The sequence below is a fragment of the Callithrix jacchus genome, chromosome 3 (assembly GCF_049354715.1).
Source record: "Callithrix jacchus isolate 240 chromosome 3, calJac240_pri, whole genome shotgun sequence".
Lineage (NCBI taxonomy): Eukaryota > Metazoa > Chordata > Mammalia > Primates > Cebidae > Callithrix > Callithrix jacchus.
This window is the reverse complement of record NC_133504.1, coordinates 192642142-192697485: the sequence shown is the minus strand read 5'-3', so window position 1 is coordinate 192697485 and position 55344 is coordinate 192642142. Positions and strand designations below refer to the sequence as shown.

Sequence of the window (55344 nt, the reverse complement as noted above, 5' to 3'; positions counted from 1 at the left end):
GAACATGATATCATGTTAGGGTGCAGAGTGCTTAAAACATCACTTCCTGGTCACTAAACCGTTAATATGGCCATGACATCACCTGGTCAGCATGGCCTGGGCATCCGGCATCCACATGCCGTCAGCACCTCCCACGGTGTCTGCAGAGATTCAGATTCGTGGGCAATTATATTTGGAACGCAACAAGAGACGTTTCCCACCTATTGTTATGTTAAGGTTGGTATTTATTGAGTTTTAAGGATATAAATTAAATTTTCTATATAAAGAAGGCTGGGTAATGGTGTATAGAGAGAAGCATATACCCTGTGAATGTGGGTCTTAAAAATAAAGAGGCATTATCCTAGGAAAACATTAACCAGGAGACATTCTTAAAGGGCATCCCTGTATTTATTCTGTATTTAGAAAGTTATATCTTGGAAATGTTTGAAGTAGATATAAAATAAACAGAGTAGTGTAATGAGACCCTGGCACCCATTACTCACCCTCAGCAATGGGCACTTGGACATTCTCCTCTTTTCTTTCACCCCCTCCCTCCCAGTCAATTGTTTATCTTAGTTTTTAGTTTTTGAGGTAAACTGTGCATACATCGAAATGCGAAAAGCAAACGCAGACAATTTCAACAAGTGGATACATATGTAATTCATACCTCTCTCAAGATATAGAATATTTCTTTTTTGAGGGGACAGAGTTTCACTCTTGTTACCCAGGCCGGAGTGCAATGGCATGATCTCGGCTCACCACAACCTCAGCCTCCTGAATAGCTGAGATTACAGGCATGTGCCACCATGCCCAGCTAATTTTTTTGTATTATTAGTAGAGATGGGGTTTCACCATGTTGGTCAGGCTAGTCTCGTACTTCTGACCTCAGGTGATCCACCTGCCTCGGCCTCCCAAAGTTCTGGGATTATAGGCGTGAGCGGCCGCACCTGGCCAAGATGCAGAATATTTCACTCCTCCATAAAATTCCATCATGATCTTTCCCAGAGACCACCACTGTTTTAATTACGTTACAGATGCTCCATGACTTCCAATGGTGTTATGTCCCAATACACCCGTTGCGAGTTGAAAATACCCTAAGTTGAAAACGCATTTAACCCACCTAACCTACCAAACATAGCTTCGCCTCGCCTACCTTAACCATTCTCAGAACGCTTACATTAGCCTACAGTTGGACAAAATTAACACAAAGCCGATTTTATAACAGTGTTGACACTAGTTGGAAAGAAAGAATCTTAAGTGTTCAATCGTGCACTGAAAGTGAAAAGGGATGGTCGCATGGGTGCAGTTCCTACTGAATGCATGCCACTTTTGCAGCACCATAAAGTCAGAAAATTAGCCATCGTAAGTTGGGGACCGTCTGTACTCACGCCTGTTCTAGAAATTCAGTTAAGTGAGCTCATGTAGACAGTGTGTACCTTTTGCTTCTGGCTTCTCTCACTGAGAATAGTGTCTGTGGGTTCACCTTGTGCAGCGAATCTGCCTTCCTTCCTTTCCATGGCAAAGTGGGATTCCACGTGTGGCAGACCTCAGCTTGTTTATCCATTCTGCGGCTGATGGGCATTTGGATGCGTTCCTTTCCATGGCAAAGCGGGATTCCACGTGTGGCAGACCTCAGCTTGTTTATCCATTCTGCGGCTGATCGGCCTTTGGATGCTTTCCAGTTTTCTGGCTGTTGAGAATAAAGCCACTGTGAATTTTCTTATACACATCTTCTTGTGGACATATGTTTTCACATTTCTTGGAAGCGTATCTGGGACTGGGATTGCTGGGTCATGTAGTAAATGTATGCCTAAATTCTGGAAGAACTGCCAACGCCTTTCCAAAGCAGGTCTGCCAGTCTATATTCACCGCAGGGTGTGGGAGTCCTCCGTGCCTGACGTCACAGCCAACATTTCGTATCTTTTTAATTTTATTCATTCTGACGGGTGCATCATGTTATCTCATGGTTTTTATTCGCATTTTTCTGATGACTAATGGTGTTGAGAACTTTTTTCGGTGGGCTTATTGTCCATTTGTATATCTTTTTTCTATGAAGTGTCTGTTCAAGTTTTTTGACCATTTTAAAAGTTGGCTTGTTTATCTTTTCCTTGCTGAGTAATGAAAGTTCTTTATACATTCAGAATACAAGTTCTTCATCAGAGGTTTTTTATGAATATTTCTCCCCAAGCTGTTGCATATTCATTTTTTGAAGTTTATTATAGAGTATTCATTTTTAAAACGATGTCTTTTGAAGAACAGAAGTTTTCGTTTGGATTAAATCTAATGTATCTGTTATTTCTCGTGTAGTTATTGATTTCTGTGTCTTACCTAAGAAATCTTTGTTCAGGTCACAAAGATATTCCCATGTATTTTTCTAAAATTTTCACAGTTTTAGCTTTTATATTTAGGTTTATGATGCATCTCGAAATGTTTTTTGTAGGTAATGTGATATGGACATTCAGGTTCTTTTTTTTCTTTCCTCACCCACCTCTCACTCTAAGGCAGGTAGCCATCCATTTCAGCACTGCTTGTTGAAAACACTTCTCTTTCCTCATTGAATTATTCTGGCTTCTTTGTCAAAAATCAATTGATGAAATAAGTGTGGGGTCTATTTCTGGACTCTGGTTCTACTAGTTTTTTTGTCTCTTCTTATGCCAGAATGACTATTTGGATTACTGTAGCTTTATGTTGTCCTGAAGTGAATGGTAAAGTCCTTTCGCTGTCTTTTTCAAGATGGTTTCAACTTTTCTAAGTTCTTTGAGTTTTCATGTAAATCTTACAATCAGCTATTCCTTTCTATGTTAAAAAAACATGCTGGATTATGACTAGGGTTGCACTAAATCTACAGATAAACTTGGAGAAAACAAGGTGCTTAATCTGGATGCAGTCTTTCAATCTATGAACACAATTTATTTCTCTAGTTATGAGGTTTTTGGTAATTTATCTCAATAACATTTTATCATTTTCAGCCCTGAGATTTGCAAGTCCTGTGTTGCATTTGTTACCGGTATTGTTGCTGGTATTTTTTGATGCTGTTTTAAATGCAGTTATCTCGTGTTTTCCAGTAGTTTGTTGACAGAATATAAAAACACAATTGATTTTTGCATATGTTGTCCTTGTTTCCTGAGACCTTGCTAAACTCGCAGTTTCACTGATAGTTTTGATGACTTTTTAGGATCTTCTGCATAAACAATCATGGCATCCATGAAGACGCAGTTTCACTCCTTCCTTTTCAACCTTCACCCCTTTTGTTTAGTTTTCACATACGACTTGTACTTATTTTGTTAGGTTTATCCCTGTATTCGTCTGTCTCTGATTTGGGGTCAGCAGTTTTCTCCGTCACCTCAGTGCTCTGGTGGATCTAAGAAGAGACATTGATTTCAGTCTGCCCAGCCCTTTTCTGCTGTGAGGATGAGAGTGACAACTTCCAGGCTCCTTATGTGTTGGGACAGAAAGCAGGAGTCCCTCTGCTATTGTCTTCTTAGCTAAACTTTGCACTAATTTCTTGTGTTTGCTGTGGAGATTATATTATGCATCTTATGCAATTTACCAGAACCTACTTACGGTTGTGCTGTTTCATGTAAAATAAAGGAATCTTGGAATGGTATGGTTCTTTTAACCTCCTCTCATCCTTTTACTATTATTATCACATATATTTTATCTACATATATTGTAAGCCCCACCATACAGCTTTATGATTTTTGCTTTCAACATTATATATATGGGCCCAGCTTCCGTCTCTGCTGCTCATAGATGGGCCCAGCTTCCGTCTCTGCTGCTCACAGATGGGCCCTTCAGCAACAGGAGCTAGATCAGCCCTGGTGAGGGGCTCACATCAGGCTTAGGCATGGCCTCTCTGCCATCTAGGCTGCCAAGTTCACGGGCCCACTGGGTGGGCACTGGGGTGCCCAGTTGACATTTACAGAATGACCCACCCTGTCCAGCAGATTCTGCACCTCCTCCACGTGGCTGTTCACAGGTGGGCATTAATGTGCAATGCAAAGAGTGGCGCACTTGGGGCACGTGACAGAAGCGGGGATCCTAAATATACGGCAGTTTATCTGCATGGTGGGATACGATGTATCGATCAGAGTGAATGAACCAGATTCATACGCATCACCAGGAGTGAATCTCAAAAACATAATGTTGAGTGCAAAAAGAAAGCATATTGCATGAAGATTAAATGCAATATGAAATATTTATGTGAAGTTGTCAACTATACAGAACAATACAACGTCATGAGCATATCACACAATTATGGTACCAGCCTATGGCTAACTCCTGGCCAACCACAGGTGTGAGGTGACCATGGTGTTGGGGCGAGGATAAGGGGGAAGCTCTGGCTACTCTGCAAATTTATATCTTTAAAAATAAAAGAGGAGCCGGGCGCTGTGACTCACGCCTGTAATCCCAGCTCTTAGGGAGGCAGAGGCGGGAGGATAGCTTGAGCCCAGGAGTTTGAGACCTGCCCGGGCAGTATAGCGAGACCCCGTTCTCCACAAAAAGGAAAAAACCAAAAAGGCAAAAAATAAATAAATAAATAAGCGTTAAAAAAATAAAAGAGAGGCCGGGCGTGGTGGCTCAAGTCTGTAATCCCAGCACTTTGGGAGGCCGAGGCGGGTAGATCATGAGGTCAAGTGATCGAGACCATTCTGGTCAACATGGTGAAACCCGTCTCTACTAATAATACAATAAATTAGCTGGGCACGGTGGCGCATGCCTGTAATCCCAGCTACTCGGGAGGCTGAGGCAGGAGAATTGCCTGAACCCAGGAGGCGGAGGTTGCAGTGAGCTGAGATCGTGCCATTGCACTCCAGCCTGGGTAACGAGCGAAACTCCGTCTCGAAAAATAAAATAAAATAAAAGAGAAATGTGGATCAAGTATGGGGAAATATTCTAACCATTACAATTTAAAATTTTTGTATTTTAATTTTCATACCAATGCAAAGTGAATCTCAATGGTAGGCACACCTGTGTGTATTACTGTAGGCTGGACTTTTCTCCCACTTCAGAATGAAAGAAGCTGGCAGGGAAAGACTCCTCTAAGTTAGACTAGTCAGCAGCCCCTGGCTTTGAGCATGTGAAGTCCACTCTAAGCGTAAAATGCAACTAGATTTCCAGACTTAATATGGAAAAAGCATGCAGAGTCTGTTCATTCTACAGTTCTCCCAAAGAGTGAGCATTAGGCTTGAGTTAGTGCAAGAGCCAGTGAGCTGGAGAGATGGGTGCTGACCCTGGCATCTCAGCACCTGGCATCCTAATACCTGGCTGTCCCAGTACCCTGTGCCATACCACCTGATGTCCCAGTACCTGGCATCCCAGCACCTGGCATCCTGGCACCTGGCATTCTAGAACCTGGTGTCCCAGTACCTAGAGTACCAGCACCTAAAGTCCAGGCACCCGGTGTCCCAGAACCTAGGGTCCCAGCACCTGGCATCCCAGCACCTGGTGTTCCAGCTCCTGGCATCCCAGTACCTGGCATCCCAGCACCTGGCATCCCAGCATCTAGAGTCCCAGCACCTGGCATCCCAGCATCTAGAGTCCCAGCACCTAGAGTCCCGGCGTCTGGTGTCCTCACCCTGTTTGATGGGTGCTGAGTGAAAAAAATGAAAAAGACTCATTAGTAAGCACTGAATTGAAGGCGTTGGGGACAGGCGTGTGTAGGGCACGTGAGACAGATTGAGGATGGGTGGGTGGAGGGTGGAGCCACCAGCAGAGAAGGGAAAGATGTGGAGTTTGGGGGAAAGGCTGAGTTTGGGGTCTTGAGGGACCATCAAGGGGTGGCGAGCAGGCAGATGTCAGCACCCAGAGGTCTGGAGGTAGACTGTCGTTTTCATGCTGCTCACCCACTACCTGGGCTTGGAAAACCCCCACAAATACCTTCTGGGAACAGAACCTGGGTCCTGCCTTGCAGCTGGAATAGGGCAGGATCTAGATCCCATGAGGGCTCCCCAGTAATGGCAGCCAACAGCTGGTGTCAGCTCCATCCTTTTTTTCTTTTTTTTTTCCAGGCCCTTCTCACATGGCTCAAACCTCCCAATGCTGCCTCATCTCCTGTTTCCACCTCCCTAAACCTATGCCCAGCTTGGCTCACTGTTTCCCACAAATTTAGCTCTCGACACCTGGGTCAGCACCTTTGTCCATGCAAGCCCTCCATCTAGAATTCCGTTTCTTTCTTTCTTTTTTTTGTTTTGTTTTTTTTCTGTTCTCTCTCTCTTTCTCTCCTTTCTCTCTTTCTCTCTTTCTTTCTTCTTAAGATGGGGTTTCACCATGATGGCCAGGCTGGTCTTGAACTCCTGACCTCAGGTGATCCACCCACCTCAGCCTCCCAAAGTCCTAGGATTACAGGCGTGAGCCACCGCGCCCGGCTAGAATTCCTTTTCTTATCTCCCATGTGTAGTTGTTAAAATAATACCCATCATGAGACTCAACACCTACCTCCTCTACGAATCCTCTGTGAAGCCAGGCCTATATGTACATATACACATATCTGGGTTGAATGAGGAAAAAAATATATATGTAAAATATATAATATACTTATAATATATGTACCAAAATATATAATGTGTATATATTTTGAGACGAAGTCTTGCTCTCTTGCCCAGGCTGGAGTGCAGTGGCACGGTCCTGACTCATCACAACCTCGGCCTTCCAGGTTCAAGCAATTCTGCCTCAGCCTCCCAAGTAGCAGGCACCTGCCACCATGCCCAGATAATTTTTTTTTTTTAAGAAAAGAAAGAAAAAAAAGGAGTGAAGGAGAGGAAGAAAAAGGAAGAAAAAGAGGGAGAGAGAACGGGAATGTTGCTTTATTCTAAAAACGGGTATTGAAAACCTCTTTTATGCCAATAATCGTGCTTAATAATGGCCGATCAATATTTCATTTAAAACTATGAGTAGGTGTGATGTGGTACTGACAAGAATGTATATTTTGTGTATTTAAAGTGGAGAGCTCTATAAATGTTTGTTCAGTTCACTTGTTCCGGATCTGAGTTCAAGTCCTGGATGTCCTTAGTAATTTTCTGTCTTGTTGATCTATCTAATATTGATGTTGAAGTCTCCCACTATTATTGTGTGGGAGTCAAGGGAGTCTAAGTCTCTTTATAGGTCTTATGTATCTGGGTGTTAGGATCGTTAGCTCTTATTGCTGCATTGATCCTTTTACCACACTATATCTTTGTTGCTTTAAAATCTATTTTATCAGATGCGAGAATTGCAACTCCTGCTTTTTATTTATTTATTTTTGCTCTCCATTTGGTTGGTAAATCTTTCTCCATCCCTTTGTTTTGAGTCTTTGTGTATCCTTGCATGTGAAACAGGTCTGGATGTAACATGCCGTTGGGTTTTGGCTGTATCTTTTGATTGGGGGATTTAGTTGATTTAAATTTAGGGTTACTGCCATTTGATGTTAACTGGCTGTTTTGTCCATTCGTTGGTGTAAATTCTTCTTTATGTTGGTGCTCTTTACTTTTTGGTATATTTTTAGAAAGGCTAATACTGGTTGTTCCTTTCTATGTGTAATGCCTCTTTCAGAAGCTCTTGTAAAGCAGGCCTGGTGGTAATGAAATCTGTTCATAAAAGATTTTATTTTTCCTTCAGTTGTGAAGCTTAGTTTTGCTGGATATGAAATTCTGGGCTGAAAGTTCTTTTCTTTGAGGATGTTGAATATTGGCCCCCACTCTCTTGTGGCTTGTAGGGTTTCTGCTGAGAGATCTGCTGTGAGTCTGATGGGCTTCCCTTTGTGGGTAACCTGACCTTTCTCTCTGGCTGCCCTTAGCATTTTCTCCTTCATTTCAACCCTGGTGAATCCAACGATTATGTGCCTTGGGGTTGCTCTTCTTGAGGAATATCTTTGTGGTGTTCTCTGTATTTCCTGGAGTTGAATATTGTCCTGCCTTGCCAGATTCGGAAAATTTTCCTGAATAATATCCTGAAGAATATTTTCCAGCTTGGATTCATTCTTTCCATCACATTCAGGTATACCTACCAAACGTAGATTAGGTCTTTTCACATAGTCTCATATTTCTTGGAGACTTTGCTCATCCCTTTTTATCCTTTTTTCTCTATTCTTGTCTTCTCGTTTTATTTCATTAAGCTGGTCTTCGAGCTCTGATATCCTTTCTTCTGCTTGATCAATTCGGCTGTTAAAACTTGTGCATATTTCAGAAAGTTCTCGTGTTGTATTTTTCAACTCCGTTAATTCATTTATATTCCTCTCTATATTGTCTATTCTTATTAGCATTTCGTCCAACCTTTTTTCAAAGTTCTTAGTTTCTTTACATTGGGTTAGAACAAGTTCTTTTAACTCCCAGAGTTTCTTATCATCCATCTTCTGAAGCCTACTTCTGTTAATGGAACACAGTCCTTGTCCATCAGGCCTTGTTCCGTTGCTGATGAGGAACTGTAATCCCCTGTAGAGGGAGAGGTGTTCTGATTTTGGGTATTCTCAGCCTTTTTAGGCTGGTATCTTCCCTTCGTTATAAATTTACCTATCTGTCATCTTTATAATTACCACCTTTCTAATTCGGTTTCTAAGTGGATGTCCAATTTATTGATTCCCAGCGCCGGAATCCCAGCAACCCACTGCGCCGGCCGAAACAGCGGCGTTAAGACTGATGGTGCTCTTCTGCCTGGGAATCTCCTGTCTGGCTTCCTTCTTGAGTCCATAATAGGCGACTCTGCCTTCCCGGAGCTCCAAACGTCAGTCAGAAGGGGAACCAGTCCCATTTACTCTGCACCAAGAGCTGCCGCACTGAGGCGCCGGCAAAACCACCACACCGGCCACAAGAGTCGCGCTGGTGACCCGTGGGGCTCCTCCGCTGGGGTTCTTCTGGTCCATGAGCGACAAGAATTCATCTGAAAGTGTGGCGTCCTCCTGTTCTCTGCGCTTTCACTGGGAGCTACAATCCTGAGCTGTTAGCGATCAGCCATCTTGGATCTCTCTCTCTCTTTTTTTTTTAAATTAAATAATAAAATTAAAAAACAAATTTCATCAAAAGACAATAAGAAGAGCTCTAACAGCAGTAGTTTCAATAAATTACCATTATACCTGCTGAGACATAATTCTCTTCTATTAAGGTATTTAAAAACTGGCCACCATTTTTTCAATATAAAATCATAATTATCTAGACTCTAAAATATCTTTCCCGTTGAAATAATGGTCATTACATAATACAAACAACACAGTTTAAACTTTTAAGCACAATTCATAACTTCAGTGGCAAATAATTCACACATATAGACATCAGCACCTTAGGTAAGAAAATTTGGGGTAGGGGTCAGACCACAAGGCCAATCCAGCCACAGGACTTCATTCAAGTACTGTCTGTGGCTTCTTTCTCACTGAAACTGCAGAGCTGAGCAGCTTCCAGAGAGACCACCTGGCCTGCATGCCCAAAATAGTTTACAGAAAGTTTCCAACTCCTGAGCTAATATATTATCAATCCAAGAGGTTTTTCAAATAAAATCAAAATAAATTTGCTGTTCAATCTGCTTGGGTAGGTAATAGAATTACATCTGTAAATCATCAAATCTTGAAATTTAAAAAACCCTTAAATTTATATGGATAATAGCTAACTTCATAAAGTCTTATTTTCTGTTTTTAACATCACGATTACGTTCCGTGCTTAAAGATCTAAGTGTTTCTTTCTTTTCTTTTCCATGCTTAAATATCTAAGTGTTTCTTTCTTTTCCTTTTTTTTTTTTTTTTTTTTGAGACAGAGTTTCACTCTTGTTGCCCAGGCTGGAGTGCAATGGCGTAATTTTGGCTCACCGCAACCTCTGCCTCCCGGATTCAAGCGATTCTCCTGCTTCAGCCTCCCGAGTAGCTGGGATCACAGGAATGTGCCACCATGCCTGGCTAATTTTGTATTTTTAGTAGTAGAGACGAGGTTTCTCCATATTGGTCAGGCTGGTCTGGAACTCCCGACCTCAGGTGATCTGCCCGCCTCTGCCTCCCAAAGTGCTGGGATTACAGGCATGAGCCACCACACCCAGCCGATCTAAGTGTTTCTTGAGAATTTAATGGGAGAAAAACTATTAAGAAATTGCCTTTTAAATATATGTTTGTGTGTGTATGGAGGAGATTGAGTTCTGTATGGAAATTTGTCTCATAAATAAAGTTGAGTTCCCTTACCCTCATGAAAATCCTGATTATCCAAGAAATAAGAAAAACAGAAAATTTCACAGTACAAAGTCAATATACTAAACTGAGGGAAAAAAAGGTATTCAAAACACATAACTAGCCAACCATTTTTAGTTATATCATTGTAAATATCTTTAAAATTAAAGAGAAAGAAGAAACAAACATAAAGTTGTCAATGCCTTCTTTATCTACAATCCGAGGGTAAAAAGAGCTAAAATGGAATAAGCTTTCAAATAAAATTTAAAAAATAAATAAGCTCTTTGATGTGTCATCTTTATAAATAATTATGTTTAAATACTAATTTTTCAATTAGGACTAAGGTTCCATCACTATGAATTAGTATGTATTTTTCAGCCAGACAAACAGCTGATAATGGAAACGTTTTTTAACATTTACCATACGAAACTGGAGTCTGACAACTTGTTTTCATATACAGTCACGTGCCCCTTAACTATACGTTCTAAGAAATGCCTTGTTAGGTGATCGTACGTTCCAAACCTCTAACATAGTGTGTCAGCTCCATCCTTGATCACAGAAGCACATTCTCCAAGCCTCCATTTCCCACCTATAAAGCAATTATTTGGAGGGTAAGGGAGGCAGTGGACCCAAAGCCTTGAGAAACAGGGTCTGGCCTGTGTCGTGCCCACATGACAGCGTGGATGATGTGGTGCCGATGCCAATACAGGTGATGTGCACCTGGCACGCGGGCGGCATGGTCTGGTTCCCTGCAGCCCCCAGGTTCCTGCAGAACCTTCCCTGAATGCTTGTTGAATGCAGTGTCATAACCTTCAGCAGGTGACCGGCACCAAGGAGGTGGCCGCCTGGAGCCTAGAAAGTCCCTGGAGGCTTCTGTTCGCCACAGAACCTTGAGGGACGGTGGGGATCGGCCAGGCCGGGAGGGGGGTGGGCTCCACAGGAGCTCGAAGGAAATTCCGCACGGAGCGGCTCCTTCCAGCAGCAGCGTGTGTGGGTGGCTGCACAGTGGCAGATGAGCTTCAATGTGGGAGAACGTGAAGTCACGCACTTAAGGAAAAAATAACCTGAGTTACGCTTAAAAAGGCAGGACGGGCCCTCCTGGGCAGGCCTCCGCAGACTCGGGCTGGGGGAGGTGCGGGCACCCACAGGACCTGAGACAGCTGTGGGAAGCTCTGCCGTGGAGGGGTGCTCCAGGGAGGCTCCCAGCCACGGTGGCCTCTGGCTGGCCCAGGACAGTGGGGTGGGGACAGGCCTTAGGGGTGGTGGGAGCAGGGGGAAAGAAAGCTCCTCAGATGAACGGGGTTGAGGCCAGCTCTGCAGCTCCTGCAGCTGCTCAGAGGCAGGGAGGCCTCAGGGAGAGAGGAGCCCCCAGAGGGAGAGGAGCCCCCGGAAGGCGGCACAACGGCCACTTTGGAGGGGGAGGGACATACACTGTCTGGATTTGCAAAATAATTCAGTTATTTGTGGCTGTTATATGAAAATATTTGCAAATAAGCCGAATATAATTTATTTTCAGAAAGTATTTTCCCTTGGGCAATTACTTTTAATGATTCTGCTTTTTTCCTCATCTGACAGATCGATTCAGGTTTGTGAACACCGTGGTCTGCCGTGGACTGGGCCTTTCACCAAGCACAGGGCAGCAATCTTGCCGCCAGCCACCTAAGCCCCACAGCAGCCAGCCTGGCACCCGCATTGCAGGAGGGAGGCGCCCACCTTGAGCCTCCACTGAACTCTGCACCAGGTTGAACGATGTCCCCCAAATTCTTGTCCCAGAACTTCAGAATATGGCCTTATCTGGAAATGAAGTCTTCACAGATGATACTGGATTAGATGGGCATAAATCCAACAAGAGTGTCCTCATAGGAGACCGACAAGGGCACACGGGCACAGGGAGGAGAGGCTCCATGAAGGCAGCAGAGGCTGGTTCGACGCTGGTGCCATGGAAGCCCAGGTTATCAGCAGCCACCAGGAGCCAGAGGCCTGGGATGGATTCTCCCTCAGAGCCTCCAGAGGAGCCAGCCTGACCGACACCATCATCTTGGACTTCCGGCTGAGAATCTGTAGTTACTGTCCACAGACACCCGGTGTGTAGTAGTACACCCCTAAACTGTCCAGGACTCTGAGGCAGCACAGACCCCTGAGGCAGTACAGACCTCTGAGGTAGGGCAGGCCCGAGATAATCCAGGCTCCTGATGGAGTGCAGAGTCCTGAGTTGGTGTGGACCCTGAGTTGCTGTGGATCCTGAGTTGGTGTGGACCCTGAGTTGGTGTGGACCCTGAGTTGCTGTGGACCCTGATTTGGTGTGGACCCTGAGTTGGTGTGGACCCTGGGTTGGTGTTTAACCCTGAGTTGGTGTGGAGCCCTGAGTTGGTGTGGACCCTGAGTTGATGTGGACCCTGAGTTGGTGTGGACCCTGGGTTGGTGTGGAGACCTGAGTTGATGTGGACCCTGAGTTGGTGTGGACCCTGAGTTGGTGTGGACCCTGAGTTGGTGTGGACCGTGAGTTGCTGTGGACCCTGAGTTGGTGTGGAGCCCTGAGTTGATGTGGACCCTGAGTTGGTGTGGACCCTGAGTTGGTGCGGACTCTGAGTTGGTGTGGACCCTGAGTTGGTGTGGACCCTGAGTTGCTGTGGACCCTGAGTTGGTGTGGAGACCTGAGTTGATGTGGACCCTGAGTTGGTGTGGACCCTGAGTTGGTGTGGACCCTGAGTTGGTGTGGACCCTGAGTTGGTGTGGAGACCTGAGTTGATGTGGACCCTGAGTTGGTGTGGACCCTGAGTTGGTGTGGACCCTGAGTTGCTGTGGACCCTGAGTTGGTGTGGAGACCTGAGTTGATGTGGACCCTGAGTTGGTGTGGACCCTGAGTTGGTGTGGACCGTGAGTTGCTGTGGACCCTGAGTTGGTGTGGAGCCCTGAGTTGATGTGGACCCTGAGTTGGTGTGGACCCTGAGTTGGTGTGGACCCTGGGTTGGTGTGGAGCCTGGGTTGGTGTGGAGCCTGGGTTGGTGTGGAGCCTGGTTGCTGTGGACCCTGAGTTGGTGTTTAACCCTGAGTTGGTGTGGACCCTGGGTTGGTGTGGACCCTGAGTTGGTGTGGAACCTTGAGTTGGTGTGAACCCTGAGTTGGTGTGGACCCTGAGTTGGTGCGGACCCTGAGTTGGTGTGGAGTCCTGAGTTGGTGTGGACCCTGAGTTGGTGTGGAACCTTGAGTTGGTGTGGACCCTGAGTTGGTGTGGACCCTGAGTTGGTGCGGACCCTGAGTTGGTGTGGAGTCCTGAGTTGGTGTGGACCCTGAGTTGGTGCGGACTCTGAGTTGGTGTGGACCCTGAGTTGGTGTGGACCCTGAGTTGGTGCGGACCCTGAGTTGGTGTGGAGTCCTGAGTTGGTGTGGACCCTGAGTTGGTGCGGACTCTGAGTTGGTGTGGACCCTGAGTTGGTGTGGACCCTGAGTTGGTGCGGACCCTGAGTTGGTGTGGAGTCCTGAGTTGGTGTGGACCCTGAGTTGGTGCGGACTCTGAGTTGGTGTGGACCCTGAGTTGGTGTGGACCCTGAGTTGGTGTGGAACCTTGAGTTGGTGTGGACCCTGAGTTGGTGTGGAACCTTGAGTTGGTGCGGACCCTGAGTTGGTGTGGAACCTTGAGTTGGTGTGGACCCTGAGTTGGTGTGGACCCTGAGTTGGTGCGGACCCTGAGTTGGTGTGGAGTCCTGAGTTGGTGTGGACCCTGAGTTGGTGTGGAACCTTGAGTTGGTGTGGACCCTGAGTTGGTGCGGACCCTGAGTTGGTGCGGACCCTGAGTTGGTGTGGAGTCCTGAGTTGGTGCGGACCCTGAGTTGGTGCGGACCCTGAGTTGGTGTGGACCCTGAGTTGGTGTGGACCCTGAGTTGGTGTGGAACCTTGAGTTGGTGTGGACCCTGAGTTGGTGTGGACCCTGAGTTGGTGTGGACCCTGAGTTGGTGTGGACTCTGAGTTGGTGTGGACCCTTAAGTTAGTATGGAGCCCCGAGTTAGAGTGCAACCCTGAGTAGTTGCGATTCTTGCTTCCAGTTCCATCATGTCACCCAGACACCTGACACATCCTCACTGCCTTGTCTAATCAACACAACAGTCATTCTTGCTCCTATAAATCTCTGGGACCCTCCACCTCCCGCTCCTCCCTGCAGCGGCAGTGACCCTGTGAGGCCCCTCATCCCGTCGGAGGTTTCCAAGTTGCCTTCATCCCTTCCAGGCTCTAGTACCCAGGTGTGCACGCACTCCTCCCTAGAGCCCCCACCCACCCTGGGGCATCCCCCATTTGCCGCATCCTATTACCTGGGTTCTGGACTGGGGCACTTAGCCCATTTGCAACAATGATAGGGGCTGAAATTGGTCTCCTGTGCCAGACCAGGTTGTCCTTTGTTGCTTAATGAAGGTAAATGAAGGTGAGTCCGCACACAGCATTTGCCTCCTTAGTGCCCTCAGTGAATGAATATAAGGAGGTGGTACCAGTGCTGAAAGTCTCCAAGTTTACAAGGCAATCGAGAGCTCTTAGAAAGCTCTTACCTTGTCAGAGCTGGTCTGTCCACCCCACCCATCCTTACAACAAAAGTTTGCAGCCACCACCTGCACCTACAACCGGCATTACCTCAACTGCATCCCACCCCTGCATCCCACCTGCTGCATCTCACCCCATACCTCTACCACCTGCACCAACCCCCTGCATCTCACCCCCTGCATGCACCACTTGCATCTCACCCCTGAATCCCACCCCCTGCATCCCACCCCTGCATCTCCAGCCCCTGCATCTCAGCCCCTGCATCCACCCCTGCATCTCATCCCCTGCATCTCACCCCCTGCATCTCACCCCTGAATCCCACCCCCTGCATCCCACCCCTGCATCTCCAGCCCCTGCATCTCAGCCCCTGCATCCACCCCTGCATCTCATCCCCTGCATCTCACCCCCTGCATCTAACCCCTGCATCCCACCCCCTGCATCCACCCCCTGCATCTCACCCCCTGCATCTAACCCCTGCATCCCACCCCCTGCATCCCACCCCTGCATCTCATCCCCTACATCTCAGCCCCTGCATCCACCCCCTGCATCTCACCCCTGAATTCCACCCCCTGCATCCCACCCCTGCAGCTCCAGCCCCTGCATCTCCAGCCCCTGCATCTCAGCCCCTGCATCCACCCCTGCATCTCACCCCTGCATCCCACCCCTGCATCTCATCCCCTGCATCTCACCCCCTGCATCTCACCCCTGCATCTAACCCCTGCACCCCACCCCCTGCATCCCACCCCTGCACCCCACCCCCTGCATCCCACCCCTGCCTCTTGGCCCCTGCATCAAACCCCTGCATCTCAGCCCTGCATCCCACCCCTGCATCTCATCCCAGGCATCTCACCCCTGCATCTCACCTCCTGTATCCACCCCCTGCATCCTACAACATGTATCTGCCACCTGCATCTTTCCACATATATCTTAGCACTTGTCTCCCACCATGTACATGCTCCTCCTGCATCCTATGACCTGCATATCATGTGCATGACTGGTTCTGCTGTTGGAAGTTTAAGAGGATTCTAGTCCTGCCTTCAGAAGCTTAGGGGCTGACCAAGGGCCAGGCTGGAAGCTCAGCCACTTCTCTGTCTCAGGGAGTGGCTGGTCTGGTTGCTACAGGCTTCTGTGCAGGACCAGATGACTCCATGGGGAGGTGACTCTCAGGCCTTACTTTGAATAAAATGTTGGTGTTTTGCAGATAAAGAGGCAGGAAAGGGTGCTGTATGTGGAGTGGACACCCTAGGAAGGCTTAGAGGCTGGACATGGTGCCCCGGCAGGTCTGGCAGCTGGAGGGCAGTGTGCGGCTGAGGATGACCACAGTGAGGCCCCGTGGATGTCCTGTCTGTGACCTGAGGGGCCTGTGAGTATTTGGTGTTCGGTATGAGGCTTTGCCATTCCTTGGGGAGAAACTGGGCTGGCAGCAGGCTGAAGATGCTGGCTTGCAGGCTCTGCACTGTCTTCTGTCTTTCTGATGTCTTTTTCCCAAGCTCCTGGGGAGGTGGTGACACATGGTCCTGCCTCTGGGAGACCCCTGAGAAAGCATCTAATGCCCCTTTCCCAAGCTGCAGACCCAGGAGGTGGAGTCGGGCACAGCTGTGCGGACCAGGCATTTACAGTGTCTGGAGGCTCCTTTAATAAAAAGGGCTGAGAATCCTACAACTGCAAAATGTACAGAAACACATGACCAGGTGGGAACGAGGCGGGGCCTGTGGTCCTGCTTCCCCCAAGGGCCAGCTGTGTCTGGAGCAGGGTGGGGCTGGGAGGCCAGAGGACCTGGACACACGCTGGTGGCAAGTCCCTTTGCAGCTCTGTCTTCTCGTCTGTAAAGAGGGTAGCATTAGTGTTGTGAGGACGGACAGGGTGAATGGCATGAGCACCAGAGCCATGGACTTGTCGGCTGCTGTTGTGGCTGCCTCTGCTCCATCACTCCCACAAGTCCTGCCTGCACTGGCTGCGTTCCTCCTCCCCACCTCCCTGCATCCCCCTCCAATCAGTCTCCTGACTCCCCAACCCATGCCGCCCTCCGAAGAGAAAGACAAGTATCTCTGGCCTCAGCCTCAGCACTTTCCTCCTGTCCCCACCTGCCTGTCTGGTCCCATCCCTCAGCCTCTTGTCAGTATCAGAAGGCCAGGCCCATCTCAGGGATCCCCTCTTCCACAGTGCCGTCCCCACCACACCCCTCAGGCCCCCAACATTTGTCCAGGGACCACTGGCTTCACTAGTCACATGCATTTTCGTAGGTACCCACCAGGCAGGAGCCCCTTACCGCTTCCTCCCTGGGCCCCAGTTGCCCACAGCAAAGGCTGAAAAGTTGGCCTGAGGGCCCTGAAGGTTTTACTTTCCTTCCTCAGAAAAAGCACAGCTCTTGAAGGTTAGGGTAACCTGATCTGATCTGAGTTCTATGAAAATGCCACATCAAGAATGGAGATGAAGGCAGGGTGCAGTGGCTCATGCCTGAAATCCCAGCACTTTGGGAGGCTGAGGTGGGTGGATCACTTGAAGTCAGGAGTTTGAGACCAGCCTGACCAATGTGACAAAACCCCGTCTCTATTAAAAATACAAAAATCAGCTGGGCATGACGGCGGGTGCCTGTAACCCCAGCTACCAGGGAGGCTGAGGCTGGAGAATCGCTTGAACCCAGGAGGCGGAGGTTGTGGTGAGCAGAGATCATGCCACTGCACTCCAGCCTGGGCCACAGAAGGCAACTTTGTCTTGAAAAAAAAAAAAAATGGAGATGAAGAAAAGAATCAGGCAATGACGTTCAGACAGTGTAAAAGGGAAATAGCAAACGTGGTGGGGCCACGTTTGTGGTAGGTGCACAGAAGCTGAACCCAGGCCCTGGAGGATGGGAGGAGAGTGGGGGGTGCACAGCCCTCCAGGTGCCATTAGAAGTATGGGCTGGGGCCTACCGGGAGCCGCTGCCAACTCTGTGGGGGGCAAAGAGCCTCCCCTGCCTTCAGTGCTCCTGGGTGGTCTGGCCGCTTGCTACTGTATAGTCCACCAGAAACAGGATGATGACCACACAGGTGGGAATGAAGGATTGTTTTTGTGGAGTATGTTGTATTTTAAAACAGATTTTATTGATCCAAAAAAGTGACATTCTGTTGAGGACAAATAGCAGATAAAAGGCAAAATGTAGATGATATCAGCCGAAGCCTCTCCAAGTGAAATCCACATGAATAGGTGGCTTCCCTGGCAAAGCGGAGGTTTTAAGAAGCTGCTATGGACCAGGTTCCATCACGGAGCCCTCAAGGTTTCTGCTGCCATCCCAAGAAGTCCTCAGGAGAATCCACCTGTGGGACATAACGATATTTACACACTCATTTCCTACCTTATTTTCTTCTTCCATTTTGTTGCTGTTTTTCTATTACATGCTGGAAGGCAGCAAGTTAAGCAAAGGCACTGGGCCACTGAGAAACCGAACCAGCTGCCATCAGGCTGCTGCCTCTGCCTCATTTGAAAAGGCAGGCACACAAACAGCATATACTTAATTAAATCCTGGAATTCAGTTTTCTTAAGGTTTCTGCCTTTTAGAAATTTTCTCTCATATCTTAGTGAGAAAAATAATGATTTGGGGTAATGATGACTTTGAAAGCATGAGAGGACACCACGCCACTCAGCAAAGAGCTGGGCCTAAGGGTGACACGGGGTTGCTGGTCTGGTCAGCACCGGAGTTCAGCATAGCAGTGCCTGAGCACCATGGACCAGCCGCAGGGCCTAGAAACTCCTCCTGGCACCTCACCTCTGCATCCTCCACCCACTGCTCACCTGAACTCCAGCACCCTCCCTGAACTGCTCCATCATGCTGTGCTGGCCCACAGGTGATGGCTGTCCCACTAGCCTGCTACCACATTGCCATGACAGAGCATTCAGGGAACCTGCATGCAGCTCAGCACAGACAGGGCACCCTCCCAGGGACATGCTCCTTTAGTGCTTATGCCAGTCCTCAGCCAGGTCACAATGCCCTGGACAGGTTCCTCTTGCATCCTGGATGCTCCGGGCAGGGCCCCTGGTCTGGCCCTCAGATAGTACCCAGGAGGCCATGTGTGTGCATGTACAAGTGTGCAGCCGTGTGTGTATGTGCAGGTATACTGTGTGTGCATGTGTGTGAAAGTGTTCATATATATATGTATGCATACATACACATGCACGAGCGTGCACCTATCTGTGTATGTGCAGGTGTACTGTGTGTGTGCATGTGTGTGAGCACGTGTTGATATACGCATGTATGCATACATGCACATGCACGAGCGTGCACCTATCTGTGTACGTGCAGGTGTACTGTGTGTGCATGTGTGTGAGCACGTGTTGATATATGCATGTATGCATACATGCACACGCACGAGCATGCACCTATCTGTGTACGTTCAGGTGTACTGTGTGTGTGCATGTGTGTGAGCACGTGTTGATATACGCATGTATGCATGCATGCACAAGCACGAGCGTGCACCTGTGTATGTGCAGGTGTACTGTGTGTGTGCATGTGTGTGAGCACGTGTTGATATATGAATGTATGCATACATGCACAAGCACGAGCGTGCACCTATCTGTGTATGTGCAGGTGCACTGTGTGTGTGCATGTGTGTGAGCACGTGTTGATATATGCATGTATGCACACATGCACACGCACGAGCGTGCACCCATGAGTGCATATATACATTCATGGCTTCCCCCTAAACTGCATCAGGACACCAACAGGAGTAAAAATGTTCATCACCTTCAGTCTGATATTCACAAGAAACGAGCGTCTGACCAATTTTTAGAGTTAAATGATTGTTTAATTGAATTTTCAGTCAAAAATCTCAGTTGTGTGGTTCAAATGCATGTCACCAAGGGCAGAACACCTGCTCTGACCAAGGAAGGGTGTTCAGCCTCAGATATCGGAGGCCCTGGGATCTCCCATTCATTGACCCTAAAACACATGGCTTGCTTGGTGACCACGCTGTCCATTCGGCACACGACATCATGTGTTACCTCTGCTAAGTTATCCCTCAAAGTCAACACCTAGCCAGCCACATGAGCTGCGAGCTCCTACTGCTGAGCCAAATCACAGCCTTGTGTTTAAAACAGTAACTTACAAACTCAGCATTTTGCCACGTAAAAATGTTAAATTTTGTTTAATTCTTTATCTCATTGTCATAATAAACTCTTTGCAGGGAAGCAGAATAAGACTCATTTTTAGAAAGGTCCAAGAACTGGCCGGGTGTGGTGGCTCATGCCTGTAATCTCAGCACTTTGGGAGGCTGAGGCGGTCGGATCACCTGAGGTCAGAAGTTTGAGACCAGCCTGGCCAACATGGTGAAACCCTGTCTCTACTAAAAATACAAAATTAGTTGGGCGTGGGGGTTCATGTCTGTAACCCTAGCTACTTGGAAGGCTGAGGGAGGAGAATCGCTTGAATCCAGGAGGCAGAGGTTGCGGTGAGCCAAGATCATGCCACTGCATTCCAGCCTGGGCCACAAGAGTGAGACTCCGTCTAAAAAAAGAGAGAGAGAGAGAGAGAGATAGAAAGATCCGAGAACTGGTATTATTTTGCAAGTAGCACAAAGAACCCACTCTCAACCATTAACTTCCAGTTTTAAAAAGGTAGGATGAACACGCACGACATTGCTGCTGTGAGCTGGATAACCTCAGCGTTCAGTGCCACAACAGTAACCAGTAAGTCAGTGGTAACTAGGAAGGAAGGCTGATGTCTTCATGATGGTCCACTCATTTCCCTGAGAATTGATCTTTGGGGCAATTTGAGTTTAGGAGTATGTGGGATTCTATTTCCTCTGGTAAACTTTAAAAAAATCAAACCTGGGTATTCCACATCAGTACGTGAACACCTATGACAGTGGAGCTAAGAATAGTCCTGGAGCTAGGGACACTCAATCTTAAAACAACTCATCTAACTTTCTGGTCACATGGAAAAGGCCAGTTTGCCCCAGCTGGGTCTTTGTGCACTCCTGGATTTTCCTGCTACCCAGGCCAGGGAGGTGCACATGGGGACAAGACGGTGTGCATGCAGGGACAGGACAGGTGTGCATGCAGTGACAAGAGCGTGAGCACACAGTGACAGGAGCGTGTGCATGCAGTGACAGGATGGTGAGCACGCAGTGACAGGAGGTTGTGCATGCAGTGCAGGGTGGGTGTGCATGCAGGGACAGGAGGGCGTGCCCAAGGGCACAGGAGGGTGTGCAACCTGCTCCTGGCTGTGGCCTCTGCCCCCAACTATGTTCTGCCTTCCGTTTTGTCCCAAGAAGCGCCTGACACTTTAGAGAGGTCACTGATTTTGATCACAAATTTGAAGGACTCATAAGGCATCTAACATTTTAAGCTGTACAAAACAATTAAGACTAAACACCTTGGAAAACAAAAAGCACCACACAGGAGGCTTGACTTTTTGCATCTGTGCTGCCCATGCATTTGCTCCTGCCAGGGCAGTGCCTGGCAGCCTTCTGTAGGGAGTCACCAAGTGCCCACCCCCAGGGATATCCACCTGGCTGCCCCTGCTGTGTAGCTCTGGAAGGCTGGTCTTGCAGCCACCTGAGAGGCCTCTGCTTAGGAAGCAGAAGGCCCCTGGCTATGCCGTGCTGACTGGATGCAGGCTGGCAGAGGGAAGGATCTTAAAAGTCACACTGCGCTGACAGCGATCACAGTTTTGCTTAGGTTGATGACTGCTGGGCTGGTTGTCCTGAGGCAGGAGAGGACTGGGCTGTGAGGACAACAGGGACCAATCAGGTCATGTCTTCTGTCTGGCTAGGCCTCCTTTCTCACTCTACCACTCGGGGATGCCTATTATGGGCCAGTATCTGAAGAGGCCTGAGGATGAAAACCTAGGAAACTGGCTGTGAGTGATTCTTTGTCCTCCAGCAACACCCACATAGCAAGGAGAGGACACTGGCCTGAGCTTTGCAGTGACTGAGCAGACGTCGGCAGGGACAGGTTTGCCAGCTCTGGAGATCAGCCCCCTGAATGGTGACAGGTCTCACTTCTCATCATGGAAATGGAGCTGGAGCCTCCTCCCTCTTGTGGCCTCTGCTGCAGCAGGGCAGCCCAGCCAGGTGCCAGCTGGGACAGGCCTTGGTCACCAGGGGTACAGGGAGCTCTGGCTTTGGGCAACTAGGGGCTGAGGAGTGGCCTCACTCCAGAGCCTGCACCTGAAAACTATGCTCCATCCTTAAATTTGGCTACTTTTTCACAGCTATAAGTAGACTTCTGTACACAATACACATATTACACGTGGTTTCTGTAGCTTCTCTCTCCTATCTGCTCTGAGCTGGCACTCACCCCGCAGAGCACCGGCTGCCTCTGCTCCCCCAGCAGGAGGTACACATCTTTTCCACCAGGCTGTGGCTCTGCTCCCAGCTGCTCAGGGTCAGCAGCTGCCTGCCCGGCGCCACAATTCCAGCATGTGGGATCACCTTTTCCCAAGACTTGGAGCTGGCCTGGCTCCCAGCCAACCCACCAGACAGACGGAAACACACTCCACCAGCATACGGAACGCATTTCATATCATGTGTGAAAATACTCACACACATATCCTGATCATTTAAAAGTATGACCTTCACATCAGTTAAGGCTATTATGGGGTATATTTTAAATGAAATGCTATCATACTCAAAATTACCAGATTAATGAGTTAACAGGAAATTTATCTAGGCCAGAAAAACTATGACTGATTTTCCAAAATAGGATTAGATTGTTCATATGTATTAACCAAAAATAAGCTCTGCTTTGCAGTCGAAACCACACAACCAGTTTCCAAAAAGAAAACTGTATGGGACGTGGTATCAGTGTCTCTGCACACACAGGAAGTTAGCTTCAGAAAGAGGTTGGATCCAGTCAACTAGCTAGCAGAATACAACTGTTCAAACTCAACATTTGTCCGCCAAAGGCAACCGTTTCCCCCACGCTGACCTGTGTGTACACATCCTCTAATTCCAATTCGATGCATAATCTCCAATAACATAGCAATTAATTTAATAAAGGAACTCACCAATTTTAAATTGCAATAAATTTACCAAACATTTTCACTGTTTATGGAGAGCTTTACAGTAAGAAAGTATCAACAAAAGCAGGCACATCCGTGTACAAAGTGTTGCTGTTGGGTGTTTTCACTTCTTCTTTCCTGAATTACCAGCTGCTTTGCGTCTCTGTCCTGTCGGCGGCGCGCTCTTCCTCCGCTGGAAGTCGCCGTCCCGGGGCGGGCGCTCGCTCCGTCCCCCTCGCCTCGGACCACCAGGCAGAGCCGCCCCCAGGGTTTGGACTTGCCAAGAAAAGTGCGGTTGGGCCAGTCAAGCCCAAACATTTATTGTAAACTTGGAAATGGAATCCAGATATGAACGACACAGATAAGAAGAGAAACCTTCCCGATACAGAAATGGTCACACCGGGGACCCCCTCCTGTGGTCACGGAGCCCCGCAGAGGGGCCACGTGGAAGAGGCGGCGCCCCTGAGGCCTGGCCCAGGCCCCCGTCCCCGCCGCCCGTCCTCCCTCGCCGCGGGGGTCCTGAGCGGGGCGCAGGGTGGGGGTCCGTCCCGCGGGCTCAGCAGGCCGCCCGGCTGGTCTCCCAGGGCCGCGGCGTCTCGCAGGGCGGCCGGCAGCAGTAGGGGTAGGAGGCGTTGAGGTCGGGGTCCGAGGGCGCGTACCCCGGCAGCTCCACCGACGGGTGCCCCCCGCAGCGCACCTCCGCGCCCGCCTCGTCCAGCGCGTGGAGGACGCCCACGTTGATGTAGGAGACCGCGTGGTGCGCCGCGAAGCCCGCGCAGTCCCCGGGGGCGGCCAGGTCCGAGTCCTCCGGGGACAGGATGGAGGCCTCGCTCGGCCGGGGCTGCAGCCGCCGCCCCCGCCGGCCCCGCCGGCCCCGGCGCGCCCGAGAGGCGGACGGCTGCGCGCGGAGCCCAGAGCCACCGCGGGGCCGCGCCAGGGCCCGGCCTCCCCTCCGCCGTCCGCGCCGACCGCGCCGGGCCTGAGACGACCGGTAGTTCTTGACCAGCAGGAGGCTGAGCAGGCCCAGCAGGCACTCGAGCGAGTTGAAGACGGTGGAGAGCACCAGGCCGCGCTGGTAGTCCTTGAGCTGCCGGCACTTGGCGGACGTGGCGCTGTCCAGGGTGCTGCGGGAGCGCGGGGCGCCGGGGGCCGCGCCGGGGGCCGAACCCGGGGCCGCGCCGGGTGGGGCCGAGCCGGACGCCCGCGGGGGCAGGCAGTAGTGCGAGTACTTGCGCTCCACCAGCGACACCGTGTCGCCGTCGATCACTGCGCCCGCGAAGGCGCTGAGGACCCCGAGCATGAAGACCAGGACGCCGAGCAGGAGCAGGTTCTGGCTGCTCACGGGGCCCGGGGCCCCGGCCGCGGCCCCCGGCTCGCCCGGAGCGGCCTCGGCAGCTCCCGCGGAGGCCGCGGGGACCCCCAGACCCGGGCCCGGCTCCGGCCCCGCGAGGGGCGCGTCCCGGGGCCCGCAGCAGAGCAGGGCGGCGCCGAGCAGCGAGAGGCCGGCGGCCAGCAGCAGCCCTGAGTAGAAGGCGCCGGCGGCGGCCCCCAGGCGGAACGGCTCCCCGCGCAGCTCCGAGCCCAGCGAGAAGCACTTGAGGCCGACGGCGGCGGCGCTGAGCGCGCAGGCGAGCAGGAGGCAGGAGGAGAGCGCGGCGCAGGCCCCGCGGACGCTCCACTTCATCCTCCGCGCCCGAGCCGGCCCGCACCCCGCGCGCCCGCCGCCGCCCGCCGCCGCCCCCGCCGCCTGCGCCTCCTCCCGGCGCCGCGCGGCCGGACCGCCGGCCTCCTCCTCATCCTCCCGCGTCCTCCGGGGCCCGCGCCGCCGCCGCCGGAGCCCGCATCCTCCGCCTCCCGCCGCCGCCGCCGCCGCCGCCGCGACCCCGCGCCGGGAACGGATGCGGCGCCGAGGACCGCAGGGCGCGCGCGCCCCCTCCCCAGCCCGCGGCGCCCCTCCCAGGACGCTCCCCCCCCGCCCCCCCACCCCGCCCGCCGCCCCGCGCGCCTAGCCCTGGCGCCGCCCTTCCCCGCGTCCGGCAGCCCCCGCCGCCCCCGGGACGCCCCTCCGCCACCTCCTCCGGGACCGGGGCCCCAGGCCGCGTCTCTCCTCCCTCCTTCCCTGTCCGCGCCCCTCTCCGGCGCGGGCCGCTGCGGGAACGCCGCCCTCCACCCCCAGCTTTCTCTTTCTCTCTCTCTCTCTCTCTCTCTCTCTCTCTCTCTCTCTCCTCCCCGCTCGGACCCCCTGGGCCCCACCCCCAGCGCTCCCCACCGCTCGGCGCCCCTGCGTCTGCGCTCCCCTGCCTCCCCTATCCGCTGGGTCTGGGCCGCACTTCCCACCCACCCGCCTGTCAGCGGCCTGTGGAAGTTATGGGGGTGCAGGGAGCAGGGAGAGAGGAGCTCTTGTGCTATGGGGGAGTGGGTATGCGGGAGAGCCTGGGTAAAGAAGGGGAAAGGGGGAGCCTGGGAGAGGAGGGAGGAAAGGAGGAGAGCTCGGGTGCTGGGGTGGGGGGACAGAGCCCGGGGAGGGAGGGGAGGGGGTGGGTGCTGGGGGGAAGGAGCGGGGTGGAGGGGGACAAGTGCTGGAGGGGAAGGAACCCAGGGGAGGGAGAAGCAGAAAAGCCCGGGTGCTGGGGGCGGAAGGAGCCCAGAGAGGAAGGGGAAGGAGGGCCTGGGTGCTTGTGGGTGCTGGGGGGAGAAGGAGACCGGGGAGGGAGAGGGAGGGGACCGGGTGTTTGGCGGGGGGGTGGGGGGCGCGAGCGGGGAAGAGTTCAGGGCATGGGGGAGGGAGCCGGGTGCTGGGGAGGAGGAAGGAGCCGGGGGAGGGAGAGGGAGGAGTGAGCCAGGGAGGGGGTTGTCCAAGGGATGGGGACGGTCAGGGTCTCTGGGAAGTGCTGACGTGTGCCCGCGTGCGGTGTGTTGCTTGTGGGCGCGTGTGCGGTGTGTAGTGTGTTTCGTGTGTGGTATGTGCGTGTGCGCGCGCGTGTGTGCGGGTGGGCCGTGTGCGTGTGCGCGCGGTTCGGGATGAGCAGGGGCGCTGACTTTTAGGACTAGCCATTTGAACCAAGCTGGAGGTGACGTCTTAGGCAAAACGGTGGATGAGTCTCGCTTGGTTTTAGTCTACAAAGCGCTTCTGGATCAGACAGGAATTTTCCCCAGACGCGGGTGCACGTGAATTAATTCATCAGAAGGCGGTTCACGGCCTGAGTGAGGGGGACGAGGGCGGCAAATTCCTCCGCCTCATTCCTACCCTGACGATTCAAGGTGGGTGAGAGGAAGGCCGGGGTGGCTGGTGGGTGGGGTGGGAGAAGGTCACCTCTCCGGCTTCTCTGGGCCCTCCAGCCTCTTCCTGAGAGGAGCTCGCCTCAGCCCCTTGGTTGGGGGAGTGGGGGCGTCTCCGGAAGGGCCTCGGCCCAGCAGCTGGGTCTGCACTCCTGGTCCCTTCCAGTACGTTTCTGCTGCGGTGGCAGCGAGGCTGGGGAGCCGATGACTCACCCTCCTGGCTAATTGCAGCGTTAAATAACTTTGCGCCGGATTCGGTGGCTGCAGCCAGGGAAGGCGCTCCGGGCGCGGGGGAGGTGCAGGTTCGCGCCGAGATTGCACCTCGGTCCGGGTCACAACCTTAGCAAGTTCTGGCCTGTGGAGCCCTCGCCTAGAGCGCACAGCTTCAAGGCCCTGAAGGGCACGGCGTGTCCCGTGGTGCCTGGTGGACCGGGGCAGAGCCCCCAGAGGCCCTGTCTGAAGGAAGCGGCACCCACAGGTTTCAGGCAGTGCGGGCGCAGGCCCCTCGCCCACCTTCACGGAAACCATCTGCCCATGTGAATCTATGCGAAGGCCCTTCCTGCGCTCCCTGGACATGTGCGTGGGATTTACTTCAACGGCGATAGCTGCGAGGGGGACGAGCATGTTTCACTGTATTTTTAGCAAAGAGTGCAGATTTTAGAACCTCGCGAACGGTCCTGCGTCCCTGCACGAGGACTCGCCAGAGCAGTAGGAATAGTGACCCTTCCTTTGCATCGATGGTGCACAGGTTTTCAAAGGACAGTGTGTAAATCGGCTTGTATAATAATCGTGGCACCCACGCGAGCGAGCAGACTTACCATGAGCTGACTTCCACTGATTATTTCAGTTTCCAGGGAAACGAGGTTTGCAGCCACCTCCGGTGAGGGCGGGGCGGCCTCTCCATTCCCAATGCGGGGAGGCTGCTGCAGCCACAATGATTCGGCTTTGAAGGAGGAAGTGAACTGATGGGGCCTCATCCTCCCCCCTCTCTGAAGGTTGGGGATGGAAAGATGGGGCTGTGCCCTCTGAGGGCAGGGAGAAATAGCTTGGAGGGGGTTCTGCCATCAGAAGTCCCATAGGAGGCAGGTCAGTCCTACAGAATTTCTCTCCCAATCTGGCCTCTAGTCGCCTCGATGCCTCCCCGGCCCCTCACTAGACGCCCCCATCCCACTGACGCCTGCTCCTGCCACGGGCCCTTTGCACCTGCGGCTGCTGCAGCCTAGGTGTGTTGCCTCTCCACATCCCCACCCGGTGTCTGCCTTCACATTTCACAGGTGCTCGCTTCACCCCACGTAGGAGTAACTCAGTGCTGAGGGATCCCACTGCCCTCCAGGTGCCGCTCCGAATGCTCCACACAGCTTTTCATTCAGTCCTTGCAGCATGCTAAGGTAGGCGGCCCCACTGTCCTCACAGGCTTCCCAGGCATGAGCCAGTGACTGGTGCACTGCCTCCCTGCCCTCCCCTGCCGGGGCAGACGGTCCTCCATAACAGCCAGGACTTCCCTGTGGTCCAAAGGTGTGTGTCCCTGCCAGACTGGGAGCTCAGTGCACTGCAGTCCTGTCCAGCTACCCTCTCCCCCACCCCCACCCCATCAGGATCTGGCTTTGCCCCAGCTGTGTGGAATGAATGCATGAACAAATGAGTGGGTGGGTGGCTCAACTTGTGACAGGGCAGAAAAGTCTGCTGGTTCTGCTTAGAGGTGCTTGGACCAGGCGAGGTTCACCAGGCAGGCAGACAGGCCCCCATCTCTGTGTTGCGGGTGGGGAAGGGACTCTGTGAAGGCGGGCGAATGCCCCAGCAGCAGGAATATCAAGAGCAGAGGCCCTGGAGGAGACCCCCTGGAGCTGGCGCACAGAAAAGTCCGCAGGTAGGAGGGGCAGAGGGCGATACCATCGGGCAGCAGGTGCCCACCCAGAAGGTCTTTGAGCCCTGCTGGGAAGTTCAGGCTTTACCCTGCAGATAAGGGATGAGTCCCTGCCTGGTGTGTCTGGAAGGAGCCCTGCCACTGGGGAGCAGTGCTTGGGGGAGAAGCACCCCACTCCATGGCCGCCCATCATGGTGCAATCACAGGTTTGCCTGCGAATCTCCCCTGCCGCCTCCCATCACTTCCCGAGGCTCTGCAGATGGTCAGAGTGAGTGACATTGGGTTGGCAGAGAGGGGAGGGCAGTCTGCGGCCACAGTCCTGTGCGCACAGGGACCCTTCAACAGCCCTTCTGTCTCAGGGTTGGCCTCTGCACTTGAGCTGGGTTCTGACACTTAAAACCAGAAGTGGAATTGGAAGCAGACGCAGGCATATGTAGAACGCTGATTCCGTTGCTTTCTGGCAGAATCCCATTTCCCAGGCCCACCTGTGAAACCTCCTCCGGACCCTTGACCCCACTCCATGAGGGGACCTCAGGAAGCTGCAGGCTTGTCTGGTGATTTTCGGGGCCCAGGGCTCAGGGCTCAGGGAGGGGCACCCTCCTCAGAAAGAAGCACCACACTCATGAGAAATGACTTTGATAGGTTGTTGGAGAAGAGCAGTTATTTTAAAAATCACAGAGCCCATCATGTGCCAGCACATTCACACAGGGCATGTAATCCCTGCAGCCACCACTGTGCTGGGGCCGCGTCCTCTCCTGACGACAAGAAACTGAAGCCCTGAGACGGTGTCAAAAACACTCCTGAGGTTTTTTCTGATTACAACAGGTGTTAATCCAAGAATATTTTTCCTAACAACTGTAAATCTTATTTTAATATTTACATATTTATGAGCATTTAAAATGCAGTCTCCTAGAATTCTGACTTCAATTAATTTGGCTGATTCTAATTATTTTTACTAATTTGTTTATCACTTCACTTTTTAGCACTTTGGTTTTTTTGACATGGAGTCTTGCTGTCCCCCGGGCTGGAGTGCAGTGGTGTGATCTCGCCTCAATGCAACCTCCACCTCCCAGGTTCAAGTGATTCTCCTGCTTCAGCCTCCAGAGTAGCTGGGACTACAGGCACCTGCCACCATACCTAGCTAATTTTTGTATTTTTTAGTGGCGATGGGGTTTTACATGTTGGCCAGGCTGGTCTCAAACTCCTGACTTCAGATGATCCGCCCATGTCAGCCTCCCAAAGTGCTGGGATTACAGGCGTGAGCCACCGTGCCTGACCTCTTTTTAGTACTTTTATCCTTTATTTTTTTAACTACCTACATACCCAACATTTTAAATTATTAATCTTCGCCCTCTCTTCTCCAAGAACAATCACTATTGATCTTCCACTGACGCATCTCTGTGTAACTGCACAGCTGGTGATCGATCAAAAGAACTTACTGGGAAAACCACAGCCGATGAGTTCTTGGAGACACAATAATGCACCTTAATGATCAGCTTAAAAGCTTTTGTCTTGTGAAATGTAATGGATCCACAGAAACATCATAAAGTATACATGTAATAGCCTAATGACTTATAAATGGATATCTGTGTACTTCCCACCCAAAAAACAAGAATATGGCAGAATCTGAGTACACAATCCACACAGCCTCCCTCCCACCAGAGCTTCTGCTGAGTTCATGTGAGATCACTTTCTGGTATTTTTTTTTTATACTTCACCTTGACATGCATCCCTACCCGTTCTACTTTGATTTTGCCTGGTTTGTGAACTTTACATTAATGGAATCATATCTGGCTTCTTTCATTCAACTCTGTGTCTGCGAAATGGCTCCATGTTGCATGCAACGGGGGCGATTCATCGCTGGTCACTGATTCACTCCATGAACACGACACAGTTTATTATCCACTTCGCTGCCGATGAACATTCGTTTCTAGTTTGGGACCATGATGAATAAATTGTGAACCTTCTTATTTGTGTGCCCTGATGTACTTGGACGTGCATTTTGTGGTATGTACTTAGCGAAATTGCTGGCTCATGAGTATACCTATCTTCGGGTGTTACTTTGTGTGCCTTTTATATTGAGATACAATTTATGTGCAATAGCGATCATTCATGTTAAGTGTACAACTCAGTGAGTTTAGACAACTGTACACCTTGGTACGGGTCACCACTGCCGAGGTGACCCAGCACTGTCCCAACTCTCCCCCAGCTCCCTTTGCAGGCGTCCTCTCCCTCCATTCTGAGGACAGGCAACTGTGACCCGCTTTCTTAGTATGGAAAGTCGCAGACATAGACTCATGCAGCGCAGAGTCTTTCGTGTCAGGCTTCCTTCAGCCGGCAAAACGCTTGGAGACCTTTCCATGTTGCTGCATGAATCAATGGATGGCTTGTTTTCGTCGCCGAATAGAATCCCACCGTTTGTTTACTTGTCCGTGAAATAATGGACATTTGGTGTTTTTCCATCTGAGATTGTTATGAATAATGCTGCTCTTGTCATTGGAGGACAAGTCTTCTGTGAACATCTGTTTTCACTTCTGTTGGGTACGTCCTTAGAAGTGGTATTGCTGGATTTTATCGAAAGTTAATATTTAACTTTCAAGAAACTAACAGACTGTTTTCCAGCATGGCTGCACCATTTTGCATTCCCAGACGAAGGAGTGAAGCTCCTGAAGCCCCACGCCCTCACCAGCCCACGCTGTTGTCAGCCTTAACCATGCTGACGGTTCTGGTGGGCTTTCAGTGGTATCTCACTGTTTTAATTTGCATTACCTTGACGACTAACAGTGTTGAGCCTTTCATGTATCTCTGGTAAAGAGTCTATTCAAATCCTTTGCTAATTTTTTTTTTTGAGACGGAGTTTCGCTCTTGCTACCCAGGCTGGAGTGCAATGGCGCGATCTCGGCTCACCGCAACCTCCGCCTCCTGGGTTCAGGCAATTCTCCTGCCTCAGCCTCCTGAGTAGCTGGGATTACAGGCACGCACCACCATGCGCAGCTAATTTTTTGTATTTTTAGTAGAGACGGGGTTTCACCATGTCGACCAGGATGGTCTCAATCTCTCGACCTCGTGATCCACCTGCTGCCTCGGCCTCCCAAAGTGCTGGGATTACAGGCTTGAGCCACCGCGCCCAGCCTCCTTTGTCAATTTTTAAAAAGTTGGGTTGTCTTCTTGTAATTGAGTAATAAGAATTCCTTATATGTTCTGAACATAAGTCACTTATAGGATAATGTTTTGCAAGTATTCTCTCCGGTGGCTTTGACCTACCTTCTCATCTTCTTATCAGCGTCTTTTAAAAAGCAAAACTTTTCCATTGCGATGACATCCAGTTATTACTTTTTTCTTTTGTGGTTTTTGTGTACTATTTTGGAAATAATTGTCAAACCAAGATTACAAATATTTTCTTGTCTTTTGGAAGTTTCATGGTGGTAGCACGTAAGTGTACATCTGTGATCCACTTTAATTAATTTTTGCATGTGGTGTGATAGAACAGTCAAGGTTTTTATTTTTGCACATGGATATCCAGTTTTTCCAGTACCAAAATTTGAGGCCGGATGTAGTGGCTTAAGCCTGTAATCCAAGCACTTTAGAGGCTAAGACCGGCGGATCATCTGAGGTCAGGAGTTCAAGACCAGCCTGACCAACATGGTGAAACCCCGTCTTTAAAAAAAAAAGAATTCTCCAGTCCAGTACCAAAATTTGAAAATAATCACCATGATCATTAACTTACCTTGGTGCTTTTATTGAAAATCAGTTGACTGGAAAATGTGGATTGATTTCTAGCGTCTCAGATCTGACCCATTGACTTATATATCTTTTTTCTTTTTATGAAGTCTCACTCTTCTTGCTCAGGCTGAAGTGCAGTGGCACAATCTCGGTTCACTGCAACCTCCACCTCCCGGGTTCAAGCGATTCTCCTGTCAGCCTCCTGAATAGTTGGGATTAGCCACCATGCCCGGCTAATTTTTTTTATTTTTAGTAGAGACAGGGTTTCACCATGTTGGTCAGGGTGGTCTTGAACTCCTGACCTTGTGATCTGCCCACCTTGGCCTCCCAAAGTGCTGGGATTACAGGTGTGAGCCACCGCGCCCACCATGTCTGTTCTTATTCGAACACCACAGTATCTGGATTGTTGTAGCTCCAAAGTGAATGCTGGAATCAGGTAATGTAAGTCCTCCGACATTTTTCCTCTTTTTCAAAATCATTTGCCTGTTTTAAGTCCTTTGCATTTCCATACAGATTTTAGACTCAGCTTGTCAATTTCTGCCGGAAAATGTTCGTCAGGATTTCGATTGACATTGTATTGAACATACATCTTAATTTGGGATCAATAGTATGTTAGCAATATTGAATCTCCTACAGTTATTTAGTCTTCACTGAGTTATCTCACCAATATTTTGTGGTTTTCAGTGCACAGGCTTTGCATACATTTTGTTAAATTTTCCTATAAGGATTTCATTTTTTAATATTTTTTATTTTGTGTTACTTTAAAGAAATGAGGCACCCCCGTTATTGTGTGTGTGTGTGTGTGTGTGTGTTTTCTTTCTTTTTTTTTTTTTAATAGGCGGTCTCACCATATTGTCCAGGCTGGTCTTGAACTCCTGGGCTCAAGCAATCCTTCCACTTCAGCTTCCCAAAGTGCTGGGATTACAGGCAGGAGCCACCACACCCGGCCAGATACTCTCATTAGAATTTTGTGTCTATTCTTATTTCTTTAGAGTAAAATTTACTTTAATAAATGTTACCATACACATATATAGTATTAATATAAAATTGTTACTAGTACATATAAATGCAATTCATATATAGTATTAATATAAAATTGTTTGTTACTGGTACATATAAATGCAATTCATATATAGTATTAATATAAAATTGTTACTAGTACATATAAATGCAATTCATATATAGTATTAATATAAAATTGTTACTAGTACATATAAATGCAATTCATATATGGTATTAATATAAAATTGTTTGTTACTAGTACATATAAATGCAATTAACGTTTTAGATTGCCCCCTTACCCTGTGACCTTGCTGAATTCACTAATTCTAGCAGCTGCTTTTGTGTATTTGGTAAGATTTTTCTACATAGAAAATCATGCCACAGGTAAAGAGAACCCATTTTACTGCTTCCTTTTCAAACTGCATGCTTTTTTTTCTTGCTTTATTGCATTGGCTAGGTCCTTATGTGTAAGAAAGAATAGAAATAATGAGAGTAAACACCCTTGCCCTGTTTCGTGTCTTAGAGGGAAACTGTCTGGCCTTTCACCCTCAAGTATAATGTTAGCTGTCATTGTTTTGTAGACGCCTTTTATCAGGTGAGATCTGTTTCTATCTTGTTGAGTGTTTCTATCATGAACAGTTGATGAGTCTTGTCAAATGCTTTTTTCCCTATCTGTTGAGGTTATAATATGGTTATTTTCTTTTATAGCCTGTTAGTATGATGAATTGCACTTACTGAGTTTCAAATGTCCAACCAAGCCTGTACTCCCGAGATGAAGCCCACTTGGTCACATGTATGATTATTTTGATATATAATGGATCTGATTTGCTGTTCTTTTGTTGAGGATTTTTATGTTTAAGTTAATGAGGATACTAGTTGTAGTTTTATTTTCTCGTAATGTTTTTTGTCTTTGTTTAGTGTCAGAGAAATGCTGACTTCATAAAGTGAGCTTGGAAGCACTCCCTTGTTTTCTCTTTTCTGTAAAATAGTTGTATAGAATTGGTATTCTTTCTTCCTGTTTAGCAGAATTCACCTGCAAAGCCACCTGGGGTTGAAGTCTTCTTTGGGGATGGCTTTAACTATAAATTCAATTCTTGTAACAGATTTAGGGCTATTAAGGTTATATAATTTTTTTCGTGAATGAGCTTTAGTGTCCTGTGTTTCTCAAGGAATTTTCCATTTTATTTAATCTTTTAGATTTATTGGCATAAGGTTGTCCCAATATCTCCTTAGACGTTGTGACTTTTACTGTACATAAAACATGCCTCAATAAAGCTGAAAAAATAAAATGTAAAAAAATCCCTTTGGGTAGGGCACAGTAGCTCATGACTGTAATCCCAGCACTTTGGGAGGCTGAGGCAGGTGAATCACCTGAGGTCAGGAGTTCAAGACCAGCCTGGCCAACATGTCAAAACCCCACCTCTATTAAAAATACAAAAATTAGCCAGGCATGGTGACAGTGACTGTAATCCCAGCTACTTGGGAGGCTGAGGCAGGAGAATCACTTGAACCCAGGAGGCAGAGGTTGCAGTGAACCAGGATCGTGCACTATACTCCAGCCTGGGAAACAATATCGAGACTCCATCTCAAAAAAAAAAAAAAGAATCCTTTTTTATTCATTTTTATCTGTGGGATCTGTAGCGAAGTCCCCTCTTTCATTTCCAATATTGGTAATTCATGTTTTGTTTGTTTGTTTGTTTGTTTGTTCGTTTGTTTTTTGAGACTGAGTCTTGCTCTGTCACCAGGCTGGAGTGCAATGGTGCAATCACGGCTCACTACAACCTCCGCCTCCCAGGTTCAAGTGATTCTCCTCTCACTCAGCCTCCTGAGTAGCTGGGATTATAGGCGCGCACCACCACACCCAGCTAATTTTTGTATTTTTAGTAGAGATGGGGTTTCACCATGTTGGCCAGGATGGTCTTGATCTCGTGACCTTGTGATCCGCCCACCTCACCCTCACAAAGTGCTGCGATAACAGGCGTGAGCCACTGCGCCCGGCCTCATGTATTCTCAATTTGGCTACAGATTTATCAGTGTTATTGATAATTTCAAAAAATTCGCTTTTGGTTTCATTCATATCTATATTTTGTTTTCTGCTCTCTTTTTTGGTTATTATTTCCTTTTTCTGCCTCCTTTGGCTTAGTTTTCCCTTCTTTTCCTGGCTCTCATTTGAGACCTTTCTTATTTTCTTATATAATTGTTAATGCTATAAATTTTGCTTTAAACATTTCCTTAATTATATTCCACAATTTTCCTTATGTTACGTTTTCACTATTATTCTGGTAAAAATATTTTCTAGTGATATTTGTGATTTCTTGACTCTTTGGTGTTTCGAGGTGAGTTAATTTCTGGACATCTGGGGTCCTTGCTAGATGAGTGGTTGTGGCAGATTTCTAATTTATTACTGTCTGGAAACACTCTAAGATGTCGATCTTTTGAAATCTGCTGAGACAAGCATGTGGTCTGTCTTGACGAATGTCTCACGTAGGGCGGAAAGAGTGTGCGTTCTGGACTTGTTGGTGATTCTGTTCTCTAAATGTCAAGTTCAGTGGTGCCGTTTGAATCTTCTGTATACCTTTTTCTTTTTGTCTACTCGTTCTGTTACTGAGAACAGCGAGTTAAATCTCCAGCTATGATCGTACATTGTCTATTTTCCTTTTGATTTTGTTAGATTCTGTTATATATTTTGGCATACTGTTATTAGATGTGTATATGCTTGTAATTGTATATTTCTATTGTACTGAACAGGAACTATCCTTTTTGTCTCTTAATACTCATTCTATTGAAGAACAATTTGTGTGCGATTGATACAGTACTACGGGCCATGTGCAGCGGCTCACGCCTGTAATCCCAGCACTTTGAGAAGCTGAGGCAGGAGGAATGCTTGAGGCCAGGAGTTTGAGACCAGCCTGGGCAACATAGTGACACCATCTCTACCAAAAAAAAAAAGAAAAAAGTTTAGGAAATCTGCCAAGCATAATGATATGTGCCTGTAGTTCTACATAGAAGGCTGCAGCCGGAGGGTCACTTGAACTGTAACCAGAGGTTACAGTGAACTCTGATCACAGCACTGCACTCCAGGCTGGACGACAGAACAAGGCCCTGTCTTAACACACACACACACACACACACACACACACACACACAGACATACACATATCACCACACACACCACCACACACACATACAAACACACACACACCAACACACACACACAACCACACACCACCACACATACACACACCAACACACACAACCACACATACAAACACACACACAACCACACACACCAACACACACACACAACCACACACCACCACACATACAAACACACACACACCAACACACACACAACCACACATACAAACACACACACACCAACACACACACAACCACACACACCAACACACACACACCACCACACATACAAACACACACACCAACACACACCAACACACACACAACCACACATACAAACACACACAACACACAAACACACACAACCACATACACACACCACACACACAAACACACACACACACACACACCCTCAGCGAGGACAGCTTTCTTATGCTAGCTGTTTGCATGGTGTATAATCTTGAAGACAACATAAGGTTGGTTCTTGCTTTCTTTTCTTTTTTTTTTTTTTTTTTTGAGACGGAGTTTCGCTCTTGTTACCCAGGCTGCAGTGCAATGGCGCGATCTCGGCTCACCGCAACCTCCGCCTCCTGGGTTCAGGCAATTCTCCTGCCTCAGCCTCCTGAGTAGCTGGGATTACAGGCACGCGCCACCATGCCCAGCTCATTTTTTGTATTTTTGGTAGAGACGGGGTTTCACCATGTTGACCAGGATGGTCTCGATCTCTTGACCTCGTGATCCACCCGCCTCGGCCTCCCAAAGTGCTGGGATTACAGGCGTGAGCCCCCACACCCGGCCTGGTTCTTGCTTTCTTAAAAGCAGTCTGACCATTTGTGCCTTTTGCTTGGCGTACTTCATGTTTGATACATGCTCTTCTCTGTCTCATCTATGTTTTGTTCCTCAGTTTATTCTTTCTTGCCTTCATATTCATTCATTAATGTTATATTTTCTTTGGATATATTTGTCCAAATTATATTCGTTAGTGGAAGTAAATTTTCATATCATTATTTTATCCATTAATACTGAGCTGCACTGTTTGTTCAAATTTACACCCACATCCGTTTCTTAATTACCTTTTTCAATCTTTTAACTTTTGTTTTTTAAAATTTTATGTCTCTCTAAATTTTCTGGTTATATCCATTCCATCTCCTTCTACATATTCTTATTTTATAAATGGTGGGCAGCAGGCCTGCCCATAGATGTGGCGCAAAGGAGAAAGCCGGCTTCCTGAGAGGTGAGAGGAGGCTCATCCCTGTTGCTTGGCTCTGCACCTGCTCCTCCAGCAGCCTGAATCCATTTCTTACCATCCAGTCTTCACCCTCAGCAACCCAGTTGGAGCCACTCAAGACCCATGAGCAAACGGATGACCATCATTACTCCAGGGTGGGCAGCAGCTTCGAACAAGGTGGCCTTGTGATTCCTGGTCACAGCCACCTGCTGCCCTAAGAGGAACGACTCACCTCAAATCTAGATTCCACCATGCATGGCCATCAAACATGAGGCCATCTGGGGACATGTCATGGGGACTGGGTGGATATAAGTCACATTTCTAGCTACCTTTGGATAACCTTTCTGTGTTTGATGAAAGGTGGTACCCAGCTTCTGGACTTGGAGTTTGGAATTCGGTTTCTAGCCTCCCTGAAACATGCTTAGGACACAGGCTTGGAAGACGGAGCAGCAAGGAAGCAGCGTCTCAGCGTCACATGCTGCAGAGAGGGGCAGCATTTGGTGTCTTTGGAGGCCGACTTCTCAGCAGAGGATCACTGTGCCTGAGGCCACAGTGCCCAGAGGTGCTGGGTGGGGCGGGGAATATGGTAACCGGGAAACAGCCCTGAGCAGAGTTCCTACCCCTCCTAGCCGGGTAGCGAGGATTCAGGAGTTTGCAGAACTCTGCCTGACTCTGTGCTCAGGCGTGGTCTGGGCAGTGTCTTCACATCATCGGCAAAGGCACCTGGGCTTTCTCCTGTTGGTCCTGGGTGACTCCCTCCATCATCCCTCCACGCATGGGTCCTTCTTGTCATCTGCCTGCGCCGTCTACATCAGGCTGGGGCCACGCAGGCCTGACTGAGCATGGTGAGATCTAGAAGTTATGCCTCATTCAGTGAATGTTCTTTAGATGCTTGTTCAATATTTATTTGGTAAGAAGTGGGTAAAAGTTTCCCCCGATAAAGACCTTACACGTTCTCAGTAACCTTATGTACCGGCTGTCCTTTTGCTCACACCTTTGAGCTTTTCTCGCTGTGCTAGTCAGCGTTCTCTAGAGGGACAGGATGAGTAGGATAGACGCATCTGTGAAGGGGGTTTCTGAGGAGAACTGACTCACACGATCACAAGGTGAGGTCCCAGGATACGCAGTCTGCGAGCTGAGGCGCCAGGAAGCCGCCCGAGACCCAAAACCTCAACAGCAGGGACGCCGACAGCGCAGCTGTGTCTGTGGCCGAAGCTGACAAACCACCGGTGTGAGTCCAAGAGCCCCACAGCTGAGGAACTTGGAGTCCGAGGTCGGAGAGCAGGAAGCATCCCGCACGGGAGAAAGACAGAGGCTGGGAGACTCAGCCAGTCCGGTCCTTCCACGTTCCTCTGCCTGCTCTACCCTGGCCGCGCTGGCAGCTGATGAGACGGTGCCCACCCAGATGGAGGGTGGGTCTGCCTCTCCCAGTCCACTGACTGAGATGGCACTCTCCTGTGGCAGCGCCCTCACAGACACACCCAGGATCAGTGCTTTGCACCCTTCACTCCAGTCAAGTTTGGGTTGGATGACACTCCGTATTAACCATCACGCTCCCCGACTCAAAAAAGCAAAGAAAGAAACAAAATCCCCAAAACACAACTGTTTCTCAAGAGTGTTTGTGAGCTGTGCAGAACTTGCCTATGGCTGCAGGGGTACGGTGGTTTCTAGGCACACAGCACCTCCGGAGAAAATTTCCATCATCTTTTCTCCTGCCACGCCTCCCTCCCAGCCTCACGAAGGTGGGGCTCCCGCTCCCGACCGGACCCCACTGTTCAGTCTTCCAAGCACCTCCTTTCTGGACCTCCCTCAGGTTCCCCATAATCCAGGTGAACATAATCAGCTCTGTCCCCACGTAATCCAGGGCAGCTCAGCTCTGTCCCCCAGCTCCTGTCTTCAAGCTTGAGCAGCTCCTTCCAGCATCTCTAGGCCATCGGACACCACCTTAGAAACTTTTGTGGGTATTTTTAAAATGGATTTATCTTTTATGAGTTCAAGTTCAAACTAAGGGAGTCAATTTACTAGCTAATTTTTCTATTTCTGTGTAACAAATTTCACCATTTCGGTAACTTAAAACAACACATATGCATTCCCTCCCTCCCTCCCTCCCTCCCTCCCTCCCTCCCTTCCTTTTTCTTTTTTTCCTGACGGAGTTTCACTCTCGTTGCCCAGGCTGGAGTGTAATGGCACGATCTCAGCTCACCACAACCTCCGCCTCCCAGATTCAAGCGATTCTCCTGCCTCAGCCTGCCAAGTAGCTGGGATAACAGGCACCAGTCACCACACCTGGCTAATTTTGTATTTTTAGTAGAGACTGGGTTTCATCATGTTGGCCAGGCTGGTCTCAAACTCCTGACCTCAGGTGATCCACCCACCTCGGCCTCCCCAAGTGCTGGATTTCCAGGCATAAGCCACTGTGCCCGGCCCTCTCTCCACTTTCTGTGGGGTCAGCTGGGTCCTCTGCTTCTTGCTCCGCCAGGCTGAAATCAAGGCATCACCCACAGCTCTGATCTCATCTGAGGCATGAGGGTCTCTTCAGGGTTGTTCTGGTTTTTGATTTGTCAGCAATCAGTTGTAGGGCTGAGGCCCTCACCCCCACCCCCTCAGAAGTCACCACCCTTCCCCAGCGGCCCACCTGTGGCAGTGTGTGTCATTCCTGCTTCTGCTTCTGCTCTCCTTTCAGGACTCACCTGTTGAGGCCAGGCCCACCAGAAGAGCCCAGGAGCCGGTGTGTGCTGGAGCTGGCTGGCACTGGCTCCCGGAGTGGATTGCTGCACTGCCAGGACTCACCTGTTGAGGCCAGGCCCACCAGAGGAGCCCAGGAGCCGGTGTGTGCTGGAGTCGGCTGGCACTGGCTCCCGGAGTGGATTGCTGCACTGCCAGGACTCACCTGTTGAGGCCAGGCCCACCAGAGGAGCCCAGGAGCCGGTGTGTGCTGGAGTCGGCTGGCACTGGCTCCCGGAGTGGATTGCTGCACTGCCAGGAGCTTTGCAGGCCAGTTATTAGATGCAGACCTTGCTGAAAATTAAAGCTTACTTAAAACATGGGAAATAAATACTTGAAGCCGTCACTTTCTAAGTATTTTACTACATTTTGCATCACCTGCGCACTTGAGGTCACTGACGTCAGTTGTAGCCGTGGGGGTAAAAGCCGCAATGGGCTCCATGATCTCTTCCCAGGGCTGTGCTCAGTGACTTCATGTGTGGCTCAAAGTCGGCCATGATGGGGGCATTTACACCACGGAAATTGGCAAATGCTACAAATGCAGGTTTGATTGTTTTTATTGACTGTCTAGATTGAATAAAATTATGGGAAAATGTAAGTAATGTAGATTAAAGTTCAACATGTGTTGTGGCTGTAACCGTTACATTGTGAAGAGTACTAAAAATTCAGGAAATGTTCTTCGAGTATTAGACAACTATCATCTGACTCAAAAGAGGCACTCATGTCACTGATGAGGTGACATTCCAATGTCGTTTTTATTTCAATTCTCTTTCACTCATTAACATAAATGAAAATATGAACCACGTCCAACTCGGCGCTGCACTGTTCATTAATAATGTGAGCAAGTTCTCTGCTGGGTCAGATGATAATCAGGCATTTGTTCAGAGGCTAATTTTGTGTCACGGTTGTCGGTGATAGAATTATAAAAACTGAGGGCGGGCCAGGCGCAGTGGCTCATGGCTGTAATCCTGGGACTTTGGGAGGCTGAGGTTGGCAGATCACTTGAGGTCAGGAGTTTGACACCAGCCTGGCCAATATGGCAAACCCCCGTCTCTACTAAAAATACAAAAATCAGCCAGGTGCAGTGGTGCACACCTGTAATCCAAGCTACTTGGGAGGCTAAGGCAGGAGAATCACTTGAATCCAGGTGCCAGAGGTTGCGGTGAGCTGAGATTGTGTCACTGCACTCCAGCCTTGGTGACAGAGTGAAACTTTAACTCAAAAAAAATGAAAAACTGAGAGTGGATTGTGTAAGAAATAGCAAGTCACACTGGGCGAGAGGTACAAAACAAAAATGACAAATGTTTTAGCTTAAAATATATGTTATTTCTAAAATTATATGAATAAATTAGTAACGGGAATTTCTATGTTAACTCTCAAGTAGTAGCATGAATTTTAATAGCATAAAATTATTTTTCAAATTTTTAATATAAATGAAAATATGAACCAGTTCAACTCGGAGCTGCACTGTTCATAAATGTGAGCAAGTTCTCTGCTGGATCAGATGATAATCAGGCATTTGTTCAGAGCCTAATTTTGTGACACGGTTGTTGGTGATAGAATTATAAAAACTGAGGGTGGGCCGAGCTCAGTGGCTCGTGGCCCTAAACTACCAAGAAAACAGATTAACTTACGTTTTTTAAGTGTGATTACATTAAAAAAAAAAAGACACAGAAAAGAATCCTGGTGCCCTTCACTCACACATTTGCTTATTGACTTGTTACTGTTGGGCAGCACTGAGACAAAGGATCTCTCAGTAATGCGATTTTTACTTCCTGGAAGGGCACCCTCACTAGCAGTCTTGCCATGAGAGTACAATGAACAAAGGAAAGCAGATATATTTATCCCTCATGCATTTGGGGTTGTCCTCACTGCTGTGTCTGATCTCCATTGGCTGGAGCCAGACCTCACAATCTAAACTAAAACCCAATTGGCTAATAACTTGAAACTTTTCCAAACAGGTAAAAGCAATGGAGAGCCACGGGGGTCCTCTTCACACAGGTGTCCCCAAGGCTTAGCCCTTGATTCTGTCCCTTCTGTGCTATACTCACTCCCTTGGTGACCTCATCTAGATTTTTTGTTGTTCTTTTCTTTTTTTTTTTTTACATTTGAAGGTTATTTTTTTTTTCAACTTTTATTTTAAGTTCAAGGGTACAGGCCGGGCGCAGTGGCTCACACCTGTAATCCCAGCACTTTGGGAGGCTGAGGCGAGTGGATCATGAGGTGAAGAGATCAAGACCATCCTGGTCAACATGGTGAAACCCCGTCTCTACTAAAAATACAAAATATGAGCTGGACATGGTGGCGCGTGCCTGTAATCCCAGCTACTCAGGAGGCTGAGGCAGAAGAATTGCCTGAACCCAGGAGGCGGAGGTTGCGGTGAGCCGAGATTGCGCCATTGCACTCCAGCCTGGGTAACAAGAGCGAAACTCTGTCTCAAAAAAAAAAAAAAAAAAGTTCAAGGGTACATGTGCAGGACGTGCAAGTGTGCGACACGGATAAATGTGTTCCCTGTTGGCCTGCTGCACGAATCATCCCATCACCTCGGTAGAAGCCCAGCCTCCATTAGCAATTCCTCCTGATGCTCTCCCTCCCCCTACCCACCACTCTCCACAGGCCCCAGTGTGTGTTGTTCCCCTCCTACCCTGTCCATCCTGTGTCCATGTGCTTTCATCATTCAGCTCCCACTTATAAGTGAGACTACATGGTATTTGGTTTTCTGTTCCTGCATTAGTTTTCTGAGGATAATGGCTTCCAACTCCATCCAGGTCCCTGCAAAGGACATGATTGCATTTCTTTTGATGGTTGCATAGTATTCCATGGTCTACATGTATCACATTTTCTTTATCTAGTCTATCATCAGTGGGCATTTAGGCTGATTCCATGTCAGCCTATTGTGAATAGTGCTGCAGTGAACCTATGTGTGTATGTATCTTTATCATAGAATGATATATATTCTTTTTTTTTTTTATCTGAGACAAAATCTCACTCTGTCACCAGGCTGGAGTGCAATGGTGTGATCTTGGCTCGCTGCAGCCTATGCCTCTGGAGTTCAAGAAATTCTCCTGCCTCAGCCTCCCAGGTAGCTGGGATTATAGGCATGTACCACCATGCCCAGATAAATTTTGTATTTTTGGTAGAGACAGGGTTTCACCACGTTGGCCAGGATGGTCTTGATCAACTTCACCTCATGATCCACACACCTCAGCCCCCCAAAGTGCTGGGATTACAGGCCTGAGCCACTGCTCCTGGCCAGAATGATTTGCATTCTTTTGAGTATACACCCATTAATGACGTATACTCAAATGGTATTTTGACCTCTAGGTCTTTAAGGAATCACCACACTGTCTTCCACAATGGTTAAACTAATTTGCACTCCCACCAAGAGTGCAAAGCGTTCCTTTTTCTCCACAACCTTGCCAGCATCTCTTGCTTTTTCACTTTTTAATGATAGCCAGTCTTGACCAGCATGAGATGGTATCTCATTGTGGTTTTGATTTGTGTTTCTCCAGTGATCAATCAGTAATGAGCTTTTTTTCCGTATGTTTGTTGGCTGCATGTATGTCTTCTTTTGAAGAGCATCTGTTCGTGTTCTTTGCCTACTTTTTAATGGAGTTGGTTTTTTTTCTCATAAATTTGTTTAAGTTTCTTTGTCAGATGAATAGATTGCATACATTTTCTCCCATTCTCTAGGTTGTCTGTTCACTCTGATGCTAGTTTCTTTTGCTGTGCAGAAGCTCTTTAGTTTAATTTGATCCCATTTGTCGATTTTTGCTTTTACCGTAATTGCTGTTGGCATTTTGGTCATAAAATCTTTGCCCATGACTATGTCCTGAATGGTATTGCCTGGATTTTCTTCTAGGGTTTTTATAGTTCGGGGTTTTATAATACATTTAAGTATTTAATCCAACTTGAGTTAATTTTTGTATAAGGTGTAAGGAAGGGATCCAGTTTCAATTTTCTGCATATGGCTAGCCAACTCTCCCAGCACCATATATTAAATAGGAAATCCTTTCTCTATTGCTTGTTTTTGTCAGGTTTGTCAAAGATCAGACGGTTGTAGATGAGTGATCTCATTCTGTTCCATTGGTCTGTGTGTCAAAGATCATATGGTTGTAGATGTGTGGTCTTACTTCTGAGTTTTCTATTCTGTTCCCTTGGCCTGTGTGTCTGTTCTTGTGCCAGTATCATGCTGTTTTGGTTACTGTGGCCTCGTAGTATAAAGTCAAGTAGCACAATACCTCCAGCTTTGCTCTTTTTGCTGAGGATTGTCTTGGCTATTTGGGTTCTTTTTTGGTTCCATGTGAATTTTTAAATGGTTTTTCTAATTTTGTGAAGAATGTCAATTGTAGTTAGATGGGACTAGCATTGAATCTATAATTACTTTGGACAGTATGGCCATTTTCATGATAATGATTCTTCCTATCCATGAGCATGGAACGTTTCTGTCATTCTCTGATTTGTGTCATCTCTGATTTCCTTGAGCAGTGGTTCGTAGTTCTCCTTGAAGTGGTCCCTCACTTCCCTTGTTAGCTGTATCCCCAGGTATTTTATTCTCTTCATAGCAATTGTGAATGGCAGTTCATTCATGATTTGGCTCTCTGCTTGCCTGTTGTTGGTAGGTAGGAATGCTAGACATTTTTGACATTGATTTTGTATCCTGAGACTTTGCTGAAGTTGCTTATCAGCTTAAGAAGCTTTTGGGCTCACACAATAGGTTTTTCTAGATATAGAATTATACCATCAGCAAACAAAGATAATTTGACTTTCTTTCTTCCTGTTTGATTATGCTTCATTTCTTTCTCTTGCCTGATTGCCCTGGCCGAAACTTCCAATACTATGTTGAATAGGAGGGATGGTGACAGAGGGCATCCTTGTCCTGTGCTGGTCTTCAAGGGGAATGCTTCCAGCTTTTGCCCATTCAGTACGATATTGGCTGCGAGTTTGTCATATGTGGCTTTTATTGTTCTGAGATACGTTCCTTCAACAACTAGTTTATTGAGAGTTTTTAACATAAAGGGATGTTGGATTTTATCAAAGGCCTTTTCTGCATCTATTGAGACAAATATGTGGTTTTTGCCTTTAGTTCTGTTTATGTGATGAATCACATTTACTGATCTGTGTATATGGTCCCAAGCTGCATCTCTGAGATGTAGCCTACTTAATTGTGGTGTATAAGCCTTTTGATGTGCTGCTGGATTTGACTTGACAGTATTTTATTGAGGATTTTCCACTGATGTTCGTCAAGGATATTGGCCTCAAGTTTTCTTGTGTCTCTGCCAGGTTTGGATATCAGGATGATGCTGGCCTCATAGAATGAGTTAGGACGGAGTCCCTCCTTTTCAATTTTTCTGACTAGATTCAATAGAAATAGTACCAGCTCCTCTTTGTACCTCTGGTAGGATTCAGCTGTGAATCTGTCTGGTCCTGGGCTTCTTTGGGTTGATAGGCTGGTTACTACTGCCTCAATTTCAGAACTCATTGTTGGTCTATACAGGGATTCAGTTTCTTCCTGGTTCAGTCTTGGGAGGGTGTATGTGTCCAGGAATGTATCCATTTCTTCTAGATTTTCTAGTTTACATGCATAGAGGTGTTTACAGTATTTGCTGATAGTTGTTTGTATTTCTGTGGAGTCAGTGGTGATATCCCCCTTATTATTTCTGATTGTGTTTACTTGAATCTTCTCACTTTTCTTCTTTATTAGTCTAGCTAGTGGTCTATTATATTAATTTTAAAAACAGCTCCTGGATTCATAGATTTTTAAAAGGGTTTTTTTGTGTCTCCGTCTTCTTCAGCTCAGCTCTGATACTGGTTATTTCTTGTCTTCTGCTAGCTTTTGAGTTTGCTTGTTCTTGGTTCTCTAGTTCTTTTAATTGAGATGTGAGGTTGTTAACTTGAAATTTTTATAGATTTTTGATGTGGGCATTCAGTGCTATAAATTTGCCTATTAACACTGTTTTAGCTGTGCCCCAGAGATTCTGCTACATTTTCTTTTTGTTCTGATTATTTTCAAGGAACTTCTTGATTTCTGCCTTAATTTCATTATTTACCCAAGAGTCACTCAGGAGCAGATTGCTCCATTTCCATGTAGCTCAGTGGTTTTGAGTGAATTTATTAAACTTGAGTTCTAATTTATTAGTCTAGCTAATGATATAGCTAACACTGTGGTCTGAAAGACTGTTATGATTTCAGTTGTTTTGCTTTTGATGGGTTGTGTTTTGCTTCCTATGATGTGATCAATTTTTAAGTAAGTGTCATGTGACGATGAGAAGAATGTGTATTCTGTTATTTTTTTGGTTGAGAATTCTGTAGATATCTACCAGGTCCACTTGATCCAGAGCTGAGTTTAGGTCCTGAATATCTTTGTTAATTTTCTCTCAATGATTTGTCTAATATTGTCAGTGAGGTGTTAAAGTCTTCCTCTATTGTTGTGTGAGAATCTAAGTCTCCTTATGGATCTCAAAGAACTTCGTTTATGAATTTGGGTGCTCCTGTATTGAGTGCATATACATTTAGGATAGTTAGGTCTTGTTGAAATGAACCCTTTATCGTTTTGTAATACCCTTCTTTGCCTTTTTTGATCTTTGTTGATTTAAAGTCTGTTTTGTCAAAACATAGGATTGCAACCTCTACTTTTTTCTGTTTTCCATTTGCTTGATAAATTTTTATCCATCCTCTTATTTTGGGCTTGTGTGTGTCTTCACATGTGTGATGCGTCTCTTGAAGACAGCACACTGATGGATCTTGGTTCTTTATGCAGCTTGCCACGCTGTGTCTTTTAATTGGGGCATTTGCCCATTTACATTTAAGGTTAGTATTGTTATGTGTGGATTTGATCCTGCCATCATGATGCCAGATGATTCTTTTGCAGACTTGTTTATGTGGTTGCTTCGTAGTGTCACTGGTCTGGGTATTTCAGTGTGTTTTCATAGTGGCTGGAAACAGTTTTTCCTCTCCATATTTAGTGCCTCCTTCAGGAACTCTTGCAAGGTAGGCTTGGTGGTGATGAATTCCCTCAGCATTTGCTTGTCTGAAAAGGATCTTATTTCTCCTTTGCTTATGACGCTTAGTTTGGCTGGATATGAAATTCTGGGTTGGAAATTCTTTTCTTTAAGAATGTTGAGCGGGGTGTGGTGGCTCATGCCTGTAATCCCAGCACTTTGGGAGGCCAAGGCAGGTGGATCATGACGTCAAGAGTTCAAGACCATCCTGGCCAACATGATAAAACCCCGTCTCTACTAAAAATACAAAACCTAGCTGGGCGTGGTGGTGTGTGCCTGTAGTCCCAGCTACTTGGGAGGCTGAGGCAGGAAAATCACTTGATCCCAGGAGGTGGAGGTTGAAGTGAGCTGAGATCATGCCACTGCACTCCAGCCTGGAGCCTGGCAACAGAGCAAGACTCTGTCTCAAAAAAAAAACAAAACAAAACACAAAAAAATAATGTTGAATATTGGCCCCCAATCTCTTCTAACTTGTAGAGTTTCCACTGAGAGGTCCACTGTTAGTCTGATGGGTTTCCCTTTGTAGGTGGCCTGGCCTTTCTCTCTGGCTGCCCTTAACACTTTTTCTTTCATTTCAGCCTTGGAGAATCTGATGATTATGTGTCTTGGGGTTGATCTTCTCATGGAGTGTCTTACTGGGGTTCTCTGCACTTCCTGAATTTTAATGTTGACCTGTCTTGCTAGGTTGGGGAAGTTCTCCTGGATCATATCCTAAAGTATGTTTTCCAAATTTGGTTCCATTCCCCCAATCTCTTTCAGGTATCCCAGTCAGTCATAGGTTTGGAGTCTTTACATAATCCTGTATTTCTCAGAGGCTTTTCGTCATTGCTTTTCATTCTTTTTTGTTCTCTATTCTTGTCTGCCTATCTTATTTCAAAAATAGAGTCTTCAAGCTCTAAGATTCTTTCCTCTGCTTGGCCTATTCTGCTATTGATACTTGTAATTGCATTGTGAAGTTCTCATATTGTGTTTTTCAGCTCCATCAGGTCAGGTTATGTCCCTCTCTAAACTGGCTATTCCAGCTCTCAGCTCCTGTATTGTTTTATCATGATTCTGAGCTTCTTTGCATTGGGTTACAGATGCTCCTTCAGCTCAGCGAAGTTTGTTATTGCCCACCTTCTGAAGCCTACTTCCATCAATTCAGCCACGTCAGCCTCAGCCCAGTTCTGTGCCTTGTTGTAGAGGCATTGCAATCATTTGGAGAAGAGGCACTCTGAGTTTTCAGCGTTTTTGCATTGATTTTTTTTTTTGGTACCAAATTTCTTTATTTGAAGGAATGGTACAAAGAACTTGAGTGGATGTTTTGGTACAACTTATAGAAAAGGTAAAGGAAACCCCAATATGCAGGCACTGCCTCGGTGACCAGGGAAGTCACCCCGTGGCTATGGGGAAACCAGCCTAAGGCTTAGCTTTCATTACCACCGTCTCCCAGGTGTGCTTGTCAAAGAGATGCTCTGCTAAGCCAGACTGGGGTGCCCCCATCTTGTGCAAGTTGGTCACGTGGTCACCCAATTCTGTGATGGATTTCACCTGCTCATTCAGGTGATGCGTCTCAATGAAGTCACACAGATGGGGGTCATGTTTGTCAGCGGCCAGTTTGTGCAGTTCCAGTCGTGACTGATTCACAGCTTTTTCTAATGTAACGCACACTCCATCGCATTCAGCCCGCTCTCCCAGTCACGTGGTCTGGTTTCCTGATATCGTGGAGGAGGATGCGGCCACTGCATCGGTTCTGCAGCTTCACCAGTTTCTCAGCATGTTCCCTCTCCTCATGAGATTGGTGAAGAAAGTACTTGGCAAAGTTCTTCAAAGCCACATCATCGTGGTCAAAGTAGTAAGACATGGACAGGTAAACACAGGAGGCCTAGAGCTCCAGGTTGATCTGGCGGTTGATGGCGGCCTCTGAGTCCTGTGGTGGTTGTGGCACACCTGCAGAGGAGACTGGTCGTCAGGGCAGCGGCTAAGGAGAGGCGGCGGCGGTGGCCTTGGGGCGGTCCAAGGGCGCGACGTGGAGGTGACAGAGGGCTGGCTGTGGGAGGCTGGCCGGGGTAGGGGACGAGTGCCGGGTTCTGTCCACGCACCGATGAAGCAGGAAACCATGGCGACTCTCGGCGATGAACGTCTCTGCGTTGATTCTTTCTCATCTTTGTGGGCTTGTCTATCTTCAATCTTTGAGGGTGCTGACCTTTGAATGGGGTTTTTGTGGGGACTTTTGCTGATGATGTTGTTGTTTTCCATTTGTTTTCTTCTAACAGTCCGGCCACTCTACCATAGGGTGGCTGCAGCTTGCTGGGGGTCCACTCCACAGCTGGTTTTTCCCACACCTGGACGTCTCACCAGTGAAGACTGAGAAACGGCAAAGATGGCAGCCAGCTCCTTCCTCTGGAAGCTCTGTCCTGCGGGGTACCGACCTGTTGCCACCCTGAACACACCTGCAGGAGGTGGCTGTAGACACCTGTTGGGAGGTCTCACCCAGTCAGGAGAAATGGGATCAGGGACCCACTGAAAGAAGCCGCCTGGCTGCTTTTTTGGTAGAGCAGGTGTGCTGTGTTTTGTTGGTACAGTGGAGTCCTTCCTCATCCAGACCATTTGTATTCTCCAAAGCTGTCAGGCTGGAATGACTTAAGTCAAACAAACTGCAGAGATGGCGGCTGCCCCTCCCCGCAGGAGCTCCATCCCAGTGAGAGATCCGAGCTCTGTCCACAGAATGCTGGCTGGAGTGGCTGAAGCCCCTGCAGGGAGGACTCACCCAGTGAGGAGGAGTGGATTGGAATCACTCGTAAAGAACCACTCTGGCCATGACCTGGCAAGGCAGCTGTGCTGTGTTATGGAGGACCCCCCCTCAGCTGGACAGCTTGTATTCGCCAAAGTCTCAGACTGGAACGGCCAAGTCTACCGAACTGCAGAGATGGCAGCCTCCCCTCCCCTGGGAACTCAGACCAGTCTCTGGCAGAGTTTGGTCTGCTGCTGTTGGCTGGCTGGGAGTCCGAGCCAGTGGGTCTTAGCCTGTGAGGTGCTGTGGAGGTGAGGTCAGCAGAACAATTCTGCTGGCTCCATGGAGTCAGCCCTCTTCCTGGGAATATGGAAGGATGGATTTCCCGCCGTGGCAGGGATCCTACGGCTGGAGTATGTAAACGCCTGAGTCTCTGTGTGTGGCCGAGCGGCTGCTCTGCTGAAGTTCCACAAAGTTCTGTGTATTGGACCCAGGCACTGGTGGCAGGGGCTCATGAAGGGATCTCCTGATCTGCCGGAGAAGCCTGATTTCCCAGGCAGGGTCACACAGTCACTCACCGCTTCCTTGGCTGGGGTGGGTTTCCTTTGGCTCTGTGCCACTCCAGAGCAGGCCATGGACCCCTCCACCACTTCACTTTGTTTTCTGTGAGTCAAGTTGCTTGCCTAATTAGTCCCAGTGTGAGAACCTGGATATTGCAGTTGAAGAAGCTGAATTCACTCACCCCTCTTCATTCATCTCTGTGAGACCACAGCTGTTTCTACTTAGCCATCATGGATGGACCCGAAGGTTATTTTAAGGCCATCTAGTTGCATGGCTGTAAGTAACACTTCCCAAATTCATATTTCAGCTCAGATCTTTCTCTGGGCCTCCAGATAAGCCATGACCTGTCTGACCTCTCCCTCAGGGTGTCCAACAGCCACCCGCCCATCACATCGAAACGCAAGGGTCTGTTCCGCTCACACAGATCAATCCACCCAACACCCTGTCTGGAGGCTGGAAATCCTATCCCTGCTCTGGCCAGAAACCTCAGGGCCGTCTTTGATGCCCCCGCCCACAGCCACGCAGCAAATTCTGTGGCCTCTCACTTCGACACATGTCGGAGCCTGACAGAGCCCTGCATTTCTGACCTGGGTGATGAAAGAGCCACCCCTGGTCCTGTCTATTCCACAAGAACTGCCACAAATATCCTTCAAAATTTTAAGTCAATATACATCATCCTGTGCTCAAAATGGCTTTGGGCTCATTCCGAGTAAGAGCTGAGTCACCAAAGGCGACTGAGTCACCACATGAGCTTGCCTCTGGCTACCCCAGCCCTGTGTCAGCCTCCTCCTCTGATACCCACAGGGCTGCCCCCGCCCCTCTTCGTGTCTTTACCCAGACATCACGCAGGGAGCCTCTTCTGACTCAAAGTGCACTCCCAGGGATCCCAGCCTCTTTCTCAGCTCTATTCTTCCCATAGAGGAATCACCCTTGTGTGGTAGAATTCACTCGTTTGGGGTGTTTATCCTTCCCGTAAGCTCTGGAAGACAGTTTTGTCTCTTTTGTTTCCTGACAATCCCAGGAGGAAGAGCAGTGTCTAGCACGCCAGGTGCTCCGTGAGTATTTGTGGAACGAACTAGCTAAACAGTTTAAGTGGTTAGAATCAGTGAATGGAACCCTTGAGCCATTTGCTAGGATGGGCTGTGGTGAAACACCCTATATGGCCCGAGTCCTCAGCACACCTGCCACTCACCAGTGCCGCTGACAGGAGGGGCAGGCCCTTGTGTCCAGGCCAGGGGTGTTGGATTTTGTTCTGAAGGTACTCGGAGGCTGCTAGGATGTCTTGATCAGGAAGATGATGGGACCAGATTGATCGTTTGAGAAAAATCTCACTGGCCACAGCCTGGAAGAAGGATGGGGTGGATGAGGCTGAGGCTCTTGCCCCTGGGTCTCTAGTACAGGCCTCTGCCCTGGGTCTGCTCAGACCTGGGGACTGGAAGCTGCACTGCTGGGCAGATCAGGGCAGTGAGAACATGTGTTCTCCGCAATGCTGACGGGAGACGGCTTCCCCAGCTGCCACCTCGGTCCTGAAAGAGGAGTTCCAAAGGCAGTTCCCTCGGATCCCACTCGGACTCAAGAACACGTTGCCTCTCTTAAATGCAGGGTGGCAAAGGGGAACAGAATGGGGGGACATGGGGGACCCCAGAGGACAGATGGGGCTGCGGCCCAGCATGGCCACAGCGTCTGCCTCTGCCCAGCCCCCTCCCTCCTCGGGCCTTCATTCTGCTCCTCTCTACCCAAGGCCAGCCACTCCCCTGCCCCACAACGAACCACCCATGTCCTGGTCCAGGGCAGCGTGCACCCTGGAAGCCCTCCCAGCCAAGGGACGGCCCCCAGGCTTCAGCTGCCCAGGGACCCTGAGCAGCCGAAAAGGACCTGTACATGAGGGTTTCCTATCCCACCAGCCCCAGGGGACATGCTCAGGCTGGAAGAAACCACCAAACACGGCCACCACCTTCCTGGCTCTAGAGGTTCTGTGCCAACGCCAGGGCCCCCTGGGCCCACCCAGACCACAGATCTTGGATTCTGATGGGCTGTCAGGAAAGGCGCAGGTGGAGCCCGGGTCCTGCCCAGCAGGTGCAGTTCCCAGGCTGCCTCTGGGTGGCATGCTTGGACCAGTCAGGTGCCCTGTATTCACCTAACAGCACAGAACCCATCTCCCGCTGCCAGGGCTGTGCAAACTGGTAGAAGCACAGACGTGGGCATTCCTCAGCCCTGTCCAGGCCTCGAGGGTGGCAGGTCAGGCCCCCCTGCACAAAGGCTCTGGTCCTCCACATCACACAGAGCCCCACTTTCCTTGTTTTCTAGAACTTCCATAGCAAGCTACCTCAGACTAGATGGTTTCGGCAGCAGAAACGTATCCGCTGACCATTCTGAAGCCTGAACGTCCGTGACCAAGACGTTGACAGGTGCGGTCTCTGCAGAAGCCTCTCTCCCTTCACGTGGCCTTTCCTCCACACGTGCTCAGCCGGGGAGACTGGGAGTCACCTGGTCTCCTCTTATAGGAATGCCAATCATATTGAATGAGAGCTCCACCTTCGTGCCCCATTTCTACTTAATCACCTCTTTATTTATTGATTTAAGATGGAGTCTCACTCTCTTGCCCAGGCTGGAGTATAGTGGCGTGATCTCAGCTCACTGCAACCTCTGCCTCCTGGATTCAAGTGATTCTCCTGCCTCGCCCTCCTGAGTAGCTGGGATTACAGGTGGGTGCTACCATGCCCAGCTAATTTTTTGTATTTTAGCAGAGACGGGATTTTGCCATGTTGGCCAGGCTGTTCTTGAACTCCTGAGCTCAGGCAATGAGCCCACCTTGGCCTCCCGAAATGCTGGGATTACAGGCATGAGCCAACACACCTGGCCTAAATCACCTCTTTAAAGATCTTATCTTTTTTGTTTCTTTTTTTTGAGACAGAGTCTCGCTCTATCACCCACACTGGAGTGCAGTGACGCGATCTCGGCTCATTGCAACCTCTATCTCCTGGGTTCAAGTGATTCTCCTGCCTCAGCCCCCCAAGCAGCTGGAACTACAGGTGCCCACCACCACGCCCAGCTAATTTTTGTATTCTTTATTTAGTAGAGACAAGGTTTCACCATATTGGCCAGGCTGGTCTCAAACTCCTGACCTCAGGTGATCTGCCTGCCTCGGCCTCCCAAAGTGTTGGGATTACCGGCCTGAGCCACCATGCCCAGCCAAAGGTCTCATCTTCAGATATAATCACATAACCAGGTACTGAGGGTTGGGACTTCAACATATGAATTTTGTGGGACACAATTTCAATCCGTAACACTGACGTAAGTTTCCTGTACTGTATGTGAAGTGGTATAACATTATGTAAACGAGACAATTCAGTGGAGAAAGAAATGTCTTTTCAACAAATGATGCTGGAACTATTGAATATGCATGTGCAAAAAGAAAAAGAGAGCCTCCATCTATACCCGGACGGCATACAAAAATAACTCAAAATGCTCTGTAAACCTAAATGTCACACCTGCGGCTGTACCCTTTCCGGAGGTAAACACGAGCGAACATTTCTGTGATCTTGAGAGTGGTCGAAGATTTTTTAGCTATGATATCAAAAGCAATCATCTATATAAATGATAAACCAGACTTCATCAGAATTAAAAGCATCTGCTCTTGGGAAGACACTGTTAACAGAATTAAAAGGCAATTCACAGACTGGAAGAAAGCATTCTAAAATCATGTATCTGATAAAGGATTTCACATCTGGAATATTTAAAGAACAGAACGCCTTACAGTACCCCCGGCCCTTGTCCGTGGTTTCGCTTTCTGTGGTTCCAGCCACCGGGAGTAAACTGTGGTCTGAAGATATTACGTACAACAGGATATTTTGAAAGAGGGAGGGAGAGCCCACATTCACATAACTTTTATGGCATATATTCTTATGTTTTATTATTAGCTCTTAAAGTCTGTGGAGGTGGCCGGGCGCAGTGGCTCACACCTGTAATCGCAGCACTTTGGGAGGCTGAGGTGGGCGGATCATCTGAGGTCGGGAGTTCAAGACCAGCCTGACCAACATGCAGAAACCCCATCTCTATTAAAAATACAAAATTAGCCAGGCACGGTGGCACCTGCCTATATTCCCAGCTACTTGGGAGGCTGAGGTAGGAGAGTCACTTGAACCCAGGAGGCAGAGGTTGTGGTGAGCCGAGATCACGCCATTGTACTGCAGCCTGAGCAACAAGAGCAAAACTCCATCTAAAAAAAAAAAATCTATGGAGGCTGGGAGAGGTGAGGAGGCTGCAGAAGAAAAGTTTGAAGCAAACAGAGCTTGGTTTATGAGGTTTGAGGAAAGAAATCAGCTCTGTAACACGAGAGTTGGAGGTGAGGCAGCAGGTACTATGGAGAAGCTGCAGCAGGTTACCCGGAGCATCCAGCTGAGATCACCAATGAAGGTGGCCACGCTACACGGAGTTTTCACGTAGACAACATAGTTTTCTGTTGGAGGAAGATGCCATCTAAGCTTTTCAAAGCTAGAGAGAAGCCAGTGCCTGGCTTTGAAGCTTCACAGCACAGGCTGACCCTCTTGTTAGGGGCGAATGCAGCTGGTGGCCTCAGACGGAAGCCAGCCCATTCGCCATTCAGGAAATCCTAGGGCCCTTGAGAATTATGCCAGATGTACTCTGCCTGTGCTGTAGAAATGGAGCAACACAGCCTGGAGGGCAGCACATCTGTTTACGGTATGCTTCACGGAATCCATTAAGCCCACTGTTGAGAGCTGCTGCTCGGGGAAAACAAGATTCCTTTCATAATATTACTGTAGCCTGGGCACCACGCTCATGTTCGTAATCCCAGAACTTTGGAATCCGAGGCAGGAGGCTCACTCGAGCCTAGGAATTCGAGACCAGCCTGAGCAACATAAGGAGACCCTATCTTTACAAAAAATTTAAAAATGAGCCATACATGGTAGCTCATGCCTGTGGTCTCAGCTACTCAGGAGGCTGAGGTGGGAGCGTCGCTTGAGCCGGGGAGAGCAGGACTGCAGTCAGCCACGATCACGCCACTGCACTCCAGCCTGGGTGGCAGAGCCAGACCCTGTCTCAAGATATATTTCTATTCATTGGCAATGCACCTAGTTACCAGAGTGCTGATGGAGACCCAGACGGAGAGTCACACCGTTTTCGGGCCTGTAACACCATTTCGAGTGTGCAGCCCACGGACCAAGGGGTCGGGTCGGCGTCCGAGTCTCACTATTGAAGAAACACGCTTCTAAGGCTATAGCGGCTGCAGACACCGATTCCCATGATGGCTCTGGGCAGAGTTCACTGAAAACCTTCTGGAAAGGATTCAGCATTCTACACGCCGTCAACAACATTAATGATTCACGGGAGAAGGTTAAAACAGCAACATGAGCAGGAGTTTGGAAGAAGCTGATCTCAACCCTCACGGGTGCCTCTGAGGAGCTGAAGACGTCAGTGGAGGAAGTCACTGCGGATGTGGTGGAAACAGCAAGAGAACTAGAATTAGGAGAGGAGCCTGAAGATGG

The 55344-nt window shown here is 48.8% G+C and overlaps 1 protein-coding gene and 3 long non-coding RNA genes across 4 annotated transcripts; 2 read left to right on the top strand and 2 right to left on the bottom strand.

Moving 5' to 3' along the window:
* Positions 1 to 19385: 19385 nt before the first annotated feature.
* On the bottom strand, positions 19386 to 27140 carry LOC144581855 (uncharacterized). Its single transcript, XR_013533245.1, has 2 exons — positions 26702 to 27140; positions 19386 to 20105 (listed from the first exon to the last, which is right to left on the bottom strand). It is a non-coding gene; the product is annotated as an uncharacterized LOC144581855 (long non-coding RNA).
* Positions 23019 to 24919, bottom strand: TMEM271 (transmembrane protein 271). Its single transcript, XM_035294420.3, has one exon. The coding sequence runs from the start codon at positions 24286 to 24288 to the stop codon at positions 23161 to 23163; it is 1128 nt and encodes a 375-aa protein (XP_035150311.1). The 5' UTR covers positions 24289 to 24919; the 3' UTR covers positions 23019 to 23160.
* On the top strand, positions 26786 to 53377 carry LOC128931653 (uncharacterized). The gene is made up of 4 exons (XR_013533243.1): positions 26786 to 26969; positions 27158 to 27271; positions 39522 to 40106; positions 47643 to 53377. It is a non-coding gene; the product is annotated as an uncharacterized LOC128931653 (long non-coding RNA).
* Positions 27757 to 33431, top strand: LOC144581854 (uncharacterized). Its single transcript, XR_013533244.1, has 2 exons — positions 27757 to 28015; positions 28107 to 33431. It is a non-coding gene; the product is annotated as an uncharacterized LOC144581854 (long non-coding RNA).
* Positions 53378 to 55344: the final 1967 nt, after the last annotated feature.

Excerpts from the sequence above, each read along its gene's own strand:
- TMEM271 (XM_035294420.3), bottom strand. The coding sequence starts at position 24,288 with ATGAAGTGGAGCGTCCGCGGGGCCTGCGCCGCGCTCTCCTCCTGCCTC.